The sequence below is a fragment of the Camelus ferus genome, chromosome 31, assembly GCF_009834535.1.
Source record: "Camelus ferus isolate YT-003-E chromosome 31, BCGSAC_Cfer_1.0, whole genome shotgun sequence".
Classification (NCBI taxonomy): Eukaryota; Metazoa; Chordata; class Mammalia; order Artiodactyla; family Camelidae; genus Camelus; species Camelus ferus.
The window spans coordinates 12,146,763-12,204,172 of record NC_045726.1 but is presented as its reverse complement, the minus strand read 5'-3'; the positions used below and the strand labels follow the sequence as shown (position 1 = coordinate 12,204,172).

At 43.6% G+C, this 57,410-nt stretch overlaps 1 protein-coding gene across 1 annotated transcript; it reads right to left on the bottom strand.

Annotated features, from left to right (window-relative positions):
- Positions 1-15,936: 15,936 nt before the first annotated feature.
- On the bottom strand, positions 15,937-21,578 carry NEFL (neurofilament light). The gene is made up of 4 exons (XM_032470858.1): positions 20,429-21,578; positions 19,263-19,387; positions 18,517-18,872; positions 15,937-17,889 (listed from the first exon to the last, which is right to left on the bottom strand). Exons 1-4 carry the CDS (start codon positions 21,473-21,475, stop codon positions 17,747-17,749), a joined length of 1,671 nt encoding a protein of 556 aa, XP_032326749.1. The 5' UTR covers positions 21,476-21,578; the 3' UTR covers positions 15,937-17,746.
- Between the last annotated feature and the right edge of the window lie 35,832 nt (positions 21,579-57,410).

Sequence of the window (57,410 nt, the reverse complement as noted above, 5' to 3'; positions counted from 1 at the left end):
ATGTGGCAAGCACTTTCTCATGGTAACTTTAATGTTCCATGGAAAAGGAAAGTGTTATTTCTAGCACTGCCTTCAATTGCCAGTCAGTGCAGAGACAGTAATAAAACATTGGGATATTCATTTCTACAACAAATAGATGGGTCATTCCAGTTTGGAGCAAGTTATTTTTCCTTGGTGGTTTATGTAATTTGCCCAAAGGAAAAGAGGAGCTATTTTTGGGTGAACTGTTTTACTGAGTCTACACAAAATTTATTCACTCCCAGAGTCCCTCTACCCTTAGAAGTGTAGACCTTTGGCAAAAGCACTGGGTTTGAGTTCAAATCCCAGGTCTGTAGACAGTAGAATTGTGTGTCATGGGTCCATTATCCCTCTAAGCTTTTGCTACAGATGGAAGTTTGTGTTCCTCGAATTCATATGTTAAATCTTAATGCCCAGTGTGATGGTATCTGGAGGGGGGACCTTTAGGAGGTGATTAGGTCATGAGAGTGGGGCCCTCTAAGGGATTAGTGCCCTTAGAAAAAAGACCCCAGACTGGTCCCTTGCCCTTTCCCCGACACGAAGACATTGACAAGACAGCCATCAAGAAACCAGAATGTGGGCTTTCAACAGACACTGAATCATGATGTCTTGATCTTGGAATTCCCAGCCTCCAGAACCGTGAGAAATAAATTTCTGTTGTTTATAAGCCACCTGTCTATGGTATTTTGTTACAGCAGCCAAACTGCCTAAGACAGCTTCCACTTCCTTATCTGCAAGGAGGGCTAAAATACTCTTCAGTGGGCAGCTGAGGTCAGCAAATGAGCTGGCATTTGTAGAAAGTGCCTAGCACCATAACAGGTACATAGTCACTGATCAAAAATATTCGTTGAATGACCTGAATTTTAAATTGGATCAAAGCTATAGGTGCAGAATTTATTTAATCTGAAGATACAACAGTAACTAGAACATCAGTTTTCCTGTACATTATTTCAATCCAGGCGGCATTACAGTTTATTAAAACAAGCACACCATATAAGTATACATGCGCCCATATGCACATGCATTTCTTCATCAGTGTACACTGACAATACATTGTATCATACACTGTAATATATTCGTTACTCATACAGAGAATCGAGGTGAAAAATAACTGCATTTTGCACTGCAGTAAACTATAGAAATTACTTAGACATCCAATAATCCATCCACATAATCACAATAATTGATGAAAATTACTGAAAACAATATTGAGGAGAGAGAGAAATCGTTTTGCGCTAGGCTGATGAAAACAACTTTAAATCCCCAAATCCAGTATGGATTGTACCCGACACCACAGTGCAAGGCTTTCACAGCTCTCTAACTTCTTATTTGAGGCAGTTTGAACATCATCACATCATATCTTCAAACAGTTATTAATTTTAGGTGATAATACTCCTTAAGCCATGTCTGTAAGTCTACTTCATCATTCTTGTCTTAGAAAAGAGCATAGTTATAAAAAAAAAAAAAAATTAACAGGTGACTTGATCAAAAGCCCTTTTTTCACAATACTTAAGGGGAGGGTAATGGTTCTAAAGACCTAAGTAGAAAATTAGACCACTTACATGGGCTCTCATGCCTATCGCCTTGTTTTGGGGGGGGGGTGGTGTTGGGGACACATGGGGGAGGAAAAGTGGAACACCACCACAGAATCAAAGGTTCAGGAACTTGAGTGACAACACTATCTCCAGAAGGCAGATACGGGCGATTCCTGAGTCTAAATTAAGATCATGGGATCACAGGCCAATGACCAAATGCAAATATCCTGGGTGCCATCCTTTGGCACCCTCACAGGCACAGCAGAGTAGGCCATGACAGCGAAGAGAGATGCCAATGAATTAGCCACTCTGTCTAGATGGTTCTCATCTTTTTTTGGAAATTTGGATGAGAAAAGTAAAGTACCAGTTCAGTATTAGGGCTTCTGAACCTCCTTAACTTTAACTGCTTATAATCACCTCTGGACGGGTTGAAAACAGAAGAGAACAGCACAAAGAGCGTTCTTTGCCCTTAGACGTGGGAGACTCGGACCTCAGTGCAAGTCACATCACCCCATACACCTCCCATTGCAACGTGGAACACTCAAGGATGCTCTGAATCCTAAGACAGTGCTTTTAAATCTTTCTCAATTTAGACATCCACAAGTTACCCTTAGCCAGCAAGGATATTTCGGCTAAAGGAAACTTGGCACTTGAAATAGCCTGTGTTAATAGAAGAATAAAAAGTTGAAAGTTATTAACTTATATCCACATAAATATATAATACGTCACTATCTGAAAGAAAAAGAGGCAGGTGTCCTCTCTTTCCCCAGATTTCTTTCTATTTAAGGCTGCCTAGTTGCTGGCTTTGTGAGTGGCCTCAATGAAACTACAAATGTAAAACATGGTACAACAATGTCTGACAAATATTAGGCGTCCAGTGAATGGTTACTTCTCCTTGCCATTATTATTGTTAAATAGTAATTATAAATAAAGCATCTTGAAATGTATCCATTAAAATGCAGGGTGCATAAAGTATCATGTTTATAAGAGACACACACAAAATTCCATCTACAGTAAAACTTCAAGTGGCGGAAGACTTAGATACTTTTACACTTAAACTTTACTTAATATTTGTTACCTAGAATCACAGGATCTTAAAGATCAGCTTAGCTTCTGATATTGAACTCCCCTTTCTCATGCTTGAAAAGTAGCTGCCTTGCCCTATAACTGAGAATCTCTAGTGACAGACATCGATCAGGAAGCTCTGACTGCCTGAAAGCCTTTTTTCACTATTTTTACATCTAACCCCCTATATATCTTTTACCCCCCTGGTGCCAATTCTGAGGAGTCACAGGAATCCCTATTCCCTTTTTTGACAGAATGGTCATTTAGAGAGGTGAATGCCTGTGCCTAAATCCAAATATTCATCACAGGCATAACAAATGTTGAGCCAACTACATCTCAGGTGCTTTACCTGAAATAAACCTTTGAATCCTCATAACAAATATATGTGCAGAAATTATTTTTATTGCCATGATTGCAGAAGTTTGAGCCTCAGGATTAGAATTCAGGCCCTTCTCTTGTCAGACCCATACCTTTTCCACTACATACTGGTATAGAAAGGATAACAAACGCTATATATTCTGTATTTGCTCACCCCCGGAATGAACCTTCTACCTGTGGGGCCGAGCCTGCCCTGAGCAGTCCCCAGGATCAATCATCTAGTTTGCGGAGGAATTAACTGACCTTCTGGGAGTGTTACTTGAAAACTCACTGGTAAGTGGCGGGACCATTACATTCATCACCTGTACCTCTAAGTTATAATCCAGGTTCCATCATCCGGTGCCTGGACGTGTAACTTTATTTTTACGTGGAATCTTCTTTACCAAATAAAATATATTAATATTCTAACTGGTGCATGAGACACATCACGCCTCCATTTTTCCATTTCTCAGATTTTTAAGAAGGTGATGAACAGACAAATGGATGTTGTGTCTGCTAGTCAGTCACCTACCGTACATAACTGGTTCTGGAGAGGGCAGCAGTGTGTATCTGCCAATCATCTCTGACCAACAAGCAACAAGGGAAGTATTCCAACTGGGTGAAAATGGTTAAATACTAAGTGAAATTATTTCTATGCATCAGCAGTTAGACAGGTTTGGACAGTTCTAATAAAGCATGCCTTGAACATAACATGTTAGAGATGTGGACAAATTTGGGTATGTCACATCCAAAATCCCACCCACTATAATCTGTCACTATCATAGCTTGAGATGAAATTCCCTTTGCTGGGCATGACTGTCCAGCTTAAAAATCACCACGCCCCTGTGAACGCAATTAACCACGTCCACCCACTGAGTCCATCCCCTTCGGCATCCTGGAATAAGCATTATCACTAGAAGCGAATCATGTGTCCGGCGACACTTGGACAGCTGATGCCCATCCACCCTTCATCAGCCACCCATGAAACAGCCACCAGTGTTTCTAAAGTTACCACTTTCTCATTAGCAATTAGCAAGATGCTCTGGCTCATATTCTTTGTGAGGGATTTGCTTACAGTTCTCAGGAAGACACATGGATCTCAGTATCCTTATTAAGAGATGCAAAACAAAAGCCCCAGCAAGGAGAAGTGAGAGAGAGCTTTCCAAGTACCTTACCTTCTCCTTGAATTTGGTAGAAAGAAGTAAACTCTAAATGGAAAGAGGAGAAAGACTTGTTAAAGAATGAGAACAGGGAATAACATTAAAAATGTGTACCTTACCCACAGTAACATTCAAAACACCATGTGTTGTCAGAAGAGAAAAATACATGTAACTCACAGCCAAGCTCACTGCCATTCAGTTCCGGACTCGGCAAGCCCTTGTGCGTCGTGCGATGTCACGACGTGGAGAGGAATACATCGCACTGGCACAGTATCCCTGGCCCTTTGGCTGCCACGTTAGAGCAGGACCACTCACTGGAATGTTCCCTCTCTCTCTGAACATCCCCTCAAACTCCACTTGTAATTGCAAACGCAGCGTCTGAAAGGCCACCTTGAAACCTCTGACAACTTGAAAGTTCTTCCCCATTCCATTCCTTTTGGTGGCACTGGCCACACAGAGCCTTGACTTTATGTTATTTACTTGGCTTTTCCCCCACATCTCATCAGACAACCAAAACAATCCAGGAAGTACCAACACCGTTTTTAAGAACACAGATTTTGGTGTCTGTTCTGACCTCAGTTGGAATCTCAGTTCTGAACTTCTAGCTGAATTAGGGAGTCAGAGGCCAGTCCAAAGAATTAGCAAAACAAAACAAAACATTCTAGGAGTTTCAAACAGAGTGGAATTGAATGCAGGGAAATGGTATTGCAGAGTTAAGGAAAAGCTGAGAAGCCAAAATGTGATATATTAGCTTGGAATGCCACATAACAGCATAGACAAGGTGGCTTCAAAACAAATTTATTGTCTCACCATTCTAGAGGCCAGAAGAAGGTCCAAGATCAGGATGCCAGCACGGTCAAGTTCTGGTGAGAGCTCTCTTCCTGGCTTCCTTACAGACAGCCACTTTCCCACCGCGCCCTTACTCTGGAAGGCAGGGACAGCCAGCACTTTCCTGTCTCTTCTTATAAGGATGTTAATCCTATCAGACCAGGGCCTCACTCTTATGACCTCATTATTAACCTTAATTACTTCTATAAAGGCCCTATCTCCAAATACAATCACACTGAGGGGTTAGGGCTTCAACATATGAATTTGGGGGTGACAATTCAGTCCTCAGCAGGAGACAATGAGGCAACCCAGAACTTAGCAACAGAAAGAAGCTAAGAAAAATTATCACCTCTGGGGTTGGCGGGACACTGGAAGTAAATGTTGTTACAGGAGCTCAGAAGCCTGGGCCTGTCCAGCAGGAGCTGGAACCATGGCAGCAGGGGCAGCGTTATAAGAAGTGAGACCCTGGAGGGAGGAGCTGTCCAAGAAGACAGACCGGAGAAGGAGAGGCAGGGCCAGGAGGCCAGGGAGAACTTCTGATTCCCCCCCTCCCGTGCTCCGCTTTCTCACTGGTACCTCCTCTGGGCCAGTGCCTTCCTGGAGTCTAGGCAGCGAGGGAGCCTGGGTCATGCAGCGCCCAGCCACACACAGTGAAGGGGGACCCAAGGTGAGATGCAGAGCTGAGAACAAGCTGACAGATGGATGGCACACTCTCGGTGGGATCTTGGCCAACTCACTTTTCTGAGCATCAGTTTTCTTATCTGCAGAGTGGGGCCAGCAGAAGAGCTCTTTTGAGGACTGAGCAATGTAACTCTTGGGAAGCATTTATGACAGTATAAATTGTCTATGGTAAAAGCTCATTAAACACTGCTTATCATTAGTCAGGGGACGTTTATTTTAGTTCCTGTCTTAGCAATGATGCTGACCAATCAGGAGGAAGCTCTGGTCAACAGGACAGAATCAATAAACCAGGAAAATCTGAAAGTTGGTTTGAACGAAGCTATCTGTACAGTGAGACTTCTAGGAAGACAGAAACACCGTCCTGGCCCCCCTTCTGCTCTCTACTTGCTTTCTCCTTCGTGTACACTTCCTTTGGAGGCCCTTGTTTTCCTCTTCCCCTCTTGTCCAAAGGCTCCAAGATTGTGAACATGCGTGGCTGTGTGACATCACCAAGACCATGAGTGACTGGATCAATGGACCATTCCCATTGACTTCCCCCTACTTCCAGCCTGAGACAAAGCGGGTGCACAGGCTGTCATATAGATAACCTTCTTTATTAAATGACTCACCTGACTCAGGAATAAGAGTCTTAGCAAACATCCGTTGGTGATGAAGGACAACAATGGGAACCACTCAGCATGTGACCTGTCAGCATGCACTGAGTGTCAAGGGGAAGGTCATCATCTCATTCTGCCAAGGTCACTTCCCTCCCTACAAGGAGGAAACATGGTGCAGCAAAGATGGGAAATGGAATGGTCTCAACCACTCTGTGTCTCATGCTCTGGAACAACCACACGGCTCAGACCCAAAGAGGCTCCAGGCAGAATGCCACCAGCAAAGCAGAGGCCCCTGGGGGCTGACACCGCCTGTTCCCCTAGGAATCAAGGTGAGGGCATCTGACCAGCTTTGGCACTAGAATGATGGTAGAAGCTGCATGAAAATGCAGTAAGTCATTGGGACACAGTGAGGTCATCACGGACGGAAGGACCAGAGTTAACAGGTTCAAGATCCACAGTTTTTACCTCCTTGAAAGCGATGCTCAAGCAGGAATCCTTTCAGGACTGACATGTCAGGAAACCCAGAACCTTGTTGAAACCGATAGTTTTTCCTTATTCCAGGCCATCCTCCTCTACAGCTGGACATGAACTCATAGAGTGTGGCCAGCTAGGAGGCAAGTGAGGCCTGATTGAGTTTTTCTATCCAAAAAAATAAATAAATAATAAGACGGAAAGTCAGAAGACATTCTGGGGAAGACACACACCCAAGATAGCTGTTCTGCCGCCAAGGCCAATAATTAAATCACCTAAAACTCATACATTTCTCAACAGTTTCAGTTACATCACCCCGCTTCAGCCTCACAGTACGTGGGGCAGATGTTGTGATTTCTCTTTTCAATTTACAGAAACGGAAGCTCAGAGAAATGATTTATCTACATGAGAGGGAAGTCATGCATTACTAGAACTTTTTTTTTTAAAGGTATTTTAATTTTTAAATTCTAAGCATAACATGTATTCCTTGTAGAAATTTCACCCATAAGCCTGCCATCTCAGATGACTGTTTTATTTCAGTGTATTTCCAACTTTTTTCTAAGCACAAATTTGATATGGCGGTGCTCATTCTGAAAATTTCACTTAGCAACCCATTTTTTCAGTCACAGTACATTATGAGCGCTTCCCCGTTTCAAAATCATCCTCACGATCAGGTCTCGCGTGGACCGCTGGCATTTTTCATATCCCACCATCCTTCTGCAAACAGCTCCCCCGTCTATGGTCTCTATAACCTGCTTGCTCCAGTCGATTCAAGTAGTTTCAAAACCATAACACTGCAGCCCCAGAGTATTCAGATTATGAAAATAAACATTCGGTTGACAATAATAGTCTTTATCATAATAACTATCATTACACCTGACCCTTTCTCAAAGACCAAGCAACCAATGCATAATCAGCACGTGTCTACTGAGCATCCAGTTGGTGCAAGAGGCAGCTCATCTCAGCTCTAGGGGCGAGTGAGTGGATACTCAGTTCAGCCGACTTCAACGTGAGTCAGTGTAAGCAATCTGGGGTGCGGTTGTTTTGGGGTTTAAAAATTGGCATTAGGCAAAATAAATTGTCAGCGGCAAAGGTCACAGTGTAGGCGAGATAGGTTTGAGGGGAAAAAAAACTCAAAACAGAAAGCAATCCCAGGGACCAAGGGAGGACAGGGGGCGGCAGGAATCTTACCAGAACTGAAGCAGGAAAGCTGAAGGGAAGGAACTGATAATGTAGTTTGCTGGAGAAAGTATGACCTAACTAATGGTTAAAGAGGGCATCCATCGCTTGGGTGAATTCCCGAGGCTGGAAGGGACATTGTTATCAGCCCACTTACATTTGCCATGCATTTATTAAGCGTCAGGAACAAGGTTAACTGCTTAAATGGATTATTTTGTTTAGTTTCATCTTCATAACCACGTTAGGAGAAGAAAAGTATAAAGTCCCTCCTAACAGATAAGGCACTGGGTTAGGGGAAGTTAGGTAAATTATCCAATGTCACCAAACCAGGAAGTGTCAGGGCGAAGACTCAAACCAGTTCCCTCTGACACACGCTCTCTACTCTACACACTCATGCTTTCCTTGAGGGACACCTAGTTTGGTCAAACTCCTGTGATCTTTAAGTCCATTTTACATCAACCTGCCAATACGGGAAGTCCTCCAGGGATGAAGTCTGCTGGCTAAGGCAGCCCATTCCATCTCTGAATAGCTCTGAACTCATTCACTTGTGCATTCATTCAAAAAGCAGTTGTAAGCACAAATATTTTATGGGATAGGCATAGCTCCAGGCCCAGGAAATGTAGGAGTGAACAAACCAAGTTTCTGCCTTCCTGGAGTTTATATTCCTGTAGGAGGAAGAAAGGAAAAAACAAAAAGAACATATAACGGATTCAGAGGGTGACAACTGCTTTGGAGGAAAATAAAGCAGGAGTAAGGAGATTAGGAAGTCCTGAATAGGGGGAAAGAGGTGGCTCTTTCAAATAGGGCAGTTAAGGAAGGCCTCTCTAATGAATATATGAGATATTCATGAGATTACATGCAGATATCTATGAGAGATGTGCAGATATTTATCAGAGAATCCATTTCAGGCAGAAAAAGCAGCCAGCACAAAGGCTCTAAGGCAAAAAGACTTGTTTCGCCTGTCTGCAGAATAACGAGGATCCAGGGTGGTGGGAACAGAATGGGCAGGAGGGAAGCAGGGGTCGGAGAGAGGTGGGATTGGTCGAGGAGGCCCTTGGAGACACAGTAGGTGCAAAGCTTTGGAGGGTTTTTAGCAAAGGAGTGACACAGGTGTATGCAGAAAAAGTCACCCCAGCTACTATGTTGGGTGTAGACTGGGGGACAGGAGGAGTGAGGACAAAAAGGGCCAGTTCAGAAGCGAGTACATAATCCAGGCAAGAGAGTTTGGTGCCTAGAATCCAAAGGTGACATTGGTGATGGTGAGAAGACCTAGGCCACTGGACGTATTTTGGGAAATTCCATGAGATTCGCTGATGGAGGATTATAGGGCGTAGGAGGAAAGAGAAACTGAAGGTGATGCCTGGGTGTTTTGCCTGGAAACAGGAAGGATGGAGTTTCCCTCTATGAATATGGGAATGACTGGGGAAGACTTTCAAAAAGGAGTTTAGGGAAGAGGAGGGGACGTGGGACACTGGCTTTGCCATGGGAAGCTGACTGCCCGTGAGACATTAAAGTGCTGATGGCAGCTCAAGGGAAACCAATTGCCATAAACCCTGGGCTCCGATTTACCTGTAAAACGTGTGGAAGACAGTCCTCCTAGCTCTCAGTGTCATGAGAAAAGGTGTGAGTGTTTGGGAAGTAACACACACTGGGGTCGGGGTACAGCTCAGCGGTCGTGTGTGTGCTTAGTATGCGTAAGGTCCTGGGTTTAATCCCCGGTACCTCCATTTAAAAAAAAAAAAAGGAAATTTCTAAAAAATTTTTTTTTATTTTAAATGAAAGAAATCTTTAAAAAAAAAAAATAAAGTACACTAGCAACCCAAAACTTGATACTGATAATTTTTATAATCATTGAAATTACAATCTCAACAACGAAGAATGAAAAGAATGCACAGATGGGGAATCTGTCCCCATATGGACAGTAGGACGGGAACAGAGGAGAAAACAAGCCTGCTCTCACAGAGACATAAAATGGATGCATTGGCTTTAAAGAGTGTGATGTGGCCTTGGAGATAATGACGCACTTGGGCTTTGCAAGTTCCACATGATTGTTGTTTAAGTCTTTCAAGCCACTGGCTTATTCTGATGCTTCACAGTCAAGTAATGTCTGGCAAGAAAGATCTGCTTTTATCCCTCAAGGATTATGATCAGAGATTTCATTGTTCTAAAAGGAAACGGCCGGTTTTCTCTCATGGTCCTTTCACCTCCAACTCCATGTCCCACATGCGTGTCTTGGGAGAAAGGGACTCTTACAACCGACAGAGCTCCAGACTCCATGTTGCGAGAGTGACAGCTGTGTTCTTTCAAGATGACAGCAGTGCCTGGCCAGCACCCCCTTGCTCTCCGAGCGGGAATGCCGGCTTCCCCTTTCCAGGGGAAAGAGTACAGAGTGAATTCTGGTGTGAAAGGTCCGATTTACTCAACTAGATCACTGAACTGAAAACTAGGCAGTTAAATTCAGCTTGTTTATTTCAAAGGCATGTATCAATTAAAGAGAAGAAAACTTCAAGCGGTTTCCTGAACTACGCATTTTTAAGATGAACAATTTATTGGTGATCTGAAGGGGACAGATGAGGTTCACACTTGGAGCTGGCCTGATTGACACATTTATTTCCAACGCAACAGGTCACCCCTGATAGAACTATTTTATGCATTAGCTATTAAATAATTAGCAATCAAGCCAAAAATCACAGAAAGAGAGGAGGGAGAAAGAACAAATCCCAGAGGGAGAGAGGGGAAGAAAATTCCATATTAAAATGGTACTGATCTGCCCATTGCTGAAACCAAACTAGACTATTTTTCACTAACCTCCACTGTCTACTAAAATCTGGACCATCAAAAAAGCAGGAATAGTAGTAACATTTTTCTGAGGCATCAGCATTGTATGGTACAGGGAAGATACACGGGGTTCTTAGATCTAGATCTAGCTCTAGCTCCGCTAAAATCAATTACATCACGTTTGGCAAGTCACTTTCCCCCCACCCGAATCTCAGTTTCCTTGTGTGCAAAATAAATGATTTCCTAGGTAGCTTCTCGCTTTTCAATCCTATCATTCTATGATATTTTGCACCCAAGCAGATCTTTGCTATAAGGGCTTAAAGTATTTTAAAGAGAACTTCAAAACACTAGCAAGATTTGTATCCCAAGCCTTGAACCTCAGACACACACATCTGATGTAGCCTAGTACCCTCTCCACCTCCCCTCTCCTTCCCCGGGGGGTGGGGGTGGGGCGGACTGAACCGGCCCTTTTCTTTACTAAGGCTCCTCGCACTCAACGTGCTCCAAAACCACCTGAGTATCTGGTTAAAATGCAGATTCTAGTTCAGTAGGCCTGGGGGCTAAGGCTGCTTCTCCAACAAGCACTCAAGTGATGCAAACGCAGCTGGTCCACACCCCGCTAAGGAATCTGGACCCGGTTGCTCCAGGCCGGCCGGATGCTGGGGCCCCTCCTGCTGCTCCCCTCTCTCCAGCTTCCACCCCCACCTTAGCATGGCTGCAGCCTCGGAGTCCGGCTTCTTCACTTTAAAACAGGATTCCAGAGAGCTCTGAGGTCCAGTGGGGAGGGGCACAGCCTAGACTGACCGCGGGTGCCCTCCCCCCCACTTCCCTCTTCCCGCCTGGGCTCCCGGACCCCCACCCCGGACACCCCCTCTCCCCCCACCTCTGTCTCGCCCTCTCGGCTTGCAGAGGAGAACCAGTGATGGAAGTTTCCCGAAAGAACCCGCCTCCACCCACCTCGGCGCCCCTCCTCTCGGCGGCGGGGGCCGGAGCCCGGAGCCGGGAGCTGCGTCCCCGGCGAGACGCGGGGTGGCGCCCGCTGGGGGGCGCACCGGGGCGGTGCTGCTGCTGCCGACTTCTTTCTGCCGCGTCCTCCGGGCGCCGCGACCTTCGGAAAGGTCTAGCAAAAAGGAGGGTCCCGGACTCCTCCCCACTTCCCTTCCCCACCCCATCCCCGAAGGACTGGGACTCCTGGTGAAGAAGGGTGTCACGCAGTCTGCTCTGAAGTGTTTTAAGTCTAGGAACTTTACCATTTCCGGGGGCGGGGTGAGGATGAGGGTGTTAATAGCTAAAGACTTGGCACCCCTCCCCCCCTCTCCCCACCCCCGGCTTTTTGCACGTTTGCGGCTATTGCGCTCAGCTGGGGATGCGGGACGCACGCCCAGCAAAGTTCCCCGCAGAAAGCATCCTTGGGCTCCGCCTATTTACGAGCTGGAAGAAGCAGCTTTGGGGGACCCTCCGCCGCCCCCCTCCCCCAACGCTTCTCGTCTCTTCTTGTGGGATGGAAAGAAGATGAGAAAACAGCTGTGACCGGCGGCGACGGGAGGGCGGGGTCGCTCTGAGGCAGAACTGAACGCGCAGAAACGCTAGAGGAATCGCGGAAAAGTGATTATCAGAGCGTTTTGATTTTTCAAAGCCTTTTGTCTCGGTTAGCTCCTTAGATTCTCACGGGTTAGGGAGGTTTGTTTAAAAGGTGTTAAAAAATATGTTTAAAATGATGCATATTTCCAGTGTAATCCGAAAAACACCGTCTAAAGCGCTCAGTCCTGTCTTGAAACACGACCCAGCTCTTCACAGAGGAGCTGCGTCGTGGGCTGTCAGGAATCAGTCCCTGGAAGGGAAGAAATGGGGCTGATCCTGGTGGTCTCTCTTCTTCCCTCCACATGGCTGGGGGGGGGGGGGGGGCGAGGGAGGCGGTGCCTCGGGGCATCTTGCTGCCAGGGGTCCGTCCTGGGAAGATGAGGAAGATGCCTTGGTCTACAAGTAGACCTCCGTCTCCTCAGGAAATACGCTTTGCCGCTGGGTTTTGTTCTCCTCCCCCACCTAGAAACACACACAGGAGAACGAGAGTGAGAGAGACTCTCAGCTGTAAGCCACACATCATTCTCGGTGTAAGACAAAATAATTGGTGTCAGACGTGTGAAATTGGAGGGCGATTCTGAGGTGAGAGTGACATGTACCACCTTCCTCCAGGCACAGACGCAAAGTGTTGATCAGAGTTGACCGGGTTCTGAGGAGAAAGCCCTGGTAAGGCTGCACCAGGAGAGACCTGATTGGTGAACCAGGCCTCCAAAGGGCCACGCCAGTGACTTCGCAGGGAAGGATAAGGTAGCCGGAGACTCAGCTTTCCTCTCTATTTTCCTTCTTGGTGCCTCCTGCCTGCCCTCAACTCCTCCCAGTCCCACCTGAATAGCAGAAACCAGAAAGTGTGATTTCTGAGAGTGCTTTAGCCACAGTAGAGAGTGGGCTGATTTCAGCTTCTACAGCATCCATGGGGCATTTCGGGGGGGGGGGGTGTAGAAGCACAGCCCTTAAACAAATAGCCCCTCCTCAGGCAAAGCAACCCCTGGGATTTTTTTTTTTTTTTTTTTTTTTTTTTTTTTGAGTGAGGGGTATCCTCAGCTCGCTATTCTGAGGTGGGAGAGACAGGAATCTTGCTGTTCCAGTCAGGAGCCTCACAGCCCTGCGCTTCTCCCCGGCCACCTGTAAAACAACACTTTGCTCAAGCTTGAGGACGATTTAAACAAAATGGTAGAAAAGTGCTCCCTTTAACCCACTGGCAAGCCGGACGGCAGAGGAGAGTAAGTGTGATGTTCGGTTAAGAGCATGGACTTTAGAGCTGGCCAGGCAGGTTTGAATCTCAGCCCTGCCACAAACTAGCTGTGTGACCCAGGTCAAGTTACCAAACCTTAATTCCTCATCTGTAAAATCGGGATGATAATCATACTGGACTGAGAACATTGTCATAGGAAAGAAATTGATGAGTTAATATATACAATGCACTTAGATCAGTGCCTGGGACACAGTAACCAATCTGACAGCACTAGAATCTCCATGTAGGAAAAAAGTGACCAAGTTAATTGCTTACCAGTTTAATGTTATGCATGAAACATCACACAAAGTTTCTTTTTAGGTGATAGATTTTAGTGCGGAGATAATATTAATATGTGTGTATCCCATTCAGCCATTAAGCTTGACCTTCTAAAAGTTTTTCAGGAAATTTTCAATCTAGAGTGGATCTGAGAAATCACGTGCAGGACCCTTATGTATCTAAGGAGATTGAGGCCAGTGTGGCAGTGGGGAAGGCCAGCCCTCCATAACAAAAACACTAGAATCTAGAATAGACACATGAACATTTTTTGCACATAAGACATGCAGATGACCAATGGGCACATGAAAAGATGCCCAAAATGTCAGAGAAATGCAAATCAAAACTTAAAACAAGGTATCACCCCACGCTGGTCAGTATCGCTATTATTAAAAAGTCCATAAACGATAAATGCTGGAGAGGATGTGGAGGAAAGGGAACCTCCTACACTGCTTGTGGGGACGTAATTTGGTGCAGCCGTTGTGGAAAACAATACGAAGATAGCTTTAAAAACTAAAAAATAGACTTACCATATGATCCAGCAGTCCCACTCCTGGGCATATATCCAGAAAAGACCAAAGCTCTAATTCAAAAAGATACATGCACCCTAATGTTCAGAGCAGCACTATTTACATCAGCCAAGACATGGAAACAACCTAAATGTCCATTGACAGATAAATGGACAAAGAAGTGGTATATACGTACAATGGACTACTACTCAGCCATAAAAAAAGAATGAAATACTGACATTTGCAGTAGCATGGATGGACCTAGAGATTATCATGTGAAGTAAGTCAGACAGAGAAACACAAATATCATATGATATCACTCATACGTGGAATCTAAAAAAAGTGACATAAATGAACTTATTTTAAAAACAGAAAGAGACTCACAAACATAGAAAACAAACTTATGATTACCAAAGGGGAAGGCGGGGATCAATTAGGGGCTTGGGATTAACAGATACACACTACTGTATATAAAATAAACAGCAAGGACCTACTGTATAACACAGGGAATGATATTCAATATCTTGTAATAACATATAATGAAAAAGAGTATGAAAAAGAATGTATATGTGTATAACTGAACCACTATAATAGTTATATAGATGGTTATTATAATGTAATAATCTATATGAAAAAGAATATATAGAATAGACACTTGATTTTTGTTTCTCTGCTCTTTCCACAAAGCGTTAACTAGCCTGGGAGTGATTACTGAATTGGCTTTCTAGTCATCCCGAAGGCATTTTAATCAATCAAGAAGGTATTAATGCAATCAACATTTATCATGCTCTACTATGGTAAGAACGATGCTCGATGCTGGGGTAAAACTGTGAGCAAGGCGTCTGATTGCCATGCTTATGAGGACCACACTATGCCAGGGGACGCAGATATTTACCCAATGATCGTGGAAATGGATGCCGATTCCAACTGTGTGAGAGTCTGCAAGTTCTCATGAACGCATTTAATAGAGGAATTTGGCCCAGTCAGAGAAGGCTTCCCCAAGGGGATGACAACTGAGTCACCAAAATCTGGGTGAGGCGGAGGGAAAGATAGAAAAGATGAGTGCTCCAGACAGAGAAATCCGCAAAACTCCCTGTGGCAGGAGGGAGAGCGGAGCTCTAGGAGACTTGCCCCTCCCCGCAGAAGTGGGGGAGGGGCGAGGGGTTACGCACAGGATGAGGATCAAGCAGTAGTTTGAGATTAGGTCTGTACAGGCCTTGAAGATAACCTTAAAGATTTGGGGTTTTATAGGAAAAGAACTGGGAAACTGTCGCAGGGTTTTCATCAAAAAGATGGCGTGATCAAAATTCCTTTTCTTAAAGATTAGCTTACTCTAGCATGCTGATCGAAGGCCAAGAGCAGGCACCGGAAGGTTCCTTAAGGTAACGGCAGTGTAAATGGAGAAATGTGGATGGAGTCTAGCTATGCAGGCAATAAAATCAGTAGGACTTGGTGATGGATCAGACCAGAGAGATTAGGGAGAAGAAATGGGAAGAATGATGTCATGCTCAGTCTCTGGTCTGCAGAATTGGATGGCTGGGCAGTGGCGCCATTAACTAGGGAAGGGAATGCAGAACAAAAACTAGAGTGTGGGGGGAGCAGAAGGGAGAGGGAGAATGATCAAGGTACCACACTTGAGGAAAGTTTTTTAAAGACTTCAAATCCATTTAGTTTAGGTTTTTTAGTTTTTTATTATGGCACACAGGATAAATGATGGTACATTGCTCTTACTTCAAGTCATTCTCAAACCAACCAGCTGTTTCCATTTGGCTAAAGTTACTTTTTCACATGTAATTTGCATCTGTTTGAGATTTACCATGTGCAGCATCCCATGTTGAACAAACATAAATGTGAAAAGCTTAGTCTCGGAGGTAAAGTAACACCTTATCTCTACAGAAGCCAATGTATTCAGAATCCTCATAGTTCAAATCTGTAGCATCATGGCAGATAAAGAAATATTTTACCCATTTGCTTTGGTGACAGATATTTAACTAGAAATACATAGTGTGATTGGATCAAATAACTTTAAATGGAGACCACTTTGCTTCCCCATTAAATTCATGACTTTTGAAAGTTGTCTAAACAATCAATATTGAACAAAATTAGTTGACAAAGCAATCGTGTGAGAACAGAAGCAGAACAGCGGGTAGCCAATAATTTCATCTACATTCCACATTAAGTGCAAACGCAAGAGCTTTCGTAACTTTACAGTGAGCAGGGAGGACGGATGGGGTGTGTATCTAATGCAATGTCCAACCAGTTAGAGCTATCATTGAAATCCAAATATTTCCCAATAAAGACATGCAGAGCAATGACACTGTAACATACAAATATACAATCCCCCTGTCAGTGACTGATCACGATTTCATTATCTGTACCTGTAGTTCTTAAAAAGTTTAAAATAGGTGTCATTAAAGGGTATTTACTTGAGGCAACAGAATTAAGCTAACAAGACCCTAAATCATGAGCTCAGGATTGCAGGCAACATGTTTACAAAGGCAAATGCACTTTGATATCCTTACTCCTCTCCATCCAAAATTATACATGGATAAAAACATTATTCCTTCTGATTATATCATTTGCTTGGCTTTCCACTTCTGCTCATGACATTTGGAATATATATTTTAAATGTGGTTATAGGGTGAATTCATATCCCATCCATTTTGCATTTCTATACTAGTATTAAAGTTACCTGTTTACCATAAAAGATATCTTTATCACAAAATTTCGGAACTGCCTCCAAAAAGCCATTCCCAACACTGTATAATACACTTATGGGGCAAAGTATATTGCTATTTATAAAAGAAAGAGAACCCGAGCAACTCATTTACTCAAGTTTATTAGAGGTAAAATTTTTGAGGGGAGAGATTTCATGAATGGTCATGACCTAATTCCATCCTGTGAATTACCAATGGGGGAGCGGGGATGCACTGTAATTGTTGTAATTTTGACTTCAAGAAATTTGGAGGTCACAGTCCACTTGTATGTGTCTTGTATCCGTGCCCTCCCTCATTAAGATATTTGAATTAAGTCAACCACCACAGCAAGAAATGTCATTCAGTGTAACTTTATTTACTATTTATTGCACATAATTCGAGGTCTTTAATTTCTAACCACCAAAGGTTCAAAGGACTATTTTTTCCACAAAGTTTAACATTAACATTAGTGAATTCATTTACTTGTGGGTTTTTTACTGTATTGTAAACATCTGAATTATTCACATTGCCATAGATCCTGAACTCATAAGCGTGGACCATGCACAGGCTGACAGCAAGCCAGAAAGCCACTCGGCAAGCAAACAGATACTCTGCGGAAGGAAAAGTCATAGCACATTTAATGTCCAACCTAAGTCATCTCAGAATTAGACGTATATTGACTTCTTAATTCATATAGTATCTGGAACTCAACTGGTTGGTTGGTGATGGGGTTGACCTGATTTTGGGAGAATGATTCCTGGAATAATTAAGGGAAGGAGTGGGGCTCAATCTTTCTTCTTGGTTGCTTGTTCCTCGCCAGCACCTTCATCTTTCTTCTCCTCCTCCTCAGCTTCTTTGGTTTCTTCTCCCTCTTTGCCTTCACCTCCCTCTTCTTCCTCCTTTGCCTCCTCAGATTCTTCCTTGGCAGCTTTAAGATAAAAAGAAAAGGTACAAACTCCAAATCCAGGGGTCAGTCCAGTCAAAACATTTCTGCTAAGGTTTCACGGAGGAACACAGATGTCAGAACACCTGCCCCCAACCTCTCAGCATCTCTCTCTCAAAACACAGGCAATAGACAATGCTTGCCAGGAATAACTGTCCACTGAATACATACTTAAGTAGAAGGAGGTTTCATCTAGGTCCTGGGAGCTCTGCTCTCTGCCAGAACTTCGGTTTTTCTTTAGTTATGTGTTCAGTTTTCATTTTTGTTTCGTAGGACACGAAACTGCTGAGTTAAATGAATAGATTGTAAAATGTATAATAGGAATAAAAAGACAGCAGGAGAAGGATTTTTTTTTATGTTATTTTCAAAATGTACCAAGCTAATCAGAGAAGCATGTCTCTGGGTGGACTGTCAATTTGAGAAAGGAGGTGCTCACTAAAGGCTGGTTGAAGAAATAGATAAATGTACTATTTCAGATTCAGAACTCATTATGAATAAAACTTCCTCGGCATAAGCAAGGCTTCATTTATCTTATCCAGCTCCTAACAGATAACCACGCCCAGACTGCACTGGAAGTTTACGGTGTTTTTTGTTTGTTTGTTTCAATCCTACCTTCTTCCTCTTGGGCGCCCTCCTCTTCCTCGGCCTCAGCCTCAGCCTCAGCCTCCGCTTCGGCCTCAGCCTCTTCCTTCTCCTTCTCCTCCTCCTCAGCTTCTCCTTCGGAGGCAGGTTCCTCCTTGGCTTCCTCAGCTTTTGCAGCCTCAATGGTCTCCTCCACCTCGATCTGCTCCTCCTGGACGTGGCTGGTGTAATAGGACGGGAAGGAGCGGGCGGACATCAAGTAGGAGCTGGTCTGTAAACCGCCATAGGCAGATCGGCCAAAGACCTGGGTGCTCTGGGAGTAGCCGCTGGTTATGCTTCCCACGCTGGTGAAACTGAGCCGGGTCTCCTCACCTTCCAAGAGTTTCCTGGGGAGGCACGGGGAGGGTGGGGTTGACAAACATGAACAAAGGAATTGTGCTGAGCAGACCACTCATTACCTTCCCCAAAACGCCACCATTAAAGGCAAAGGCAGGTAGGAACAGGGTTGGAATTCTCAAAACTCAATGACTGAGGATGTTGTGAATGAGACTAGAGGGGGAAAAAAACCCTTAAAATAGTCCTATTAGACTTAAAAATGGAATGGGAAGCTAAGAACAGGTCACATTATTGCAGGATTAAAGTCTTCTTGGAAAAGGCCAAAAAGTGAACACAATTATTTCAAAGGACTATTCCTGAAGGTTTCTAATTCAACTCAAAGGATGTCTGATGTTCTTCCCAAGGCAGAAGGGCTGTTCCCTTCGCCCCTCCAGTCTTACCTGTAAGCTGCAATCTCAATGTCCAAAGCCATCTTCACATTCAGAAGGTCTTGGTACTCCTTCAGGTATCTTGCCATTTCACTCTTTGTGGTTCTCAGTTCATTTTCTAATTTGTTGATCGTGTCCTGTCAGGGGGGAAAAAAGAAAAGAAATCCAAGCATAAATCCCTATGGCTATTATTTTACTACAGCATAGCTGCAAAGGCCTAGGTTTAATTAAAATCAAACGTGCACACCTTAGGTAAAAATCTCCCCTAGCAACTGCCTTTTCTCTTTTTACACCCTTCTTTGCTTGCCTAAAAAAAAAAAAAAAAAGATCCAGCTTCACAGAGCATACAATGAAATCAAAAAACGATTTAAAAACTGATAGAAGAAAAAAGTTCTAGTTTTCTTTCATTAATATAGTGCAATGATCATCGTGAAATGCTTGCAAGGAACTAAATTGATTTTTTTTTAAAAAAAAAAAACCTGTTTCTCATTTACTGGTTAACTCTATCCAGATTATATACAAGAAATCCACTTCTTTATAGGAGAAGGAAGTGGCTAAACTGAATTTTTTAATTTTTATTTAAAATATTTTCTATGTATCTATATTACTTTTTTCTCCTCTCCAAAAGATGGAAAGCCTTTAAAAAAACATTTGCGAACATCATTACCTATTACAATTTTGACTCTATTCCTGTCTACTTGCTAAGGGAAGGGAGTGGGTGGTAAAACTAGTCAGATAGCATGCTGGTCACAGTCATCCTTCTGAACTAATGAGAGCTCGTCCCTGTATTTGTTAATTAGATAGTCCAGTCTGTGCCACAAAGCAACCTGTGAATTCAGGGCAGCAGAGAGGCAGGCCAAGAGGCCACGCCCAGCTCCCCATCCCCTCTCCCACCCCACCCAACCCCCTGCAGGGTTGGACCGCCTTACTGCGGAACAGGGATGCAACTGCACCACCGCGCACATCTTCGCAGACTGCTGTCGAGCCCCCACCCCGCCCTCCAAGTGCCCCACCTCCTCCCGTGCAGCCTCCCAGGAGCCAAGTTCTACTCCCCCTAACAGCGGCCTCCAGGAGCCTCATCTCCGGTCTCCACTCCCCAGGCGCGCCCTCAGCTCTCCCCCATCCTAACTCGATTCTGCAGCCCCCGCCCCGCCCCCGCCGTTTTCCCGGTGCCGTACCTGCATAGCACTAATGTCGGCGTTCTGCTTGTCCTCCAGCTCCTGCAACTGCTTCTCCAGCGCTTCGTTCATGCCCCGGCACGCTTCGATCTCCAGGGTCTTGGCCTTGAGCAGGCGGCGGCTCTCGGACACCTCGTCCTTGGCGGCGCGCACCGCATCGGTGTTCTTGGCGGCGCTCTCGGTCAGCACGGTGAAGCGGCTCTTGAACCACTCTTCGGCGTTCTGCATGTTCTTGGCGGCCAGCTTCTCATACTGGGCGCGGATGTCCTTGAGCGCGGCGGAGAGGTCGGGCTTGGTGGACACGTCCATCTCCACGGAGATCTGGGCGTACTGGATCTGCGCCTGCAGCTCGGCGATCTCCTCTTCGTGCACCTTCTTCAGAAAGGTGATTTCGTCCATCAGGCTGTCGATGCGCTTCTCGAGCTCTGCGCGGGCGAGAGCCGCCTCGTCGGCCCCTTTGCGCGCCTCCATCAGCCGGCCCTCGGCGTCCTCGCGGCTCAGCACCTCCTCCTCGTAGCGCGCCTGCAGGTTGCGCAGAGTCTCCTCCAGCCCCTCGCGCTCGCCCTGCAGCGCCTGCTTCTCGTTGGTGGCGTCTTCCGCCGCCAGGCGCAGGTCGCGGATCTCCTGCTCGTACAGCGCCCGGAAGCGGGACGGCTCGGAGTGCTTCTGGCGCAGCACCAGCAGCTCAGCTTCCAGGACCTTGTTCTGCTGCTCCAGCTCGTGCACGCGCTCGATGAAGCTAGCGAATCGGTCGTTGAGGTCCTGCAGCTGCGCCTTCTCCTGGGTGCGGATGGACTTGAGATCGTTGCTGATGGCGGCGACCTGGCTCAGGTCGAGGTTCTCGAGACTGGGCATCAAGGAGCCGGAGCTGGAGGAGTAGCTGCGGCGCACGGACAGCGAGGAGGAGACGGGCGCCGAGTAGCTGGAGTAAGCGGAGCGCGCGGTGCTGTAGCCGCTGCGCACGCTGGAGATGTGCACCCGGGGCGTCTCCACGTAGCGCCGTTTGTAGGAGGTCGAGTAGTACGGCTCGTAGCTGAAGGAACTCATGGTGGCGGTCGGTGTCCCCCGGCCGGCGGCGGCGATGGGGGCCTAGAGAGAAGAACGAGGGAGAGAGGAAGAGGGAGGGATGGATGGCTGTGTGCGGCTCGGCGCGGTCCTGCCACCCCTATTTATACTCCAGGAGGATTCTGACGCAGCCTGCGATCGATCACGGCGCGCCTGGCCGGTGGGGGCAGCGCGATGCTGCAGCCAAGGGGCGGATTCTGCGCAAAAGGAAGGCGGGGGCGAGCCACAGGCCGCGGGGAGGCTGCGGCTCTCGTTCTTTGCACTTTTCTCCGAGGCCCTCTGTTTTCTCCGAGACCCCGTACCCCCCCCCCACTCATTTCTTCTCTACTCCCACCCCATCGTACTTGTTCCTTGACCCCCTAACACTCAGATTCGAGTGTGTCCTCTATAAAAGGTTCTCACTCCCTTCTGACACCTTAGTTTTCCATATCCCTGTACCTCGGAGACACACTCCCCTCCTGACTCGCCCCTTCCCCACCGGGGGTCGTCATCCCCTTGGTGTTCATGGTGACAGTGCTGTACCTCTGGGGCACCGGAGATACAAATAGGTGGCATGTGTGTGGCATATAAGGGGGAAAGTTTTGTATTTCTTACTAAATGTTTCTGGCACTTTCTTGAATTTATGGCCCTTTCTCTTGGTGATTTTTCTTTTTCTCCAATGCGCTTCTTACACACACACACACACACACACACACACACACACACACACACACACACACACACACACACACACGTGAAACTGCAGCACTGCAGGTGTTGCTTTTAGCATTTCTAAACAGAGCAGTTCATGTCAGCCTTTTAGTGTTCCTAGATTTTCTCATTTCTTTCTGAGGAGCGTGTTGCAGCTTGGAGGTGGAGGAGAACCGAGAATGAGTTTGAAACTAGCCGGGGAGGAAACCGACTTGCCAAGGCAGCGGCGAACTCCGTGGCGGGGAACTTAAGACTGTCGCACGCTGCCTGTGTCTGCTTCGTAAGCCTTAATCCCTGCTCGGCATCGCCAAGCCCATCACACTAAAAGCCCCTTTCCCTCTTTTGCCACCGGGTAGCACCCAACCTGATGATTTCAACGAGCCACGCAGGTGGCTGATTTTCAGAGGGGAGCTGCTGCCGCCGCCCCGAGCACAAAGTGTGTCTCCTGGGAGCAGAGCTCAGCCCCGAGACAGCTCGTTCTGGGGCGGACAGAACATAGCCGTGTGGTTCTTCGCCCCGGATTCACTCCAATGAATACACAACAGGTACAGTCCGAAATCCATGGATTTCCTTTTGGAAACATCCAGGTCCCTGAAACACTGCACGCCGTAATGCACACTAATACGGCCCCTGCGGTTTACAGAGCATTTCCACTCACATTGTGTTAGGGTGTCCTCCGGTTTCAGGGAGGGATCGCAGAGATATACACAGGATACCTAACGTTTTTCTAAGCAAGCTTTTAACTTTTGTTTTATTTGTATAAGAGTAGCATTTGATGCACAACGTACTGATTTTTTTTTTTTTTTGAAAGAAGCAAATGCAGGGGAAACATGACAGTTTTCAAACTGAGAAGCCGGGATCGCTTTCCCGGTGATGCTGAGACATCTAAGTGCTTGGAGCAGACTCCACAGTTGCTCCCGGAGGAACTGCAGTCCTCTCCCGGCGACAGGAGGGTGGGATGAGGCTTAAACCCCTGAGGTCCTTTGTGACTCTAAGACATCTTTCCCTCTTCGTGGTAGAGGAAAGAATGCAGCTGAGAACTTGCATGGGGTTTCTAAACAATCTTTATGGTCTCAAATAAATGCAACTTCATTAACATTAACGTGGGTAGCTCAAATCTATCAAGAGGTCCATCCACACTCAGTCATTCTAGGATTTCAAGCTGAGGCTGTCCTGATTTTGCTTGGTCCTGGCAGATACGGTAGCACGCTTATTCAGATGACTTTATAGCCGACATATCTTTGATCTCATTGATCAGTGATTCAACAGTGGGAAAGGCTTCTCTGGGGAGAGGAAGGGGGTGGTTGTGAGACCCTAAGCAAGCCGTAGTCTTGTCTGCTCCCAATTACCCACATGTGGATGACAAGTGACAGAATGGATTTTTCTTTTAACCTGCCTCATATAAACTATATAGTTTCACCCTCGCTGTGTGAGTCCGCCTACACTATACTCTTAGGTATTCACTCACTCATTTCCTCTGTGCCAGCTCCCTTCCCTCAGTTTCAGGTCACCCTCAGAGATCTTAAGTCCATCAGCATTTTTGCCAAGGCTCCTCCTGGCCGAAGCCCTTGACTGCGGAGCAGGCTGCTCAGAAAGAGGGAGGCGACTGATGGATGCTGCAGGGATGGTGAGATGCTGCGGAGAGAAGGAACCTGTGGGGCATCTGCTGTGGTCCTCTGGACAGCAGGAAAGGGAGGCACCCTGGAGTGGTGGAGGGTAGGAATGAGAGGGCAGGGACCCTTCCTCCCCTTTGCTGAGCCTGGTGAAAGAGGCATGGGGGGAGGGGCAGATCTACTACATTTAGGAACGAAGACCCCTGCTCTAGTTCCGTAGGTCCTGGCACGGTCACTTCATTCTTCACTGCAGCCTTATGTTACGGGGTCCCCTGGACCCAGCCCTCATCTACCTTCAGCCTTCCTCTGCTGGGTATCTGCTGCTTTTTTTTTTTTTTTAATATTCTGTCCAGTCATCCTCCTTTTGAACTCCTCTCCCCAGCATTTTGCTCTGAATGCCCACATGGCATTTGCTTTGTGTGTCAAAGCAAAGGAGAAATGAGCAATTCAGAAAATCTGTTTAAAAAAAAAAAGAATTTTGATTTTCCTTCTCTTACCATAACTGTATCTGCATGAGTGTTGTTGGCAGTGGTGCCGTTATTTTTTTTTTTTTTTTTAGAAGAAGAAGGCTCTTTGGTTTTGTTACACACTCGTGCATTTATTCCCCTTTAAGCGTATTCTCCACCCACATGAAACTGGTTGAGGGCTGCCAACAAAACACACCCCTAGGAGATAAAAAAATTATTTAAAAAAATAAATATACAAGTATGTTGATGAAACTCATTAACAGAATTTCTACTACTCTGGCTATCCCTAATAGCTCTGTATTTCCCTTAAAGGACTATGTGAAGTATTTCAGTTTAGAAGTTAAATATATTAACATTACCATGAGCTCATAAAATTTAACTCTTAGAACCACTGAAAAAAATTACTCCTCTAGCGCCAAGAAAGTCAGAAGCTTCAGATGGAGAGGACCTGGTGACTTTCATTTCATTATTCTAAAAACCCTTTGACACATGGGAAGTTCTGTGTTGGCATCCGTTTAGAAAAGCTCAGCTTTAGGCTGAAATTCTTATGAGACAGACCTCATGAGAGCATCAGGCCAGGGGTCAAGAGAGCCAAGTTCTCCTGCCACCACTGAGCTGCAGGAAGAGCCCTCATCCAGAACAACAGTGGGAGGCCCTCACATCCCCGTCAGGCAGATACATCATTGTCAGCAAGGTTGGCATCAGTTTGCTGATAGGAGGAGGGATGAAGGAAATAAACCCACATAGGATGCTTAGCCTGGGACAGGCATTTGACGTCTATTATTTAATCATTCCAAAATCTCTATGAGATGGATCTTGCCGAGGCCCAGAGAGGTTTAGTAATATGCCAACCCACACGGGTGCTTCAAACTTAAGCTCTACCTGTTTTCGGTCTGAATAGCACCCTACTCACTACACATACTGCAGCCACCAGCATTTGCTGCCTCCATATGTCTCTGTGGGATCTGATCATTGCATGCCACGGTCTGCAGAATCTAACGTGCATCCAGTAAATTTCTCTGTTTAGAAGAGACCCATACGAACTGATTGATCCCGTGAGGAAATTGTCAACGAGCGTGTTTTACTTGGACAGCTAGTGGTGGCAATAAACTGTAGAATTATTGTAGGTTTCTTAAGTGTCCAAATGTAAAATAAAATGAAGGCTACCAGTAGAATGTGACACGTCTCTGGTAATGTCACTTTCTAGACACGACTCGAAACATCTGTTTACAAGTGTTTTGTAATTTTTGGAATGAATGATCAAAATACAACTTAGCTGATCTAAACTCTTTAAAAGAACTATGTGATGACATCTACCTTCTTCCTAATTAAAATACTCTCATTTCCCACTCTTGTAAATAGGTTTTCTTTGGAAAAGTGACCTTCAAAATTGCTATAAAGAATAAAAGAAAAAAATACTGGCACCCAGCATCTCATTATTGGCGTTTATCATGCTTTCTCCCAATCTTTACCTTTTTAGAAAGAAATATGAGTAAAATCAACAGAAAATGTATAATGTGTGGAAGCCACAAATATATTGCTTCTCTGCTTCTTGTAACCAGTTTACTTCTTTATATATGATGCCCACCATAGGAATCATCATACATGCAGCCCCCCAATCTGTTGGGAAATGTATTTGAAAGAAAATTTTACTCTCCATAATATAAAATATGCCTAATTTTACAGCATCACGTTGTGAAGTAATGCATTATCAGGTGTGCTGTGCGGCTCTATACCACATAGAATGAAGTGGAAACGAGGATGTCATCTGAATAGATTAAAAGTGAAAAGCACGTTTATATGCAGAACACGTGCAGTATTCAAAATGACAGGAACTTGCCGCTGTCCAAGCAGAAATGATGGTGATAGAACTAGCCAAGGTAATGCATGTTCTCCCTACAGGCCTGTCCCACAGCACCCTGCCCTTAATCACAGTCACCAGACCCAGAGGTAGGAGGGTATGGTGGGGACATTAAAGGGCTTAATTTGCAGTCATTTCAGGCAGGTCACAGCCACATTGGTGCAGACTAACAGTACTAATCCTGTTTGGCGAGTTGTGCTTTCCTGGCTGCAAGGAAATACATGCTGCTTCTGCAATCTGGGTACCAACTAGCCACAGAAACATCCCACAGGGCACCGAGATTTCTTTGCTGACCTTTACAGTGGTTTAATAAATCAATCCGGAGGAAAGTGAGATTTACTATTTGCAAAGACAGTGGATAAGCATTTCCATCTGCAAGAGACAAAGGCCCGGGGTCGGCTCCTTGACAGCCAGGCTGGAGCCCATCCAGGGCAGCGTTCACTTCGCTGCTGCAGGAATGCAGCAAATGCTCGTGGGCGGATCCCCGGCTTCCTCCAGGCTGCTGCACCAGGATACGTAGCGTTGGTATTTGGTAAGTTGAGCGTATAAGAGACTGTCTGGATTTGAAAAGCAAAACTTGATTGTGTCTAAATCGCTTACTGATTATCAAATAACTCCTGTGTTCATTCAGCCACTGAGTCGCCGAATGCTGGCAGAACACTTATAACCTACACAGTTCTGTACAAGTGCCAGGGGAGGTGCGGCAGCGCAGGGAGTTAGAGCACAGCCTCTGTCTCCAAGGGCTTGAAAAATACCCGAGCACAATAAAAAGTCCAGCTATATATACAACAGCATGGATGAATCTCAAAAACAGTATATTGAGACTGAGTGAAAGAGGTCTTAAAGGATGCATACTGTATGATTCCATTTATATGAAATTCTAGAAGAGGTGAACCAAAATCCATGATGGAAAAAAAAAATCAGAACAGTGGTTGCTTCAGGGAGTGTAAGGTGAGGGATGGCTGGGAGGAGGCACCGGGGAACTTTCTGAGGTGATGACATTATTCAATGTTTCTGAAGTTTGGATGATACAGTGTCTGCTTTTGTCAAAACTCACACTGTAACAGGATTTGGGCGTTTCATTGAATGTAAATTGTACATCAAGAGAAAAAAATGTAAACCGTGTATATACACAATTATAAAAACAAATTACCAGTATAAAAAATGTATTTATAAATAGAAATATGTGACAAATCACTTTTAAAAAGAGCTAAGCAGACAAAGCCCAGGCACGTGACATTTCAAAGAACGGTGCAAAAGTTATAAATAAAAGGCAAAATTCTAGGTGATGTCTCAAGGAAGAGAAGAAATGTACAAGAAATGGTTGCTATGATCTGAGAAAAGGGAGGGGTCACATGAATGAAATGAGTCAACATTCTGTGGCTGGTTACTATGCCAGCTGCTTTGCGCAGGTATCAGATTTAATCCTCCCAGCAGCTCTCTGAAATAGATGTGATCATTATTCTAAAGATGAGTAGATACTGTATTTCTATTAGTCCATCCCAATATTGCATTAAAATTTTTTAGCCATCTTACATTGTTGCCTCCTCTTGAATTTGTATAGACTTAAAAAAATTTTTGGTAAAAAAAATTAAATTAAATTTTTAATTAAAAATATAAATAAATAAAAATAAATTAAATAAATTAATAAATTTTTAAAAAATAAAAATAAAATAAATAAATAAATAATAAAATTAAAATTAAAAAGCTAAGGCTATTAATTTACTCTGTGGCTTTTATAAAAACCTAAAAATAGAGCTTTTATTTATTTTTTTAAGATTAATCTTTTTTAAATATTAAATCTAACTTTTAATATATATGCTTTCAGCCCATTGTTCAAATCTGCTGTAATAGTTTTAAAATTGTCTGATTTTATATCAAATTCAATAATGAATGAATTTCCCAATTAAAAAAAATTCATACCATTATAGGTGTGTTTTATGTGGGTGCTTCATAGACTCTTGGGATTGGAAGGTCATTTAAATGTTTTCCACTCAAGTCCTCCACCCACTTTTTCCTCTTTAGCAGTTCTTACCCTTTGCTTTCCTTATCTTTTTTGCAGAATGGATTATTCCTTCCCACTCTCCCTCCTGACTGCAGCCATTGACCATTTTTTCTCAACAGAGCAGAAATCCCTAGAGAGGCAGTAGCACTGGTGCCCAGAAATGAGCCTTGGTTTTTCACCTCCCTGTTTCTCACTAGGCTCAAATTTCATGGCATCTTCACATAACACAGAGAATAACAGTGATATTTACCTGGAGAGATGAGACTTGCCAGGCATTTCTGCATCAGATTGCTGGATCCCTGCAGCCATTCTATGAGGCAGAAACAGATCCACGGGTGTTACTGTCCTCACTTTCTAGATAAGAATGCTAAGAGCTCTGCATAGGTTGAGGATTTACCCCTACATTGTATCTTCTCTAACAGTGGAGCTAAGACTATCACCCAGGTTCCCGGTCACCAAATTCATTGGCAATTTTTCCTCTGACTCTCACAGTTTCATATGCACCAGGCCTCTCCTTTTTCAGATCCACCTCCCCTCCCATGGTGCCCTTCCAGAAAGGTAGGGAAGCCCCAGTTGCTTCTTGCTTTCAGACTGGATTCTTGATACGTCACTACTCCAATCAAAGCTTCATCACTTAAGCCTGAATGGCTGTTAAAAAGCCAATGGCAATAGAAGAGGTAAGAGTTAAAGCTGATATTAGTCCTTTATACCTAAGATTGAATATGAGGTTAATACTTCCTTTTGAAATAAAAGAGTGCAAGCTGGAGGACCTTGAGCAGTGAGCAGTGAGGAAGTGGAAAAGGACAGTAAGTGCTGCTGGGAAGAGGATGCTGGTCAGAGAATAAGCCAGAACGTTGGCAGGACTGTAACAAAATATCCCCATGGATTTGGAGTTCACGCCCAAAGCAAAGGCTCCTACCTCCCTGGTATGACTTGACTGGGATATAATTCCATATTCATCGCAACCAATTAATGTTGGGATGACCAGGATGTATTTAAGTCAGGGAAGAACCCCAAAGCTTTATTTCGAGATGCCTTCCCCGACCTGAACTTTGGCCAAAGAAATTCTGTGACTGCTGGGCACTTGTCTGAGCCTCTCTGTCTTACATACACCAGGAAGCTGCCAAGCACCTGGGAAGAGGCCAAACGGAGTCTGAGACGGGAAGAGGAGAAACAAAATGGTGTAGCCACGCACATACCTGGTACCCAAACTTAAGCAGGGAAATGAAATCGTAATCTCATCATTTAGGAAGATAAGGAAAAGGACATTTTGCATTTATTAAGCATAATTGCATGCAATAATAGTCATAAAAGCTCTGTGTCTGGCGCTGTGCCAAGTCATTTGCTTGCATAGTTTCATTTAATCATCACAAAATCCTGGTAAGTTGGGTACTAAAATCATCCTCATTTTAAAGATGTGAAAACTAAGGTTTAGACTTGTGCCTACACCCTATGCCTAAAGAACTCAGCTATATATGTCATTGATCTCTCGTGAATTAAATATTATTTCCATTCCTTAAGGAGGAAAATGAGGTTCAGAGAATTTAAGAATATTGGTCAAGGTCACACAGCTGGGTCAAGGTCTGTCTGAATTCTCACACGTCCCATGTTATGACCAAACTGCAAGGAAGTTCTTGAGATGTGCTCTGCAAATAGGATCTCTCACTCCTTTTTTCCCTCTGCAGTATAAATTTGTAGACTGATACAAGAAGAGGCTGCAGTAGAGTTGACAATGCCCAGATCACATGCAAGTAAGTAATCTATACAATGGTCATTTAGGCACAGCATCCCAGACAGACACCAAATAAGTCAACACTGGGCTTCATTAGCACGCTCCAAAAATAGACCTCCATCACTGCAATCATTTACAAGAACCAAATTGCTTTGAAGCTTGTCTCTCCAGATACAGGCTCGTTGCTTTATTGCTAACTAGCAATTTCTTTTATTACATTATCTGGAAGAGGAAAAAGGCACACTGAAAAAGATTCCCTGCACCTCTCAGGATCACTTACTCCTACAAATTTAATAAACTGCACTACCAAATCGCATTACAACAACAGATGTGCTTTTGAATGGGGCTGAGATGTTTCAATTTGCAAAGTGTTTTTTTTCCCCTTATGCCAGAAAAAGTTTTTTCCCATTACACTGATGAATACTTACTTTAGAAGTTCTCCAAATTAAAATTTTCTTCCAAAATTAATCCCCCAATTTAGAAAGATCACTTTAAGTAAGGCACACAGCTCTGTCTTAACAATTAAATGTACTGATGGGAGGAAGGCTGGATGAAGGAGACTGTTCCAGGCACAGGGTAATAGCTGTTCAGAAGGGCATCACTCCACCTCTGAGGTGGCCTTGACCCTAGATGTCATCTCAGGTCCGCTGCCAGCCAGAGAGTCTCTGATCCACAAGTATTGAAAAGGTGAAAAGCAGTTGGATAAGCTAGGACCAAGGAGCACTCACATCTTAGCAGTGACCATAGATGAAAGTTAAAAAGCATAGCATTATTCCAAAACTTGAGACCTGCTAATATCTCAGTTCAGATATGAGCTCAAGACAGAATATTAGCAAACACCAGCAGAATGAGATTTTTGAGGGAAGAAAGAAAGCATTACTAATTGAAGTTTTCAGGGAATATGTATTTGCTTATTTGCATTAAACTCATCTTTCCAACAGAATAGAGCTAATAAGCAGCTGAACAGCTGTCAATATTTTAGTCAGTTGAATTGGTTCCCATTCACCCAGGACAATAGAATTCATTTTCTCCCTTCTGATTTTCAACAAACACAATAGAATTCATTAGCTCTCTTCTGATTTTTTTTTTTTTTTTTTTTTTTTTTACTTTTCATGGGTTGATTATGAAAGAGGATGCTTCTCAGAATTAAGTATTGATACAGAGCATGGGTTAGATCCACTTACATTTTCCTCCTAGGATTCAAACCCCAGAATGATTAGAATAGAGTCAACCTGACTCTCACTCTCTCTTTCCCTTTCTCCCTGTAAAGTCTTTTGGTTGCTTTTTATCTCCTGCCAAAATGTGTGTATTGATGGTTTCCCTTCAAAGAAAAGAACCTAAGAATTTGAACTCAATACCCAAGGAATAGTAGACCGTGGAGTCTGGGGTTAAAGAGAGGACGGACAATCTCTAGGTGTCACTATGGTAACCACCTTAATGGTGAGTGGAGCCTGCTGTTATTTCAAAAAAGAAAAATAACAGCTAAATGTATCAAGTATCATCTTTTCCAGATAATAAAATTTTCTGGATGTGATATTGTCCCATAGATAACACTGAAAGTCCACATATTTTGGGGAAACAACACTGAAGAGTGGAAAAGCACTGGATTTGGAACCGAGGTGACTGTCTGCTCCTAGACCCAGCTCTGCCACTAACCAGGCATGACCATCTTTCAATGGGGTCACATGTTCCCCTGGAGGGACAGGAGGACTTTCCAAGAGGTTCGCCAGCATTGGTAGTGCTAAGGGAATCTATTTCCAGGTCCCCAGTGGCCACATATAGTCCTTTGTAAAATCTATCTGCTTGCGAACTTGTGCAAATTCTGCTTTGCCACTTTCACTATAAATTGAATGAGCTAAATCTGCAGCAACAAGGTTTTGATAAAAATGTATTTAGATCACATAGGGAGATAAGATAATTTTGCTTTTAACGCTGTATGGGTAACCATGTATTGAAATTAAAAGTATTCCTGTTCCAACTCTTTCTAAGTTTAATGAGTTAAATAAGGTGCCTCTAAGTGAAAAATAAACAGATATAATTAATAGTCATTTGATAAGACTTGGTGAAGCCTCTTTTGGTATTCTTCCCAGAAATGGAGTGAGTAAATTCTTTACCCATCCAGAGATAAATCTTTATGCAAGCTAGGTGCTTTCCAATTCTTTGCTTTTAACAAAATTAAAGGAATACTTAATCAATTAATTAGCTAATAGATCATTAAAATATTTTTATAATAGGTCAATATGTGCTTTTTGGCTTCAAATTTGGAAAGATTTCAAATATTGAGTGACATTATAAAGCAATATAAAACTTAACACAAAAACTTCCATTCCAGTACACTCGTATATTTATAAGTACACTTGTATACTTTGGTGCTTATTTAGGTAAACAAGATTTCTCAGCAACTTTATATTTTATGTGTGTGTATGTGTGTGTGTGTAGTTTTTGAAAAGAAGGGAGAAAACTGTTTGATTATTCATTCATTAATTCTAGCATCAGTACTATTCAACGAATGTATGGATTCATTGAGATTCATTCCCAATTAAAGTTCATTCTTTATTTTAATGATTACTTATTAAAATTTATAAGATAGCAATGTTTTAAATCATTGTGTACTAATAGCACTGGAATCATAATTCAATCCAGAAAACTTTATAATACTTTGAAGCTTATTATTACATGAAATAAAATATTTAATTTACAATTCTTACACCTATTTTTATTGCAGAGAAGAACAATAGAATTCTAACACAAGATTTACAAATGTAAGATATATTATATTAGGGGAAAAATAAGGTAGGAAAGAGAAATGGAGAAAAGAGTTCAAGGAGAAAAAAGGAACTATAAATTTGGCAGGTGAGGAGCTTGTTCAGGCATTTTTATACAAATGATGATGGATAACATGTGGGTATTGTATTTAGATTCCATTTGATATGTTTTAAAACTAACTTAATTCTATTTATAAATGTCTATATTTAGAATACCCTGGAAATTAAATCTTTTGCAACAAGCAACTATTTAAACTTAAGATGAAAATTTTTAGATATCAATTTAAAATCAAAAGAAGGATTATACAGATTTTTAAAATTCTCCTAGGGGATGTGTGAGCAAAAAAGTGTTTGAAGAACACTCCCTTGGGCAAAAGATTTTATAGACATTTTCCCAAAGAAGATATGAGTGGTTGACAAGCACATGAAAAGATGTTCAATTTCATGGATCATTAGCAACATGCAAGTCAAAACCACAGTGAGATATCAATTCACATCCATTAGAATGAACACAAAAAAAAAGACAGACAATAATAAGTGTTGACAAGGATGTGGAGAAATCAGAGCCTTCAAGCATTGCTGGTGGGAGTGTTAAATAGTGCAGCTACCTTGGAAGAGTTTGGCAGTTTCACAGAATATTAAACAGAGTTGCCATATGACCCAGCAATTCTATTTCTAGGAATCTACCCTAAAGAAATGACAACATACATCCACACAAGGATCTGCACATGACTGTTTATAGCAGCATTATTCATAATAGCCAAAACAACCCAAATGTCCATCAGCTGGATTGATATAATATGACTTAGCCATAAAATACTATTTGACATTAAAAAGGAATGAAGTACTGACACACACTACAGTGTGGATGAACCTTGAAAACACTGTGAAACATTATGTGAAAGAAGCCAGTCACAAAGAAACACACATTTTATATTCCATTTTTTATGAAATGTTTAGAATAAAGTCCATAGAGACAGAAAATACATGAATGGCTTCCTAGAGCTGGAGGAGGAGGGGAAGCAAGGTTGAGGAGTGATTGCTAATTGGTATAAGGTTTCCTTCTGGGGTGATCAAAATATCCTAAAATTAGATGGTGATGGTTGCACAGCTCTATAAATATACTCAAAACCATTGAATTGGACACCTTAGACAGGTGAATTTCACTGTATATAAATTTTATCTCAATAGAGCTGTTAGAAAACACCACAGATGCAATAAGTACATACATACAAGTTAAAAAGAATAAATGAATGTTCTTTAGTTGCTTTTACTCCCTTTGTGTGGAGACAGAAGGGATTGATCCAACTCTCAGAGAGAGGGAGGAGGAGGAGGAGGTTTGACACTGGCAAAGAGACAGGACAGCCAACGGACCCAGCATGGAGCTCAGCCCAGGACAGGGCAGTGCAGGGCTGGGCAGAGGCTCCTACAGACCACTTCACCCCCGTGGTTCACGCGTTGAGGCCAAGGTCGTGGATTTGGTCCTCCAAAGCCAGTTATCTGTTCTGTGACCAGAGCCGAAAGTAGTTGGTGAAACGCAACCGTGATTCCTCTTACATGAAGGAATTTACATAACTTCTATGTGTTGTCCTCAATCAATAGACTAGGTTGAACTTTCCACCAGCTTATCCACTCTAGGGAGGAGCGCTGCCTGATTACTGTGCATCTAGGGAAATGAGAGGGGAAACTGACAGGCAATGAACTCTGTCCTTGGAGGGGGAGGGTATAGTTCAAGTGGCAGAGTGCATGCCATGCACGAGGTCCTGGGTTCTGTCCCCAGCACCTCCTCTAAAAATAAATAAACCTAATTACCTCCTGTCCACCACAATAAAATAATTAAATAATAGATAAATAAAATTTTTAAAAAATTAACTCCGTTCTTCTAGCTACGAAGATGGCTGCTTTTGTCTACCTCTCAACTGAAAAGAAGTAACTAAATTCCCAATTCCCAATTTAAGTTTAGAATATATTCAACATTCTGTTTTCCAAATATGGGCTTCCATTTTTGAATAGCATAGTGGGAAAAAGCAAGGAGGAAGATTACTATACATCGAGGTGCTGTCAGACCAATATCCCTTTGAATGGTGATAGACTTACTCTATTTTTTCATTGCTTGAAACTTTTTGTTGATTTAGAGCCAGTTTATAAGCCACAAAAAGAAACCAGTGACCTCTACATTACAGTTACCTTATGCTTTTCTTAACAATGTTATCCAGTTTTATCCTTGACTTTATTTGGTATTTGGGATTCTCAGTGACTTGATCATTTCCAAAAAGCAAAATGTAAAAATGGGATACAAATGATCTTTTTCAAACCAATGGGATTTATCACATGTTCTAAAGGCATTTCTCAAAAGAAAATTTCTACCAGTATTTGGAATGTTTCTGCTCCTTGGAGAAGTATTTACCTCCAGATCTGTAAATAATTTATTTTTGCCCTTATTTCTTGATTGTCAATGTGGGACTGTTAATGTAAAATGAGGATGTGTGTCTTTCTTAGCACATTCCTTACCCACCCCATGACATATTATGCTTTTTAGTTCCTCAGTTGGTTACATTTGTAGATTTGAATAATATATCTAAACCTCTACGGATTCATCAGATGTAGACGATGAAGTGCCCCACTTTTTCTTGTGATGAGAACTCTTAGGGTTGACTCTCAAGAATACGAGAATATTAACATTAATGTCCTCCCCCTTCACTTTGCTTCTCATCTCTCCCCCCACCTTTATCTGCACTTCTGCTTTTACGTGGTTAAGACTGCAGACTTTTATAGTATGTTCTATATTAACCAAAAATAGTTTTCTATACTCTGTCTATGTTGATCTCAAAAGTCAAAAACCAATCTGTGGCATTTATGTTACTGTATCTGCACAAATATTCCTCATTGCAGAAGCCAGAGCTATGCTATGATGATATTTCCTTTCTTCAACATCTTTTTTGTTTGTTTTCTTTGGCGTTTCTAACTTCTTTTCTTCGTTTTTCCTCGGTCTTGGCCTTTACCACATCCTCAGTCTGTCCAGTCTTCTCAGCCTACCACCTGGGATAAGGAATTCTTCTTGCATCTCAGAGCCTGGAGCGCTCCGCCCTCCTGCTCCTGTCTGAAATGACCGCTCTCCCAGGCAGTTGCACGCTAACCTCCTGAGATGTCCGGAGATTTTCAGTCCTGGTCTGCAACCATTCCTGGGTCATGTGTTTCCCTCTTCCTTTATTTAAAATTTGTTTTTCTAAAATTTGTCCTCAAGTGTTGAAAAGTATCTCTGTTTGCCCTCCTGCTGCATTGATACCTTTCCTGGGTATATAGATTTCATGAAAAATACATCTTCCAACACTTCTACTAATTTATCTGTGTTTATTTATTTTTCTTTTTTGTTTCTTTTTTTATGAGGGGGAGGTAATTGGGTTTATTTATATTTGGAGGAGGTACTGGGGATTGAACCCAGGACTTCATGCATGCTAAGCATGCGCTCTACTACCTGAGCTATACCCTCTCCCACTGTATTTATGTGCATTTGCCTATTTCTAAGAGCTCTTGTTCTCTCTCCTTAATGTAGCATCTGATTCTTGTTTTACAGGACTAATTCTCTAAAGTATTTCTTGCTTTGGTTATAAGATGTCAGTTAGTTTCCAAGCTATAAACTTGCCTATCATTTTTTAAACAAACTGAAATTGATGATTAATTGATGCTCCTTTCTAAACTGGACTGCTAAAATTCCCCAGCTTTCCTCCAGCTTGCTAAGTTCTCCTGCAGCTATACGGATGTAATTGCACAAGCATTGTCCTCATGGACTAAACATTCAGGCCAGTAAAGAAGCAAGAGACAGATTCATCTTACAGTTCACTTCGTTTTGCTGTTGTTCAACTTGTTTGCTGAAAGGAAGCAGGAAAAAAATTCAAAAGGCTTATTAAATGAACTAAGTGAGAATAATTTAATTCAAATAACTTAAGAGCCAGTTAACTCATTGCAAACCCCATGCTGCTAAGTTAGGAGATTTTAGCTTCTGGGCAAACCATCAAGTCAGTAAGATTTTGGGATCAGAGGCTTAGATTCTCTTAACCCCACAGGCCATCCAAGTAACTTATGAACCAAACTGAATGAAAGATACAAACACCGCTTCAGGAAGCACTAAAGAGAAAAGGCTCGGCTTGAATCTGTTGGTTTAATTTTTATACAACCGTCTACACTATTTATTAAGAACCAGTCAGGTTAGTTGGATCTTTTGAAGAAGACGTTTTCTTTATCTTAAAAAGTGTCCTTAACATTATTTCAGAAGGGCAAAACAACACAGCTTGCAAAACGACAAGACCAACATCTAGTGGTGAAATACGTACACTGCAGGATAAATTTAGACCTAGAAATGGTAGCAATCTATTTCCAACTCTTCCAGAAAGGGGCATTGGCTTTCAAAAACCAGGATACCTAGAGTCACCCCCCAAAAAAGACTATTCAAAATGGTTAAGAAGACCATATAAGTGATGCAAACTTTAAGGAATGGATGACATAGTAATCTGAACCAAGTTACTGTTCTGTGGCTGCAAACCACATCAGCGCATGCTACCTCTAGGGCTTCTGCTGTTGAATGCATGGGCAACACAGAGGCAGAACTTGGTATTTTTTTAGCATAGGGGCTTATTAGCTCCAGAGTAAATACTTAAGATACTTCTGAGAAAAATTGCAAACCTCTGTTATTTGTTTAGATTTTGCATCTTCTGGCTGGATTTATGTCATGTAGATTCTTGCTTACAGTGTAATGAGTCTTATAAAGTGCTTGGGATCAGAATATTAGGTGCCCTCTAATTACCTAAGTATCAGTTTCCCTGCTGTGACCCACAGATGCCAGAATAGACGTAATAAAGCTTCAAGGATTGCATTTGCAGTTAATTATCTTTGATGATATGCTGGCAGCCAGGTCATCAAACTGAAATCCACCTGTGGGCAGTAGAAATGTCTCAGAATTGTGAGATCAGCGCAAAGGCCTCAAAAAGACACAAATTTTGTTTTAACCAACTCTTTTTTTCTGGTTGTAAAAATTATAGATGCCTATTTTAGAAGCTACAGAAATATACAGAGAAAATATATATTATATGTATGTGTGTGTTACGGTTTTCATAAATCTTCACTCAGAAATAACCACTAATTTTGGTAGGTTTTCTTTAAACGTACGTATATTATAGTGAGCTAGAGCTAATTACATAGCCTGTTTACATAGTGACGTGTATAACAACTATGTGTGGCATTTTCACTTCATATCAAAAGCATTTTAAAAAAAGATAAAAAAAAAACATTCTTCTGTATGGCACAGGGGACTATATTCAATATCTTGTAATAACCTTCCATGAAAAAGAATATGAAAACGAATATATGTATGCGTATGCATGACTGGGGCATTGTGCTGTACACCAGAAATCGACACCTTGTAACTGACTATATTTCAATTTTTTAAAATTTAAGAATAAATTTAAAAAATAATTTTTTAAAAAGGAATTTACTTAGATCATGAACTCTATAAAGAGCAGATAGCACTGAATTGAACTACCCAGGGTCTACTGTGGACACTTGTACTGACCTCACTTTCGCCCTACCACCACCAGAAAGTAATAAACCCAGATATGTTACACGGCCCCCGGAAAGAGTGATGGATCACCACTGTCTTAGGACAGCTGGAAATATCTCGGAGCCTAAAAATAATGGGCCACATTAGCGAATGCAGAACAGTTATTTGGCTAAATTAAACTTAGCTACTATCAAGAAGCTCATTCCAAAATGGGATTTTTTTTAAGTAATAATAGTAGTACCTTATTAATTATTTATAAGGTAATTATACTCGAGCCCCGGCAGTCTCCATCCATCCAAATGATACCAAAAGTGAGGGTGAGAGAAGAAGAGATGGATATTATATTCCCATTTTTTTCATCAAAGACAGTATTTCTTGAGGCTGAGAGTGGTTCTCAGTAAAGGGTATAACCTGAGATTTTTTTATAATATTTACATATATGTGTTCTGTAGAGATGGTGTTCCATCACATCTGACATTCTATGATGTCACACGCCTTTCTTTAAATTCACAAAGTATACTTAGAGCAGGTGAGGCTGGAGGCAGGAAAACCACAACACATCTAATCACAGGCTGCTATGAGCTAAGACTTCAGTGATGGCAGCCAGCTGCATGTGCTGTAGCTGGAATTACCACTTACCTTCTCTCAGCAGAGACTCAGGACAAGGGAAACAGACAACCTCCAGGCAAGCCCACGAAATAAAGACTTCAACCGGTCTCTTGTCTAGAAAGCCCAATATTAAAAATCTGGAACAATGAATGCTCCACTGAGGCACAAAACCACCACCACCACCACCAACACCACCACCAACAACAAAAAACCAGGCAGCCAACTCTCTGACCCAGAAACAAGGCCCAGGTCAGAAGCTGGTTTAGGTGTCATCTATGTACACAAGCCTAATAAAAACTAAGTGAATGGTCATGACGAACCTTCCAGACTCTTACATTTACAAAGGATAGAGGGCGAGGGGTGACTAAGGAAGTTGCTGAGGGGTGGCTTAAGAGTTCAACATGCTTAGTGTAGAAAATTCAAAATGTGTGCAAGTAAAAATCTTACAAAATCACTATTGATATCTTAACATATTCCCTTCCAGACTTTTCAATGCATACATGCAGGTTTATGTGAAATTTTACCTAGATTGGGATCATGCTCCATGCAATACTATATCTTGCTTTTTAATAAAATATTATATTTACTAAAAGCATATGTCCATCAGTAAATATTCCATGACTTATTTTTAAAACTTCTTTATATTCTTTCACATGTGTGAATCATTTGTGTTTAATTTATCTCATCTTGTTGGACATGCAATTAGATTCCCGGTTTCTTATTAGTAATATGGCAATAAAGATCCCTCTGCTGTAAACTGTTGTCCCTAATTGTACTATTTCCTCAAGATATGTCCCTATACCTTATTTTGTCCGGTGTATATGAACAATTTTTAAGCCCACACTCTCTCTAGCAGAATATAACACCCAGTTCTCCAAATGCTCACTGATGGTGTGCATAATCATTTAAATCTTTGTTCTTTGATAGGCAAAGTACATATTGTCACTGCGTTAACGTGTAGGTGTCTAATAGGGAGCAAAACAGTTGTGGTGTTTTGTTTTGTTTTCATTTGTTGGCGGTTTTCTAGACATAGTGCATGTATGTCCCTTCCCCTCTCTTTTTGATTGCTAGTTTGTCATCAACTTCTAATCAACTGCTTCTCTTATATTTGTGGCAAATAACTAACTTATAAACGGACAATATCTTCCCTTTGCAATTCATCGGATTGCCTTTACACGTAGCAAGTCTTACCTCGTGCTTAGATAAGAGACGTCTCTGTGATTACCTATTAAAGCAATACACACACGCTCACACTGCCTTAATCCAAAGAATCCAATCCTTTTATATCAACTCCTGCTTTTAGAAGCTGTTTCTAAGTGAGAGGAGACTCAGTTTCCGCACCTGGAAGAAAACGGTGATAAATGGGTCCGTTTTCGTTCCGAGTCTTACCCGAGCCATCAGCATGCGCACGCGCACTGGAGCAGGAGCCTCGCTCCCCGCTGGTACCCGGGAGCAGCCAGCACGCGTGGTCTTTTCCATCAAACCAGCTGGGGCCGACAATGTGATCCCACGTTCCGCCACCTGTTCTCTCCTGGGCCTGGTTGTGCTGTGATGAGAGTTGGGGGGGGGGGGTTTGTTTTTAATTTTAAGCACTAAGAGATTAAGGAAAATTCAATTATTCTAAACTGGGAATTGGTCTTCCAAGAGCACCCTTAAAAAAATAATAATAATAAAAAAAATTCAATGCCCAGATGAAAATCTCAAGAAAACTCTGCCTGAATTCTCTGTCTTAACCAAGTAATACTAGGTGGCTGAAGACAAGGACCTCACCTCTCGTTAAACTTTGGTTTCCCCATGTGTCAAGTTCAGGCAGTAAGCCCTACTTTGCATTACTGGGTGACAGTTAAGTGAGATAAGGTTCCTAGCCCAGGGCCTCCATGAAAAAGCACTTAATTAAGTTTGTTGAATTTGAATTTAAGGGAAGGTTGAATAAAATAGTGGCAGCTACAAGGCTTTAAATTCCAGCCTCGCAAGATTAAGACCTTTTGTTCTTTTTTGTTTGTTTGTTTTGCAATTCTTTTTTTCTTCTTCTTTCCTGAATCTTAAGGTCCTTCCCTAGAGTGTAATTTCCTACAGTATCTGGCACAAGAACTAGGGACACTGGAATGGTGTGTTCCAAATGACTTGAAAACTTTTGAAGGTGAAAATTCTTCAAGAAGTAAAAACCAGACCAAATCAGTATACAAACAGGAAGCCTGGTCTCCTAACTCCTAGGTTTGTGTTCACCTGTCACAGAAAAATAATAAGGGTTAAGATTTATTGAGGGCTAACCGTGTCCTGGACACTGGGCGAAGCTGATAGGATATTTTCTCATCCTCCCTCCAACCTGTACGGGCGGGGTCAGCATCGTTTTGAAATTACAGAGGAGAAGATGGAGTCTTGCCCAAATTCAAACAACTAGTAAGGGATGGAGTGGGAACTTTGTGCAGGTTCTGGCATCAGTATCCAGGCTCCTAACAGCGACTCAAATACAACTATGCGTTGGAAGGAGCGTGTAAGTCATGATAACCTGTCATCAGACGGGACCACAACTTCATAACTCGCCCAGCAGCATTATTTCCAAGCTATTCTGGAGGAAATTTCTGCTTCCCAAGTAGCTGAGCAGGACCCTGTGGGGCCTTCCCGGGACAGACCTCTCCCCCATATCCTCTGCTTTAGGTCCTCTCTAAAATACCCAGGTGTTAGTATCTTGGGGGTATTTCCTGAGTTTTTTGGATGCTAAAAACCACCACCAAGGGGAAGAAATTAACTACTTGATGATCATGAGCAGGTAGCCCCCAGACCTTCTGGTGCCTAAGGATTGATTACCATCAACCAATCAGAGAATTGTGCACAGCTGATCACAGACCATGGGTGGCCTTTCCCTGGGCTGGCCTTTAAACATGCTCAGCTGAAACCCTTCAGGGAGTTCGGGGGTATTTTGGGCACTGGTGACTCATTCTCCTTGCTTGGCCCTACAATAAACCTTTCTCTGCTCTAAACACCCATGGTTCAGTGTTGGTTGGCCTCACCTTGCATCATGCACATGAACTTGTGTTTGGTAACAATTTTGGAAGCCAGCCAGGAGTCTGTGCCCATGGCAGGTCGACCTCAGCCAAGGGCAGCCCCTTCCCTGGGTCCCAGCAGCTGCGGGAGCTCACTTTGCTCTGGGGAACTGGGTGGGGCTCTCCCTGGTAGGCACCTGCCGCCCCAGCCGGAGGCTGTTTGGAGCCGAGAAACATCTGGAGCTGTGGTCCACATTCGATGTCGCCTGGGGGTGAGTTGCTCCAGCTGGCTCAGGCTGGGAATTCTCTTTGGGAAGTGAGCCACTCTGGGTCCATTTTCTCTCAAGAGCTGGGCCAGTCTGTTTGGAGGCCTTCTTCCGGGAGTGAAAGTGGAATTTATAGATTATACCTCTTCTGTCTGTGCAGCCATGGCTTATAATAGGAAAGTAGGATGTATGTTTTGAGTAAGAAAATGTAGGAGGAATGGAATTGCAGTTTGTTAAAGGAAGAGAAAGTAATTTGTTCCTAAAAGGAGTTCTGGGCATGGTTGGGCTGAGATTAGATTGAACTTAATTGGGTGAATGGATTTTGTTATTAAAATTAGGCTGGTGCAGGGCTGGATTTTGTTCTCTGGTAAGAGAACAGGTTTACTTAGAATGCTTCTCATAACAAGTTGTGTGAAACTCTTGACATTTTTGACAAACTTCCTATCAAACTCCAAAGTTCTTCCAACTTCAGCTACCTTTGGGATGCTTGCGAGGGCCCCAGAGGCATCTCAGAGAAAAATAATAAACTAGGGTTGGTTGCTATGTTCAGTTACACAGGAAGCACTGTCAAATGAGTGACAGCCTCCTCAGATTACAGAATGGATAAATGTTCCTAACATAGACATTCTAGAAGGTATGTAGAGTTTCTGAAGCTTGAATGCGTCCTGGTATAATGCTATCAGTCATAATTCTGGTTGTTATCTTAGAATGCTGTCTGTCATGGCAACTTGGTTAAGCGTGTTCGTCAAGGATATTGTGACTGGATCTTTTCCCTTACCTTTTTGGGTCTAATGGAGACTGATTTTGTGAAGCTGTTGGTAAGGGGGACTGGTTGCATGGGATTGAGTGAACTGATCAATGTGGCTGTGGCTTTTTTGGTTTTGTCTGAGATATTGCTGGCTTTTGACCTGTGTTTTTTAATTGACCTGTGTTTTTTAATTGACCTGTGTTTTTAATCCTTAATTTTAATTAATTTAATTAACTGTTTACCAAATGTTTGTTTCCCTATAAATCTTGCTCCTAATGTTTAGGACAGAAAGAATTCTCTCATGGGGTGGTCACAGAGTATAACTACTCACGATGTGTAAGAATGCTTGCTTTAAGTCTGTTGCTAAAAGCACATGTACAATGCTTGTGTGACAGTTGGGTGTAGGTGATAAGACGGACAGTCTATAAAGTGTTTCCCCATTAACACACCTCTGAGCCAGTCACAATATCTGATTAGTGTTCCCCCAATGTGGATGACTAGGCAAATAAAAGGAGGCCCAGCACCGAGGGACATGATCTAAACTTGGGACAAGAGCCATCACCCCAGCACGAGGGACAGATATGTTGATCATCAGTGTTCTCTATTGAACGATTTGTAATCAAAAGGGGAAATGGTGGAAAAATCTGCACATAATGAGGTGTGAGGCAGTCATTCTGGCTCATGCATGGTTTGACTTAAACTTCACTGACCAAAGCAGCCCACATTATGGCCTTTGGGGCATGCATTGGATATCTGCTTTAGCCGTAAGGAGGGGAATGCATTTGAAAGTCAAAATGGAGTTGCTGTGGATCAGACATCCAAGGTAAAACTAGGTGGCCATCGTGGACATGATTTCAGACACATTCCTGTGTTGTTGAGAACTGGGATCTCCAGAACTGTGTCATACTCGGGACACCACTAGCCATTCTCAAAGTATGTCCTGCTGGCAGGTGACAGATGCAAACTTATGACCTCAAGGTCTCCTCTTATAACTATTAAATTTTTAGACAATAAAATTGCTTTAGACTGGATGTTAGCAGAAAAAAGGAGACATGTGTAGTAGCCAGCAGCTCTTGTTATATATACGTTAATACCACATCACAAGTTAAAACCTACTCAAGATAAAAGTAGACAACTGGCTACCTGGCTATGCGTCCCCCCCCCCCCCCCAGAGTGCCAGGTCCAGGCTGGTTTTCAGGCTGATTCACCTGAATTTCTCAGGAAATGAGAACTTAACCACACAAGACTCAGATCCAGGACCTGGACCTCAGAAAATATTTCCAACTCAGTATTCATTCCCCAAATTGAGGTGGGACTACGCCCCCATTTCATCAGGAAGTAGCCAGAGCAGTTGTTGCCCCAGTCCCTGAAAGATCCGGGGACAGATGAGACAGGGTTAGAGGCTGAAACTGAGATCCTCGGCCGAGTTTGTGGCTAACCTCTCTGTCCAAATGATTCCCGTTCTTGTCCAACACCTGTTCTCCTCAAGATTGAGGAGAATCAAAGAACAGGGGGAAACTGTAGGCCAGCAGGACCCTAGAGAGCCTCCCTGGGACAGACCCCTCCCCCGTATGCTCTGCTGTGGCTCCTCTCGGAAGGACCCAGATAATAGTATCTCATGCATACTTCCTGCACTTTTCAGACGTTAAAAAACCACCACAAAATAAAAGAAACGAACTACTTGATAATCATGAACACGCAGCCCCCAGACCATCTGGCACCTAAGGACTGATCACCATCAATAATTAACCAATCAGAATTGTGCACAGCTGATCGCAGACCCTGGGATGCCTCTCCCTCTGGTCTTTAAAAATGCTCAGCTGAAACCATTCAGGGAGTTCGGGGCTTTGGGGGCACAAACCACTCATTCTCCTTGCTCAGCCCTGCAATAAACCTCCCTCTGCTCCGAACTCCCATGTGTCAGTATTGCTTGGCCTCACTGTACATGGGGCACACGAACTTGCATTCAGTAACACTCTCTCTTTCTTCGTACGATTCAGAATACTTTATTTTCTGGAATTCAAACCTTTTCATTTCAAACTCATATATGTTTTAAAATGTCACTGCCTCTGGTGGTGGTGCTACTTTGATGTATGTTCCCACGAGGGTGGAAGTGACAGCTACATATGACATTCTTTCCTGAAAAGGTTTGGCTAGGTCAGGGGAAGGATGTGAGGGAATAAAGGGTGGGAGGGGGGCAGATTGGAGGAGCCAAAGAAGTCCAAAAATAAAAAATTTCAAAGATTCCACAAGCCTGCTTGGAACTGCCCTGAGTAGGATGTACCACTTTTCAGAATGTAGTAGAACCAAATTGGCAATTTGCTGTATGAAGAACTAATAGGAAAGAGAAAACCTATTTCTAGCTTACTTGGTTTTTATTTTTCCTCTTAATTAATAAGACACCCAAACACTTAATTTTTAAAATTTTTAAATTTTCTAATTATAGTTATTTTACAATGTTAGTTTCAGTGTACAACATAGTGATTCTGTATTTTTACAGAGTATACTCCCAAACTCTTTAATTAAATTCCTTAATTAAAATCTTTCATTTCTTAAAAGTAGCATTTTTACTAAGACGGAGATATACAGGAAAAAGATTTTATTTGAATACTGCTTCTTCTTTTTGCTCCTCCTGGTGCCACATAACTTTCATTTCCTGATGTTCTTTCTGGAGACTGTCATGATTGAGTGTATGGAGACCCTGGTTCTATGTTTGAAAACACAAAATCAGTAAAGGGCTTCTACATTTAACCACATTTCTAGCCAAAACCAAATCTGACAACCTTAACAGCCATAATATACATTCAATTTGTTTTATTTGTCTCCCTTCTCCTCCTATAATACAACCTATGCATTACAAAGCATGAAATTATGGTAAAATTTAAGACATCGTTCAAGGGCAAATGTATTCTTTTAGCCAGAGGGGCGACATTACAAGACCCAAGGGGGCCGCAGGAGCTGTGACTATGGGATAAACAGCTTTGATTTATTGGTGTACTGTCTTTATGCTTATTATATAAAAAGAAAAAGTACGTGGTGGTCAGGGTACCCATATATCTTAAACAATGTCCATGCCCTTCTAGTCCATCTTTTGGTTCCATAAAGTCATGTGGCTGACAGAGCATCATTGCCCATAAAACGCCAATCACAAAGGACTAGACAAAGTCAGCACGAAGATGGAGAACTTGAAGCCCAAATGCCACTTTCCTCATTGGCCCACTGCAGCTGCTCTGCATCACTCCCACTTTCCAGATCTAGACACACACCTGCTTTTATTCCAGCAGCATCTCTTAGCTTAGCTCACTCCCTTCAAGCTGACAGGTGACCGCCTGCAGCCGGCTCGTTTATGAAGAAAGCTTTTAGATGGATTAAAATGTCAGACACTCAGACAGTTTAAATTGAGAGCTAGGGGTGTTTACCTAAGTGTGCAGCTCCTGGCTGCGTAATGACAGCCCACTCTCCCCCAGGCCAGCCCTCCGTAGCGAGAAGAGAGGCAAACTGGGGGAAGGATCATAAACAGTGCATCTCGGCATGTCCAAAGCAATCGTCTGAGCAGTACACAGACTGGGACGGGGACGGCTCTGTGTCCTTCAGGCAGACTGCGCATTAGGGAGAAGTCTCTTCCTGCCTCTCCACCTGCCTGCTACCCCCACCTGCACCCATGTGCCAACGGGATACCCAAGAGACTCCACTGCAGCAATTCCTCCCCACCCACCTCTCCAGGCAACTCTTTCCTTCCTTCCAGACATTTCCCGATGATTAACTTACTGACTTGTAATAAAAGAGTTCACATTCTTTTACCACTAAAGTATTAAAAAGATATCAGTGTACCAATCTTCCCCAAAAATGTGTGTGTGTTTGTATGTGTGTGCGTGACAGAGAAAGAGCTAAAAGAGCGTCCTGGGCTGTAATTGGAAAAGGGAAAAACCGAGTAATAGAAAAGACACAGCACAGAGACTCAAGTCTTTGCCTCTAAAGTTAGAACTTAAAGTTAGCGAGCCCCTTAACTTCCCTGGGTGTGTTTCCTATTCAGGAAAGGAGATAATTGGACTGGTTCTCCAAGGTCTCCCAGCATATTTCAGGCTAAAGGGAGGTTCATTAGAAACACAAGGTCCTTTGTGTAGCCCCTTGGTCTACAAAGGACTTACATGCCTGCCTGTGACCCGGGTACCTGGCCTCTCTTGAACTGTATACATTCGGGGGGGGGGGGTCAAATTTGCAAGCTGACTGTGCTGTCCTCAGGCAGAACTGCAGCAGGAAAAAGGACACCACTGTGTCTCAGAGTCACACCAGGGAGGGTCCACCAAGAAAATCTGAGGTTGGTCTGGCCATTAGCAGGTTACAGCCCAAGTTCCTCTTCCCCGCCAGAGACATTATCTCATTGGCAGGTCTCGCCAGAGGCCAAAGTTATGTCTCATTAAGAGGCTCGGGAGCAGTGAGAATCTGCTTTGTCACTGACACCCATTTAGTTATAGTTCTGCTATGTCATAAGGCAACCTTTTCATAGGGACACGGGAAAGAAGTATCTGTGATTAACCAATTCAGGGCAGAAAGGAATGAAAACGGTCATAGAACCACAGAATGTCCAAGGTAGTGACAGAAAGAAAGACTCAAATTTCTATATTAAAAATGAACTTGAAGGTATGGATTACAAAGGGAATGCCGGGTACATGTAAGAATGAGTGATTCGCCCCTTTCTCCTCTGGGCATAGGGTGAAGGACGCAATACAGGGCATTAGAACCCAAGTCCCAGGGATGGGGGGGAAAGGAGGCCATGAGACCTGGGACCCCACCCCGACAGAAATGCAGAACAAGTAAGAGGGGTGGGAGTGGGGGGCACAAACGTGGATCTGGATAGGAAAGGAGTAAACAGACTTTTTCTATAAATTATTGGCTACACCAAGAACTTGGGCTAAGTGTTTAAACAGGGTGGGTAAAAAGTGGCATAATTTAGAAGGAAAGAAGTGGCCCTTATATATAATATTTTCTGTTAACTGGGCTAATTAAACTTTCATAGTGACAACCAGTGAGAATCAAAAAGAGACGTAATACATGGCCCCAGGGCCTTTCTGTTGGAAAAGCTCTTCGGGTTCCCTCTTTCTTGAACGCACACAGCCGGGCAAAGAACGCTCTGGCGGAGCCTGGCCGTCTTTCTAAAAGGCCAGGCGCCTCCCTTTGCAGGAATTCGCCGCGGCAGTTCCGGCAGCGCTTTGCCCGCTGCGACAGCGCCTCTGCTGGTGAGACCGAGCGGGGCACTGAAGCGGGGAAGCAGGGGCCCGCGCTGAACGGCCTCTTAGGGCGTCGCCTTCTCTTTGCGCGGAAGGTTGGGGTCCCCATCGTTGGGCTGTTGGGTGCAAAATGTGTAGGGGAAACCTTTGTTTCACATTAGTCCGCCCTGGGTGGGAGCCCAGCGCTGGTACCCAAGTCTTCTCCCCTGTGCGGGCTCGGAGGAAGCGACCGCTGCAGCATCCTTTCGGGCTCAAGTTCAATACTGCTGCAACTTTTCCGGAAAAAAAAAACAAAATGAGCTAAGAACAGGAGGGTGGCAGGGAGCGCGAGCTAGACGGCGCCGCCAAGGGGTTAAAGGCAATTCCGCCAATGGGAGGGGCAACTGTGCTGTGCTTTCTTCCCCTAGTGACGCGGGGCGGGAGGAGGGGCTGCAGCCATAGGTGGGGGCCGCGGCAGGGTGGGGCCAGCCGGTTCGCACGGACCCAGGGGCGCAGCGCGGATGACCCTGGAGGATGCTTCCGGAGCCCGCGGCTTGCCGGGCCGGAGAGAGAAGGGACGTTCCTTGGCCAAAAGAGACATCCAGTTTGGGTGTGGCATCCAAGTGCGGGGAGCTTGGTCTCCGGGCGGTGCCTGTTCCCTCCCGCGTTCCCTGCAGCAGGAATGCTGAGTCATTCCTTCCCCTCCGCAGCGCCGGCGCCCCCCACCCCCTCTTCTTCTAGCTCAGAGAAGGCAGGAGCCCCAGCTATCCTCCCTGCCCGCCTCTGCGCCATAGACCAGCTGGGGGGCTGTGCAAGAACCCCCTGAGATTGCCCCCCACCATGTGTATCCGTGCATGGGCGCGTTTCCAGGCGGGGGGAGTATACCGAACTTTCATTCCAAAAGGACCTCGTATTTGCTGCTGGGGAGCAATCCGTTTGTTTCACAGCTGAGCAGATGGTGTGCAGAGCGAGCAGAGGGTTTTCCCAAAGCCCAGGTCTCCGGTGCGCCTTACGCTAACGTTACTGCTCTGGTGTTGGCCTTTTGACATGGAGAAGCCCCCTGGGCTCTGTTCCTCTCTCCATCTAATTACTCCCCTCAGTGGCTTGCCAGAAGCATCTTCCCTGTCCATTTTTAAAGTTATTTCTACAATTTCCTCATGGAGAATTCTTCTGCCCATTCCCAGATCCTCTGTTTTCCCTCTAGGGAGCTCCACCCTTTTCACCAGGCGGGCTCAGGCCCTTGTTTACTGACGCAGGCGCCGTAAACACTCTGGAAAATGTGTGATGTTTTGTGCAAAATGCTACAGTAACCAGCCACGACACAGGGATACACACACACACACACACCTCTTCTTCTGGAACCTCCTAGTGGTTTGGCTTTTAAGGAACTTTGTGGACTTTCTGTTCTTGCCGATGGCGGCTTCCCAAGGAAGAACAGCGAGATGATGACTGTGGGTGGGAGGGAAAAGCCAGTCCTAAAAGATCTCGTGTTGCATATGTTACAGTCCCTCGTTAATACGGACGCCGCAGCCCGAGCGTCAAGCCTGAGGGACCAGGGTGAACCTACCCTTTCTGAGCAGGGTGTGGGTAAAGACTCTCTCCTTGGGCATCCACGGGGACACATGCTTACCCTCACTGTGTCCTAAACTGCCCAGCCCTTCCAGATTAGAGCTATCCTTTTAAACCAAGGACCAGCCCCCAACGTAGAGGGCGTGAGATGCTGGAGTGGAGGTGGGCGCTAGCGGGAGAAGGGGGTGCAGCCTGCATCCCCCACATTTCCAGTCTCCGGATCCCATTTCTGCACTATTTCACTTCTGTCGAACTGGTTCCAGACTCTCTTGCTGGTCGATTAAACAGAGCTCGAAATTAATCGTCCTCGCTGCTCTTTGGAATAAAATCCACATTCTAGCGGCTGAAAGCTCTTTTCTCTGTTCCAGGAATCAGTTCATTTTTCTGCTTTTCTTATCAGATTTATGCAGTTGGCTTTAGATTTTCCCCAGGCATTTTTTGCACATTCCCCCAGGCAAGCTAGACAATTTACTTGGGCACTGTGGAGGGGAAGGCCACTCAGCTGCGTGTGGTTGGTTGCCTTATCTTTGCTCTTGAGAGATTAGGCACTTACTCCATAATACATGAAGGTTTTATTTGACAGCAGCATGACTCGCCCCTGTCAGCCACGGGTGGATAAAATTAAATAGAGGGTCATAGTTGTACCTTCAGGGCACCTGTTTATTACCGCAGTCGTACAAGTAATGACCATTTGCCCAGTTTCCCGGCACTCACACGTTTTTAACCCTCGCAGCCCTGGCCAAAGAGGAATGAATTTCCTCAGTTTTACAGAGAGTACCAAGGTCTGGATTTGAACCCAAACCTATTTCAAAGCCTTTTCCACCGTCTGAGAAAAAGAGTTTGGAGCATGGAGGCTAAGAAGTCAAATTGTTAAGAATTATTTATAATTCCAGGAATTCTAGGATTGTGGAATCAACATTTTCAGGAGGGAGGCAGTTGGAAATGAGTACAGCAGAGAGGTTGGAAGTACAGACTGAAATCTGATTGTCTGGGTCAGACTCTGATTCTGCTGATGACCGTCTGTGAGAAACTATGTATCTGTCCAAACTGTTCTTGTAATCTGGAGATGAGGCAAAATAAAATACACACCTCACGGGTTTGCTGAGGGAATTAAATTAGATGTGTTCACAATGCTTAGGACAGGGACAGATAGAAGATGCTTAATCAATGTTAGCGTTTATAAGTATTAAGATCAAAGAAAGCGGGAAGACCGAATACATGTATGCATATGCGTGACGGGGACACTGTGCTGTACACCAGAAATTGACACATTGTAACTGACTATACTTCAATTTAAAATTTTTTTTCAAAAACCAATCAAAGAGGAGTGAGTGAAAATTTGGCTGCATAAACAACACTTCTATTGTTTCCATTCTTAGCTTCTCTTGGATGCAGATTGGCTGCTTTCAGTCTAGGGAAAATCATACTGCACGCTATTTCCCCTTCCTCAACATTCGTATGCAAGTAAAATCATTATAAACCAAGGACAGATTTAAAAGAGTAAGTGACAAGTGGATAGCCCTATGACTTGTGCACATGTAAGAAGGCAGGAGCCAGTTCTCTGTGAGGAGGTCCTCTATGTCTGGAAAAGAATTCCAAAGTCATGCAGACCTCTGGCTTCAGGGCTTCACCAGGGGCTGCTGTGAACTGACGCAAACTGTTTAATCTCTCCCTGGGGACAGTGCTGCAGGTGGGGCCCAAGTTTTGATTGAGTGCTTCCCATGTACTACGTAGCAAGCTAGACATGTTCTATCTAAAATCTGATTTGCTTTACACATTAATACTCTGGGAGAGTGTACTAACCTTCATAGTTGTGGTCCACAGTTAAGACAGGGAAACAGGTCTTGGCAGGATATTGCTGGAGTCCTTTGGTTCCAATCCAAGCCCGCTTTACATCCTTAAAAGACTAAGAAACTTCACGTATAGCACAGGGAACTACATTCAGTTTCTTGTAGTCAGCCGTAATGGAAAAGAAACTGAAAAAATATGTGTACGTATGTATATGTATGACTGACTCACTTTGCTATACATTGTACTAACGTTGTAATTGACTACATTTCAATAAAAAATAAGAATTAAAAAAAAAGCAACTTCAGCATGACCCCCACCCCCCATAACTTCTAAAATCATCCAAATACCATCTAGCAAAGAATTCAGGATTACTCATTCACTGCGTACTTACTGTGTGCAAGACATTGTGGTATACATGATTTTATTTTAATATAGACTTTATAGACATGATTTCATCTGAATCCCTACTACAAACCTAGGAGGCTGGTAAAATTATTCCCATTTTACAGATGAAGGGAACTGAGGTTTTGAGAAGTCAAATAACCTTCTCACAGTCATACTGCTGTAGTATTAAAAATCTAAGTCAGTCTGATACCAAAGCACAGTCACCACTAAGGTATAAAAAATTATCCTAGAAAAAAAATAAATGAAAACTTTTTAGATTTCCAAAAATTGTTGATATTATTTTTCCTCTTTATCCCAACACACATTGTCTTTTAATCTTAGTAATAAAAGAATACCGCCACTGGTCAGCCAGGAGGCACGTGACGGAGGAGATCACCTTCTGGTAGCTCTATTCTTGGGAAGGCTTGAGGAAGAGACCCTGTAAATGTTTGGTAACAGCTCTAGCTTTGATGGAAATTTAAATTCAGTCCACTGGGGCAAAGAGAGGAGACGAGGGATCACACTGAAATTGCCCCAGTTAGAGGCATCTACAGAGGCTTACCCTGGGACAGCTTCCTTGGCTGAACTTCTGGTCATGTTTAACACCAACTGTTTGAATCATCAGTTGAGCCCTCAAGATGCTACTGCTGTTAGTAATGCAAACTTTCCACCGACACATCTCCTTACTGATTGTTCGGTTAGAAAGGGTAGGTTTTCTCCGTCTGCCGAGTATCCCCCTGCCTTCTTCATGCTCCCCTTGGTTTGGAAGCTCTGTCCAGAGGAGGGGGAAACATGTCAGCTGCTGCTTTCTAATGTTAAGGGGAAATGTTGCATCTATCAGAATTTTATCATAGTGGGGGAAACGTGTGTGTTGGGTAAGAGACATAACAGAGTCCCTCTTGCCTACCCAATACGCTGAAGATACAAAATTGAAGAACACAATTTCCCTGCTCTCAAGGAGCCAACAATCATTCGGGAAGACAAGACATTTGTGAATGAAAAGAAAACGCCCCTTCCAAGAGAGCAAAAAAGAGCAGCGCCAGGTGGTCAGAGCTAGAGGTGTTTAGATGGGGGAAATCATGGGAGACTTCATGGAGGAGGTGAGATTGAGCATAAGTGGAGAATGAGTGCAGGAGACATTCAAATTTGAGAAACAGAGAGATGGGTAGGCTTCACAGGTGGACCTTGAGAGATTTGGGAACCATCTGAACTTACATACAAAATTCCTTGTATTTGTACATTTTTCTGGAAACGAGGGACTCTATATTGCATATGGTTTTCAAAAGAGTGTCTTTAACAAACTCAGAAGTCAGAACCAGTACTATAGGGGCTAGAGGATCATCAACAGCTCTAGCATTGGTCTTGCAGTGAGACATCAGCTGCCTTGAGTTCTCCTTTTTGTTTTTTAAATTACCTATAAGTAATTCAGATGCAGATAATTTCATCACCATAGGGAGGGTACCAAGGCCAGTAGTGGGGGAGACACTGAGGACAGGAAGGGCTTTTGGCACTTCTGGAACACCGTGTAGAGATGGCTGCCTCTTTGTGAACCCGCTGTGCTCATTAATTCTGCAATCAGGACACCTGGGGTCTTCAGTAGGGAACCATGTGTCTTGATCTGGGGACTGTCAGCTATGGTAGCTTCCCGGTGTGTTAGCATGAATAATACTTGACCTACGTGTGGACATAGAAAGGTTTTCACCTTGTCTCCTCCCACTCGGGCACTCGTGGGGAACTGTAGCTGTGGTCCGTAGCTCCTGGGCAGGCGAAGAGGCTTATTTAATATTCCTGCCCTCTCTCCCCCTGCCCAGAGCAACTCCATCTTCCATTCCAATTCCAAATTTCTCCTATTCCTAGGAGCATTATGGATATTGCATCTCCTTTCCAGCTTTCAAAAGTACCATATGATATCACTTATATGTGAAATCTAAAAAAAAAAAGGATACAAATGAACTTATTTGTGAAACAGAAAGACTCAGACACAGAAAACAAACTTATGGTTACCAGCGGTGGGACGGGGTAGGGGTGGAGAGATAAGCTGGGAGTTTGGGATTTACAGATATGAACTGCTATATATAAAACAGATAAACAGCAAGGGCTTACGTGTAGCACAGGGAACTATGTTCATTACCTTGTAATAGCCTCTAATGAAAAAGAATATGAAAAGGAATATATATATGAATGTGTATAACTGAATCACTATGCTGTACTCCAGAAATTAACACAACATTGTAAACCAACTACACTTCAATTAAAAAAAAAAAAAAGCCTGCGGAAAAAAGAATATTATATATCATCTACAACCCCAAAGCTTTTTTCTTTAAATTTAAATCAAAGCAGAGAGAGACTGATTTGCAAATATCTTTACCAAACTTGACATGTGATTTTAAGCTGGGAACTGATTGATTAGAGTTGACTTTTGTAATGAAAATGAGGCTGGAGTATTTTCATCTTGTTCCAATTCTCTCGTTACACTCAGGAATGAGTCGTGACGCCCAAATGACAATGACTCATCGCTTCAGAGAGAAAGGGTAATTTCGATCCTATGGGTTTTGTTTCACTAGGAATTTTATAGGAAATTTCTTTTTGTTCTGGTTTAGACGCCAACACAGGCAACCTGGGCTCTGTGCAGGTATACAGTTTTCTTGGATGAAATCATACAAAGCAAGTCTATTTTGATGTTCAGAGTACGATTTTTTTCCCCCTCTCCTTTGCCTCTTTTTGGAAGAAAGAATCTTTGGACAGGAAGCCTTCAGATGCTCATAAATTCTCCCCAACACTGCAGAGACGTATTTCAGTCTGAAACAGTGGGGAGAGCAATGAGAACCTCTTGGCTGAGAGGCAAAGCGGAGACATCCTGCCTGGTTTAGGAGTTTAATCTTCCACCCTGATACAATCCCAAGAATACTGCACTCCTGGGGTTTTCTTTATTGCGAGCTACTGTTTAATGCTGGGACAGAAGGAATAATTTGATGACAAGCAAGGGCAGAACAGTCTGTTCCTGCTAAATTTCTTTTTGTTTTTCTTTCATTTTTAAATGAGAAAAAAAAAGAAAGAAAGAAACCAAGAACTCAAAATGTATCTGGTGCAAATTAGAAGCTATTTACTGCCTCGGGCTGTAGGACAGACCCTGCAATATTTAAGGCAGCTTGAATGAAAGGAGCTCTCTCTTTCTTCTGTAGTTAACAAAGTGATAAAAGGACCCCGCCTGGGATGCTGGATTCCTTCTCCGCTGGGAAAGGAACAAACATTATTCGTAATTGCTGAGTTATGGGTCTGTTATAATCAGCTTGTTATCGGGGCGGGGGAGGAGGGATGATGCCAAGGGAATTAAGGAATGGCCAACCTGCTTAAAAAGCGCTGTGTCTTGATCTCACTTGAGCCCTGTTGTGAAACAGCACAACTTTCACTTCCTTCATCCAGCGTTCTCCTTGCCATCATGACATCTCATTGGCTCCACTCTTGCCAGAAGCTTGTTCCTGTCTCTAAACTTCCCTACCTGTGTCTGGGTTGCATTCTACTAGCGAAGAGAGAAACTGGGTCTCTTCCCTTTTGGATGGAAACTGAACCCTGAGTAGGGTGGAAAGTGCCCCAAATACCCCAAGAGCTGATTGGCTTAATTTTTAAGCCATTATACTTTCAAAAGTAATTAAAAATGGTGGAGGAGTTATGTGGCCATATTGTTTGTGGCTGGGCCAATGGAGGGATTTGTTTGGGTGGCTGGAAAAAAACTTTTAGAAGCCCTGGAGTCAACTGACCCAGCTGGTTGGCCCAATCTCAGGATAAGGCAACCCTCCAGGAGCTGACGGTAATACCAAGCAGGTCTCAGGGTTTCTGCGTTTGAAAAGGATCTTGAGATGCCATGGAGACCACCCCTGTGCTTTCCAGACACCTACGTACTCTCAGGCAGCCAGGAACCAGTCTAGCTTTATGAAGGCTTCCAGAAAGAGAGGTTGTGCAGAAACCTTATCTCCCCAACTAAAATGTAAGTGCCTCATGGGCAGAAACCACATACTGGACATTTTTAAAATACCAGCAGTGCTTAGTAAAGTTCTGTGCACAGAACATCTATGTTTAATGTACACTGAATGACTAACTGAACATCTTCTTTTGACTTTCCTTTCAGCATCTGCTCTCCCTTCACCCCTAGGCTTGAAAGGCAATTGGGAGATGAAAGATGGTCCAGACCACTCACCTCCCTCTCACTTCACATCAGGCCATAGGAAAGTTGCGGCTTCCGAAATATGTATCTTTACCCTTCCAGCCACCCTTTCTTTGGTGTCACCTCTTACCATCCAGTGAAGGATGAAGGCAGGAGTGGACACTGAATACACAGCAGGGGCTGAGCAGCAGCCCGGCGTGCCAAGGCTTCAGCTGCAAAGAGCCTCCATCCTCTCAGATCCCTCAGTCACGCTAGGATGGAAGTAACTGACATGAAGATTTCCCCCAAGGAAGGGTGTGTGCATTGTTCATACATGGATGAAACCACAGTGGAGACATTTCAACAGGCAGACAACAGTCTGGGGCAAGACTCTTCCACCCTTCACGCCACACCAGCCAAACAGTTTGCTTTTGCACATGCATTTTCCCCGCGTCTCAGAAACAAACTGAAGGTTCATGGGTTTTTCTTTTTATTTTAGGCCAATAGTTGAGTGTAACTTAACCCATTGAAAACTTTTCAAACCTCACCCCCGATTCATACCTCTCTCAATAGCTACAAAGTATCTGGCTTCAAATTTGGAGTCATCAGGGTATCCCTAGGGGGTCTAGAAGAGCGGAAGAAGGTGTGAGGACCCACCTCCTCTGCCTCTGGTGTGAATGATTTGTTGGTAATGTGACTAACCACTTGAAGCCACACGTGAGGGGTGAGAGGTGGAGCCAGCCAGCAAGGCTTCCCAAGAACAGAGGGAACCACTGAGGATCTCAACCCCAGATTTGATTGACAGTCCCTGTTGGACCACCAAGCACTGGCTCCTGCAGTCCAGGACCACAGAGCTGCTCCTGTTGGCCCCTGGATGCGTTCCACGGGGAGCCCAACAGGGGCATTTGTACTGTATGCTAGAGACAACCAAATCCTTAGCAGTTCTGTTCAAAGATTCTCAGGGAAGAGGGGCAAGTCCGCAGACATTCTCAGGCTATGCTTGGAAAAGGAAGTTGTACATGCTTCCCCGAAGACTGATGGCTACATTAGAAGTAAAGTGACACATACCAGTACCACATGGCTGGAAAAGCCCATCAGATCTCAAGCTCTAGGACTTAGGAAGTAAGAGGGTCCTTTCCCAGAGCAGGAGTAGAGGGTGTGGAAATGTGATGATCTCCAAAGGTCCACTGCAGCTGGTGCTAGAGCAGGAGTCCTGCATTCTGTCCATCTCAGGGAGGTCTAGCGAACACAGGTGAAGACAGAAGCAAAGGCTTGTCCTTACTATGGCCAGGATGTGCTTCTCCCTGGAGAGAGGGCTGTGCCGTTGATAGACTCTTCTCTCAATAGGCCAGAAAAGAAAAAAAAGTCAGTGTCAGTGTCAGTGTGGCCTGACAGAGTCCAAGGGCAAGTAACACGAAGGGACAAATGAAACCTCCCGCGTGAGCTGGAGCTAGTCACTTTGTCCCCCTGGTCCTCAATTTCCGTGTCTGCAAGAGGATTTTCTCTAAGAGCCGTTCCACGTCTGTAAGCT

What these genes read in the sequence shown, in the direction of transcription:
- NEFL (XM_032470858.1), bottom strand. Translation starts at nt 21,475, where the DNA reads ATGAGTTCCTTCAGCTACGAGCCGTACTACTCGACCTCCTACAAACGG. An exon ending in ATTGAGATTGCAGCTTACAG is followed by an intron (nt 18,873 to 19,262) that starts GTAAGACTGGAG and finishes GTGCCTCCCCAG; the next exon opens with GAAACTCTTGGAAGGTGAGG. An exon ending in GGGCGCCCAAGAGGAAGAAG is followed by an intron (nt 17,890 to 18,516) that starts GTAGGATTGAAA and finishes TTTATCTTAAAG; the next exon opens with CTGCCAAGGAAGAATCTGAG.